The sequence below is a fragment of the Petromyzon marinus genome, chromosome 23 (genome assembly GCF_048934315.1).
Source record: "Petromyzon marinus isolate PM22_M1 ecotype Great Lakes invasive population chromosome 23, UKy_Petmar_22M1.pri1.0, whole genome shotgun sequence".
Taxonomy (NCBI): domain Eukaryota; kingdom Metazoa; phylum Chordata; class Hyperoartia; order Petromyzontiformes; family Petromyzontidae; genus Petromyzon; species Petromyzon marinus.
The window spans coordinates 31,935,402-32,007,490 of NC_133689.1; the positions used below are offsets into that span (position 1 = coordinate 31,935,402).

The window sequence follows — 72,089 nt, forward strand, 5'->3', positions numbered from 1 at the left end:
ACCCCTACAATAGCCACGCTCACCCTTACACCATCCACGCTCGCCTCTACAACATCCACGCTCACCCCTACACCATCCACGCTCACCACTACACCATCCACGCTTTCCCCTATACCATCCACACTCACATCTACACCATCCATGCTCACTCATACAACATCCACTCTCACCCCTACACCATCCACGCTCACCTTTACAACATCCACTCTCACCCGTACACCATCCACGCTCACCCCTACACTATCCACGCTCACCCCTACAATAGCCACGCTCACCCTTACACCATCCACGCTCGCCTCTACAACATCCACGCTCACCCCTACACCATCCACGCTCACCACTACACCATCCACGCTTTCCCCTATACCATCCACACTCACATCTACACCGTCCATGCTCACTCATACAACATCCACTCTCACCCCTACACCATCCACGCTCACCTTTACAACATCCACTCTCACCCCTACACCATCCACGCTCACCCCTACACCATCCACGCTCACCCCTACAATAGCCACGCTCACCCTTACACCATCCACGCTCGCCTCTACAACATCCACGCTCACCCCTACACCATCCACGCTCACCACTACACCATCCACGCTTTCCCCTATACCATCCACACTCACATCTACACCGTCCATGCTCACTCATACAACATCCACTCTCACCCCTACACCATCCACGCTCACCTTTACAACATCCACTCTCACCCCTACACCATCCACGCTCACCCCTACAACATCCACGCTCACTCCTGCAACATCCACGCTCACCCCTATACCATCCACGCTCACCCCTACACCATCCACGCTCACCTCTCCAACATCCATACTCACCCCGACACCATCCACTCTCACCCCGACACCATCCACTCTCACCCCCCACACCATCCACGCCCACCCCAACCCCATCCACTCTCACCCCTACAACATCCACGCTCACCTTTACAACCTCCACGCTCACCCCCTACACCATCTACGCTCACCCCTACACCATCCACGCTCACCCCTACACCATCCACGCTCACTCCTACACCATCCAAGCTCACCCCTACACCTTCCACGCTCACCCCTACAATAGCCACGCTCACCCCTACACCATCCACGCTCACGCCTACAACATTCACGCTCACTCCTGCAATTTCCACGCTCACCCCTGCAACATCCACGCTCACCCCCTACACCATCTACGCTCACTCCTACATCATCAATGCTCACCTTTACAACGTCCACACTCACCCCTACACCATCCACGCTCACCCCTACACCATCCACGTTTACTCCTACAACACCCACGTTCACTCCTGCAACATCCACGCTCACCCCTACACCATCCACGCTCACCCCTACACCATCCACACTCGCTCCTTAAACATCCACGCTCTCTCATACAAAATCCACGCTCACTCCTGCAACATCCACGCTCACACCTACGCCATCCACGCTCACCCCTACAATAGCCACGCTCACCCCTACACCATCCACGCTTTCCCCTATACCATCCACACTCACATCTACACCGTCCATGCTCACTCATACAACATCCACTCTCACCCCTACACCATCCACGCTCACCTCTCCAACATCCATACTCACCCCGACAACATCCACTCCCACTGCAACCCCATCCACTCTCACCCCTACAACATCCACGCTCACTCCTACACCATCCACGCTCACCTTTACAACCTCCACGCTCACATTTACAACCTCCACGCTCACCCCCTACACCATCTACGCTCACTCCTACATCATCCATGCTCACCTTTACAACTTCCACGCTCACCCCTACACCATCCACGTTTACGCCTACAACACCCACGCTCACTCCTGCAACATCCACGCTCACCCCTTCACCATCCACACTCACCCCTACAACATCCACGCTCTCTCATACAAAATCCATGCTCACTCCTGCAACATCCACGCTCACCCCTGCACCATCCACGCTCACCCCTACAACATCCACGCTCACCCCTACAACATCCACCCTCACCCCAACACCATCCACGCTCACCGCTACAACATCCACCCTCACCCCTACAACATCCCCGCTCACCCCTACAACATCTACGTTCACCCCTACAACGTCCACGCTCACTCCTGCAACACCCACCCTCACCCTTACAACATTCACGCTCACTCATACAACATCCACACTCACCCCTACACCATCCACGCTCACCTCTACAACATCCACGCTCACCCCTACACCATCCACTCTCACCACTAGCCCATCCACGCTCACCACTAGACCATCCACGCTTTCCCCTATACCATCCACACTCACATCTACACCGTCCATGCTCACTCATACAACATCCACTCTCACCCCTACACCATCCACGCTCACCTTTACAACATCCACTCTCACCCCTACACCATCCACGCTCACCCCTACACCATCCACGTTTACGCCTACAAACACCCACGCTCACTCCTGCAACACCCACCCTCACCCTTACAACATTCACGCTCACTCCTGCAACATCCACGCTCACCCCTGCAACATCCACGCTCACCTCGCCAACATCCACACTCACCCCAACACCATCCACGCTCACCCCAACCCCATTCACTCTCACCCCTACAACATCCACGCTCACTCCTACACCATCCATGCTCACCTATACAACATCCACGCTCACTCCTACACCATCCATGCTCACCTTTACAACCCCCACGCTCACCCCCTACACCATCTACGCTCACTCCTACATCATCCATGCTCACCTTTACAACATCCACGCTCACTCCTACACCATCCAAGCTCACCCCTACACCATCCACGCTCACCCCTACAATAGCCACGCTCACCCCTACACCATCCACGCTCACCCCTACAACATTCACGCTCACTCCTGCAATATCCACGCTCACCCCTGCAACATCCACGCTCACCCCCTAACCATCTACGCTCACTCCTACATCATCCATGCTCACCTTTACAACGTCCACGCTCACCCCTACACCATCCACACTCACCCCTACACCATCCACGTTTACTCCTACAACACCCACGCTCACTCCTGCAACATCCACGCTCTCTCATACAAAATCCACGCTCACTCCTGCAACATCCACGCTCACCCCTACACCATCCACGCTCACCCCTACAATAGCCACGCTCACCCTTACACCATCCACGCTCGCCTCTACAACATCCACGCTCACCCCTACACCATCCACGCTCACCACTACACCATCCACGCTTTCCCCTATACCATCCACACTCACATCTACACCGTCCATGCTCACTCATACAACATCCACTCTCACCCCTACACCATCCACGCTCACCTTTACAACATCCACTCTCACCCCTACACCATCCACGCTCACCCCTACACCATCCACGCTCACCCCTACAATAGCCACGCTCACCCTTACACCATCCACGCTCGCCTCTACAACATCCACGCTCACCCCTACACCATCCACGCTCACCACTACACCATCCACGCTTTCCCCTATACCATCCACACTCACATCTACACCGTCCATGCTCACTCATACAACATCCACTCTCACCCCTACACCATCCACGCTCACCTTTACAACATCCACTCTCACCCCTACACCATCCACGCTCACCCCTACACCATCCACGCTCACCCCTACAATAGCCACGCTCACCCTTACACCATCCACGCTCGCCTCTACAACATCCACGCTCACCCCTACACCATCCACGCTCACCACTACACCATCCACGCTTTCCCCTATACCATCCACACTCACATCTACACCGTCCATGCTCACTCATACAACATCCACTCTCACCCCTACACCATCCACGCTCACCTTTACAACATCCCCTCTCACCCCTACACCATCCACGCTCACCCCTACAACATCCACGCTCACTCCTGCAACATCCATGCTCACCCCTATACCATCCACGCTCACCCCTACACCATCCACGCTCACCTCTCCAACATCCATACTCACCCCGACACCATCCACTCTCACCCCGACACCATCCACTCTCACCCCCCACACCATCCACGCCCACCCCAACCCCATCCACTCTCACCCCTACAACATCCACGCTCACCTTTACAACCTCCATGCTCACCCCCTACACCATCTACGCTCACCCCTACACCATCCACGCTCACCCCTACACCATCCACGCTCACTCCTACACCATCCAAGCTCACCCCTACACCTTCCACGCTCACCCCTACAATAGCCACGCTCACCCCTACACCATCCACGCTCACGCCTACAACATTCACGCTCACTCCTGCAATATCCACGCTCACCCCTGCAACATCCACGCTCACCCCCTACACCATCTACGCTCACTCCTACATCATCAATGCTCACCTTTACAACGTCCACACTCACCCCTACACCATCCACGCTCACCCCTACACCATCCACGTTTACTCCTACAACACCCACGTTCACTCCTGCAACATCCACGCTCACCCCTACACCATCCACGCTCACCCCTACACCATCCACACTCGCTCCTTAAACATCCACGCTCTCTCATACAAAATCCACGCTCACTCCTGCAACATCCACGCTCACACCTACGCCATCCACGCTCACCCCTACAATAGCCACGCTCACCCCTACACCATCCACGCTCACCTTTACAACATCCACTTTCACCCCTACACCATCCACGCTCACCCCTACAACATCCACGCTCACTCCTGCAACATCCACGCTCACCCCTATACCATCCACGCTCACCCCTACACCATCCACGCTCACCTCTCTAACATCCATACTCTCCCCGACACCATCCACTCTCACCCCGACACCATCCACTCTCACCCCCCACACCATCCACGCCCACCCCAACCCCATCCACTCTCACCCCTACAACATCCACGATCACCTTTACAACCTCCACGCTCACCCCCTACACCATCTACGCTCACCCCTACACCATCCACGCTCACCCCTACACCATCCACGCTCACTCCTACACCATCCAAGCTCACCCCTACACCATCCACGCTCACCCCTACAATAGCCACGCTCACCCCTACACCATCCACGCTCACGCCTACAACATTCACGCTCACTCCTGCAATATCTACGCTCATCCCTGCAACATCCACGCTCACCCCCTACACCATCTACGCTCACTCCTACATCATCAATGCTCACCTTTACAACGTCCACACTCACCCCTACACCATCCACGCTCACCCCTACACCATCCACGTTTACTCCTACAACACCCACGTTCACTCCTGCAACATCCACGCTCACCCCTACACCATCCACGCTCACCCCTACACCATCCACGTTTTCTCCTACAACACCCACGCTCACTCCTGCAACATCCACGCTCACCCCTACACCATCCACACTCACCACTACACCATCCACGCTTTCCCCTATACCATCTACACTCACATCTACAACGTCCATGCTCACTCATACAACATCCACACTCACCCCTACACCATCCACGCTCACCTCTACAACATCCACGCTCACCCCTACACCATCCACTCTCACCACTAGACCATCCACGCTCACCACTAGACCATCCACGCTTTCCCCTATGCCATCCACACTCATATCTACACCGTCCATGCTCACTCATACAACATCCACTCTCACCCCTACACCATCCATGCTCACCTTTACAACATCCACTCTCACCCCTACACCATCCACGCTCACCCCTACACCATCCACGTTTACGCCTACAAACACCCACCCTCACCCTTACAACATTCACGCTCACTCCTGCAACATCCACGCTCACCCCTGCAACATCCACGTTCACCTCGCCAACATCCACACTCACCCCAACACCATCCAAGCTCACCCCAACCCCATTCACTCTCACCCCTACAACATCCACGCTCACTCCTACACCATCCATGCTCACCTATACAACATCCACGCTCACTCCTACACCATCCATGCTCACCTTTACAACCCCCACGCTCACCCCCTACACCATCTACGCTCACTCCTACATCATCCATGCTCACCTTTACAACATCCACGCTCACTCCTACACCATCCAAGCTCACCCCTACACCATCCACGCTCACCCCTACAATAGCCACGCTCACCCCTACACCATCCACGCTCACCCCTACAACATTCACGCTCACTCCTGCAATATCCACGCTCACCCCTGCAACATCCATGCTCACCCCCTAACCATCTACGCTCACTCCTACATCATCCATGCTCACCTTTACAACGTCCACGCTCACCCCTACACCATCCACACTCACCCCTACACCATCCACGTTTACTCCTACAACACCCACGCTCACTCCTGCAACATCCACGCTCTCTCATACAAAATCCACGCTCACTCCTGCAACATCCACGCTCACCCCTACACCATCCACGCTCACCCCTACAATAGCCACGCTCACCCTTACACCATCCACGCTCGCCTCTACAACATCCACGCTCACCCCTACACCATCCACGCTCACCACTACACCATCCACGCTTTCCCCTATACCATCCACACTCACATCTACACCATCCATGCTCACTCATACAACATCCACTCTCACCCCTACACCATCCACGCTCACCTTTACAACATCCACTCTCACCCCTACACCATCCACGCTCACCCCTACACTATCCACGCTCACCCCTACAATAGCCACGCTCACCCTTACACCATCCACGCTCGCCTCTACAACATCCACGCTCACCCCTACACCATCCACGCTCACCACTACACCATCCACGCTTTCCCCTATACCATCCACACTCACATCTACACCGTCCATGCTCACTCATACAACATCCACTCTCACCCCTACACCATCCACGCTCACCTTTACAACATCCACTCTCACCCCTACACCATCCACGCTCACCCCTACACCATCCACGCTCACCCCTACAATAGCCACGCTCACCCTTACACCATCCACGCTCGCCTCTACAACATCCACGCTCACCCCTACACCATCCACGCTCACCACTACACCATCCACGCTTTCCCCTATACCATCCACACTCACATCTACACCGTCCATGCTCACTCATACAACATCCACTCTCACCCCTACACCATCCACGCTCACCTTTACAACATCCACTCTCACCCCTACACCATCCACGCTCACCCCTACAACATCCACGCTCACTCCTGCAACATCCACGCTCACCCCTATACCATCCACGCTCACCCCTACACCATCCACGCTCACCTCTCCAACATCCATACTCACCCCGACACCATCCACTCTCACCCCGACACCATCCACTCTCACCCCCCACACCATCCACGCCCACCCCAACCCCATCCACTCTCACCCCTACAACATCCACGCTCACCTTTACAACCTCCACGCTCACCCCCTACACCATCTACGCTCACCCCTACACCATCCACGCTCACCCCTACACCATCCACGCTCACTCCTACACCATCCAAGCTCACCCCTACACCTTCCACGCTCACCCCTACAATAGCCACGCTCACCCCTACACCATCCACGCTCACGCCTACAACATTCACGCTCACTCCTGCAATTTCCACGCTCACCCCTGCAACATCCACGCTCACCCCCTACACCATCTACGCTCACTCCTACATCATCAATGCTCACCTTTACAACGTCCACACTCACCCCTACACCATCCACGCTCACCCCTACACCATCCACGTTTACTCCTACAACACCCACGTTCACTCCTGCAACATCCACGCTCACCCCTACACCATCCACGCTCACCCCTACACCATCCACACTCGCTCCTTAAACATCCACGCTCTCTCATACAAAATCCACGCTCACTCCTGCAACATCCACGCTCACACCTACGCCATCCACGCTCACCCCTACAATAGCCACGCTCACCCCTACACCATCCACGCTTTCCCCTATACCATCCACACTCACATCTACACCGTCCATGCTCACTCATACAACATCCACTCTCACCCCTACACCATCCACGCTCACCTCTCCAACATCCATACTCACCCCGACAACATCCACTCCCACTGCAACCCCATCCACTCTCACCCCTACAACATCCACGCTCACTCCTACACCATCCACGCTCACCTTTACAACCTCCACGCTCACATTTACAACCTCCACGCTCACCCCCTACACCATCTATGCTCACTCCTACATCATCCATGCTCACCTTTACAACTTCCACGCTCACCCCTACACCATCCACGTTTACGCCTACAACACCCACGCTCACTCCTGCAACATCCACGCTCACCCCTTCACCATCCACACTCACCCCTACAACATCCACGCTCTCTCATACAAAATCCATGCTCACTCCTGCAACATCCACGCTCACCCCTGCACCATCCACGCTCACCCCTACAACATCCACGCTCACCCCTACAACATCCACCCTCACCCCAACACCATCCACGCTCACCGCTACAACATCCACCCTCACCCCTACAACATCCCCGCTCACCCCTACAACATCTACGTTCACCCCTACAACGTCCACGCTCACCCCTACACCGTCCACGCTCACCTTTACAATGTCCACGCTCACTCCTACACCATCCACGCTCACCCCTACACCATCCACGCTCACCCCTACACCACCCACGCTCACCCCTACACCATCCACGCTCACTCCTACACCATCCACGCTCACCCCTACACCTTCAACGCTCACCCCTACCACATCCACGCTCACACCCACCAAATCCACTCTCACCCCTACACCATCCACGCTCACCACTACACCATCCATGCTTTCCCCTATACCATCCACACTCACCTCTACACCTTCCATGCTCACTCATACAACATCCACTCTCACCCCTACACCATCCACGCTCACCTTTACAACATCCACTCTCATCCCTACAACATTCACGATCACTCCTGCAACATCCACGCTCACCCCTGTAACATCAATGCTCACCTCGCCAACATCCATACTCACCCCAACACCATCCACGCCCACCCCAACCCCATTCACTCTCACCCCTACAACATCCACGCACACTCATACACCATCCATGCTCACCTTTACAACCTCCACGCTCACGCCCTACACCATCTACACTCACTCCTACATCATCCATGCTCACCTTTACAACGTCCACGCTCACTCCTACACCATCCACGCTCACCCCTACACCATCCACGTTTACTCCTACAACACCCACGCTCACTCCTGCAACATCCACGCTCACCCCTACACCATCCACGCTCACCCCTACAATAGCCACGCTCACCCCTACAACATCCACGCTCACCCCTACACCATCCACACTCACCACTACACCATCCACGCTTTCCCCTATACCATCTACACTCACATCTACAACGTCCATGCTCACTCATACAACATCCACACTCACCCCTACACCATCCACGCTCACCTCTACAACATCCACGCTCACCCCTACACCATCCACGCTCACCGCTAGACCATCTACGCTCACCACTAGACCATCCACGCTTTCCCCTATACCATCCACACTCACATCTACACCGTCCATGCTCACTCATACAACATCCACTCTCACCCCTACACCATCCACGCTCACCTTTACAACATCCACTCTCACCCCTACACCATCCACGCTCACCCCTACACCATCCACGTTTACGCCTACAAACACCCACGCTCACTCCTGCAACACCCACCCTCACCCTTAAAACATTCACGCTCACTCCTGCAACATCCACGCTCACCCCTGCAACATCCACGCTCACCTCGCCAACATCCACACTCACCCCAACACCATCCACGCCCACACCAACCCCATTCACTCTCACCCCTACAACATCCACGCTCACTCCTACACCATCCATGCTCACCTTCACAACCTCCACGATCACCCCCTACACCATCCACACTCACCCCTACACCATCCACGTTTACTCCTACAACACCCACGCTCACTCCTGCAACATCCACGCTCTCTCATACAAAATCCACGCTCACTCCTGCAACATCCACGCTCTCTCATACAAAATCCACGCTCACCCCTACACCATCCACTCTCACCCCCCACACCATCCACGCCCACCCCAACCCCATCCACTCTCACCCCTACAACATCCACGCTCACCCCCTACACCATCTACGCTCACTCCTACATCATCAATGCTCACCTTTACAACGTCCACGCTCACCCCTACACCATCCACGCTCACCCCTACACCATCCACGTTTACTCCTACAACACCCACGTTCACTCCTGCAACATCCACGCTCACCCCTACACCATCCACGCTCACCCCTACAATAGCCACGCTCACCCCTACACCATCCACGCTCACCTCTACAACATCCACACTCACCTCTACACCATCCACCCTCACCCCGACAACATCCACGCTCACCCCTACAACATCCACCCACACCCCAACACCATCCACGCTCACCGCTACAACATCCACCCTCACTCCTACACCATCTACGCTCACTTCTACAACATCCACGCTCACCCCTACACCATCCACCCTCACCTTTACAACATCCACTCTCACCCCTACACCATCCACGCCCACCCCTACAACATCCACGCTCACTCCTACAACATCCACGCTCACCCCTACACCATCCATGCTCACCTCTCCAACATCCATACTCACCCCGACACCATCCACTCTCACCCCAACACCATCCACGCCCACCCCAACCCCATCCACTCTCACCTCTACAACATCCACACTCACCCCTACCACATCCACCATCACCCCAACACCATCCACGCTCACCGCTACAACATCCAACCTCACTCCTACACCATCTACTCTCATTTCTACAACATCCACGCTCACCACTACACCATCCACGCTTTCCCGTATACCATCCACACTCACATCTACACCGTCCATGCTCACTCATACAACATCCACTCTCACCCCTACACCATCCACGCTCACCTTTACAACATCCACTCTCACCCCTACACCATCCACGCTCACCCCTACAACATCCACGCTCACTCCTGCAACATCCACGCTCACCCCTACACCATCCACGCTCACCCCTACACCATCCACGCTCACCTCTCCAACTTCCATACTCACCCCGACACCATCCACTCTCACCCCGACACCATCCACTCTCACCCACCACACCATCCACGCCCACCCCAACCCCATCCACTCTCACCCCTACAACATCCACGCTCACTCGTACACCATCCACGCTCACCTTTACAACCTCCACGCTCACCTTTACAACCTCCACGCTCACCCCCTACACCATCTACTCTCACCCCTACACCATCCATGCTCACACCTACACCATCCACGCTCAATCCTACACCATCCAAGCTCACCCCTACACCATCCACGCTCACCCCCTACAATAGCCACGCTCACCCCTACACCATCCACGCTCACGCCTACAACATTCACGCTCACTCCTGCAATATCCACACTCACCCCTGCAACATCCACGCTCACCCCCTACACCATCTACGCTCACTCCTACATCATCAATGCTCACCTTTACAACGTCCACGCTCACCCCTACACCATCCACGTTTACTCCTACAACACCCACGTTCACTCCTGCAACATCCACGCTCACCCCTACACCATCCACGCTCACCCCTACAATAGCCATGCTCACCCCTACACCATCCACGCTCACCTCTACAACATCCACACTCACCTCTACACCATCCACCCTCACCCCGACAACATCCACGCTCACCCCTACAACATCCACCCACACCCCAACACCATCCACGCTCACCGCTACAACATCCACCCTCACTCCTACACCATCTACGCTCACTTCTACAACATCCACGCTCACCCCTACACCATCCACCCTCACCTTTACAACATCCACTCTCACCCCTACACCATCCACGCCCACCCCTACAACATCCACGCTCACTCCTACAACATCCACGCTCACCCCTACACCATCCATGCTCACCTCTCCAACATCCATACTCACCCCGACACCATCCACTCTCACCCCAACACCATCCACGCCCACCCCAACCCCATCCACTCTAACCCCTACAACATCCACGCTCACTCCTACACCATCCATGCTCACCTTTACAAAGTCCATGCTCACCCCTACACCATCCACGCTCACCCCTACACCATCCACGTTTACTCCTACAACACCCACGCTCACTCCTGCAACATCCACGCTCACCTCGCCAACATCCACACTCACCCCAACACCATCCACGCTCACCCCAACCCCATTCACTCTCACCCCTACAACATCCACGCTCACTCCTACACCATCCATGCTCACTTTTACAACCCCCACGCTCACCCCCTACACCATCTACGCTCACTCCTACATCATTCATGCTCACCTTTACAACGTCCACGCTCACTCCTACACCATCCAAGCTCACCCCTACACCATCCACGCTCACCCCTACAATAGCCACGCTCACCCCTACACCATCCACGCTCACCCCTACAACATTCACGCTCACTCCTGCAATATCCACGCTCACCCCTGCAACATCCACGCTCACCCCCTAACCATCTACGCTCACTCCTACATCATCCATGCTCACCTTTACAACGTCCACGCTCACCCCTACACCATCCACACTCACCCCTACACCATCCACGTTTACTCCTACAACACCCACGCTCACTCCTGCAACGTCCACGCTCTCTCATACAAAATCCACGCTCACTCCTGCAACATCCACGCTCACCCCTACACCATCCACGCTCACCCCTACAATAGCCACGCTCACCCTTACACCATCCACGCTCGCCTCTACAACATCCACGCTCACCCCTACACCATCCACGCTCACCACTACACCATCCACGCTTTCCCCTATACCATCCACACTCACCTCTACACCGTGCATCCTCACTCATACAACATCCACTCTCACCGCTACACCATCCACGCTCACCTTTACAACATCCACTCTCACCCCTATACCATCCACGCTCACCCATACAACATTCACACTCACTCCTGCAACATCCACGCTCACCTCTCCAACATCCATTCTCACCCCGACACCATCCACTCTCACCCCAACACCATCCATGCCCACCCCAACCCCATCCACTCTCACCTCTACAACATCCACGCTCACCCCTACCACATCCACCATCACCCCAACACCATCCACGCTCACCGCTACAACATCCAACCTCACTCCTACACCATCTGCTCTCACTTCTACAACATCCACGCTCACCCCTACACCATCCACGCTTTCCCCTACACCGTCCACGCTTTCCCCTATACCATCCACACTCACATCTACACCGTCCATGCTCACTCATACAACATCCACTCTCACCCCTACACCATCCACGCTCACCTTTACAACATCCACTCTCACCCCTACACCATCCACGCTCACCCCTACAACATCCACGCTCACTCCTGCAACATCCACGCTCACCCCTACACCATCCACGCTCACCCCTACACCATCCACGCTCACCTCTCCAACATCCATACTCACCCCGACACCATCCACTCTCACCCCGACACCATCCACTCTCACCCCCCACACCATCCACGCCCACCCCAACCCCATCCACTCTCACCCCTACAACATCCACGCTCACTCGTACACCATCCACGCTCACCTTTACAACCTCCACGCTCACCTTTACAACCTCCACGCTCACCCCCTACACCATCTACGCTCACCCCTACACCATCCACGCTCACCCCTACACCATCCACGCTCAATCCTACACCATCCAAGCTCACCCCTACACCATCCACGCTCACCCCCTACAATAGCCACGCTCACCCCTACACCATCCACGCTCACGCCTACAACATTCACGCTCACTCCTGCAATATCCACACTCACCCCTGCAACATCCACGCTCACCCCCTACACCATCTACGCTCACTCCTACATCATCAATGCTCACCTTTACAACGTCCACGCTCACCCCTACACCATCCACGCTCACCCCTACACCATCCACGTTTACTCCTACAACACCCACGTTCACTCCTGCAACATCCACGCTCACCCCTACACCATCCACGCTCACCCCTACAATAGCCACGCTCACCCCTACACCATCCACGCTCACCTCTACAACATCCACACTCACCTCTACACCATCCACCCTCACCCCGACAACATCCACGCTCACCCCTACAACATCCACCCACACCCCAACACCATCCACGCTCACCGCTACAACATCCACCCTCACTCCTACACCATCTACGCTCACTTCTACAACATCCACGCTCACCCCTACACCATCCACCCTCACCTTTACAACATCCACTCTCACCCCTACACCATCCACGCCCACCCCTACAACATCCACGCTCACTCCTACAACATCCACGCTCACCCCTACACAATCCACGCTCACCTCTCCAACATCCATACTCACCCCGACACCATCCACTCTCACCCCAACACCATCCACGCCCACCCCAACCCCATCCACTCTAACCCCTACAACATCCACGCTCACTCCTACACCATCCATGCTCACCTTTACAAAGTCCATGCTCACCCCTACACCATCCACGCTCACCCCTACACCATCCACGTTTACTCCTACAACACCCACGCTCACTCCTGCAACATCCACGCTCACCTCGCCAACATCCACACTCACCCCAACACCATCCACGCTCACCCCAACCCCATTCACTCTCACCCCTACAACATCCACGCTCACTCCACCATCCATGCTCACCTTTACAACCCCCACTCTCACGCCCTACACCATCTATGCTCACTCCTACATCATCCATGCTCACCTTTACAACGTCCACGCTCACTCCTACACCATCCAAGCTCACCCCTACACCATCCACGCTCACCCCTACAATAGCCACGCTCACCCCTACACCATCCACACTCACCCCTACACCATCCACGTTTACTCCTACAACACCCACGCTCACTCCTGCAACGTCCACGCTCTCTCATACAAAATCCACGCTCACTCCTGCAACATCCACGCTCACCCCTACACCATCCACGCTCACCCCTACAATAGCCACGCTCACCCTTACACCATCCACGCTCGCCTCTACAACATCCACGCTCACCCCTACACCATCCACGCTCACCACTACACCATCCACGCTTTCCCCTATACCATCCACACTCACCTCTACACCGTGCATCCTCACTCATACAACATCCACTCTCACCGCTACACCATCCACGCTCACCTTTACAACATCCACTCTCACCCCTATACCATCCACGCTCACCCATACAACATTCACACTCACTCCTGCAACATCCACGCTCACCTCTCCAACATCCATTCTCACCCCGACACCATCCACTCTCACCCCAACACCATCCATGCCCACCCCAACCCCATCCACTCTCACCTCTACAACATCCACGCTCACCCCTACCACATCCACCATCACCCCAACACCATCCACGCTCACCGCTACAACATCCAACCTCACTCCTACACCATCTGCTCTCACTTCTACAACATCCACGCTCACCCCTACACCATCCACGCTTTCCCCTACACCGTCCACGCTTTCCCCTATACCATCCACACTCACATCTACACCGTCCATGCTCACTCATACAACATCCACTCTCACCCCTACACCATCCACGCTCACCTTTACAACATCCACTCTCACCCCTACACCATCCACGCTCACCCCTACAACATCCACGCTCACTCCTGCAACATCCACGCTCACCCCTACACCATCCACGCTCACCCCTACACCATCCACGCTCACCTCTCCAACATCCATACTCACCCCGACACCATCCACTCTCACCCCGACACCATCCACTCTCACCCCCCACACCATCCACGCCCACCCCAACCCCATCCACTCTCACCCCTACAACATCCACGCTCACTCGTACACCATCCACGCTCACCTTTACAACCTCCACGCTCACCTTTACAACCTCCACGCTCACCCCCTACACCATCTACGCTCACCCCTACACCATCCACGCTCACCCCTACACCATCCACGCTCAATCCTACACCATCCAAGCTCACCCCTACACCATCCACGCTCACCCCCTACAATAGCCACGCTCACCCCTACACCATCCACGCTCACGCCTACAACATTCACGCTCACTCCTGCAATATCCACACTCACCCCTGCAACATCCACGCTCACCCCCTACACCATCTACGCTCACTCCTACATCATCAATGCTCACCTTTACAACGTCCACGCTCACCCCTACACCATCCACGCTCACCCCTACACCATCCACGTTTACTCCTACAACACCCACGTTCACTCCTGCAACATCCACGCTCACCCCTACACCATCCACGCTCACCCCTACAATAGCCACGCTCACCCCTACACCATCCACGCTCACCTCTACAACATCCACACTCACCTCTACACCATCCACCCTCACCCCGACAACATCCACGCTCACCCCTACAACATCCACCCACACCCCAACACCATCCACGCTCACCGCTACAACATCCACCCTCACTCCTACACCATCTACGCTCACTTCTACAACATCCACGCTCACCCCTACACCATCCACCCTCACCTTTACAACATCCACTCTCACCCCTACACCATCCACGCCCACCCCTACAACATCCACGCTCACTCCTACAACATCCACGCTCACCCCTACACAATCCACGCTCACCTCTCCAACATCCATACTCACCCCGACACCATCCACTCTCACCCCAACACCATCCACGCCCACCCCAACCCCATCCACTCTAACCCCTACAACATCCACGCTCACTCCTACACCATCCATGCTCACCTTTACAAAGTCCATGCTCACCCCTACACCATCCACGCTCACCCCTACACCATCCACGTTTACTCCTACAACACCCACGCTCACTCCTGCAACATCCACGCTCACCTCGCCAACATCCACACTCACCCCAACACCATCCACGCTCACCCCAACCCCATTCACTCTCACCCCTACAACATCCACGCTCACCCCTGCAACATCCACGCTCACCCCCTAACCATCTACGCTCACTCCTACATCATCCATGCTCACCTTTACAATGTCCACGCTCACCCCTACACCATCCACACTCACCCCTACACCATCCACGTTTACTCCTACAACACCCACGCTCACTCCTGCAACATCCACGCTCTCTCATACAAAATACACGCTCACTCCTGCAACATCCACACTCACCCCTACACCATCCACGCTCACCCCTACAATAGCCACTCTCACCCCTACACCATCCACGCTCACCCCTACAACATCCACGCTCACTCCTGCAACATCCACGCTCACCCCTACACCATCCACGCTCACCCCTACACCATCCACGCTCACCTCTCCAACATCCATACTCACCCCGGCACGATCCACTCTCACCCCGACACCATCCACTCTCACCCCCCACACCATCCACGACCACCCCAACCCCATCCACTCTCACCCCTACAACATCCACGCTCACCTTTACAACCTCCACGCTCACCCCCTACACCATTTACGCTCACCCCTACACCATCCACGCTCACCCCTACACCATCCACGCTCACTCCTACACCATCCAAGCTCACCCCTACACCATCCACGCTCACCCCTACAATAGCCACGCTCACCCCTACACCATCCACGCTCACCCCTACAATAGCCACGCTCACCCCTACACCATTCACGCTCACCTCTACAACATCCACGCTCACCCCTACACAATCCACGCTCACCACTACACCATCCACGCTTTCCCCTATACCATCCACACATCTACACCGTCCATGCTCACTCATACAACATCCACTCTCACCCCTACACCATCCACGCTCACCTTTACAACATCCACTCTCACCCCTACACCATCCACTCTCACCCCTACAACATCCACGCTCACTCCTGCAACATCCACGCTCACCTCTCCAACATCCATTCTCACCCCGACACCATCCACTCTCAACCCAACACCATCCACGCCCACCCCAACCCCATCCACTCTCACCCCTACAACATCCACGCTCACCCCTACCACATCCACCATCACCCCAACACCATCCACGCTCACCGCTACAACATCCAACCTCACTCCTACACCATCTACTCTCACTTCTACAACATCCACGCTCACCCCTACACCATCCACCCTCACCCCACAACATCCACTCTCACCCCTACACCATCCACGCTCACCTTTATAACATCCACTCTCACCCCTACACCATCCACGCTCACCCCTACAACATCCACGCTCACTCCTGCAACATCCACGCTCACCCCAACACCATCCACGCTCACCTTTACAATGTCCACTCTCACTCCTATACCATCCAAGCTCACGCCTACACCATCCACGCTCACCCCTACACCATCCACGCTCACTCCTACACCATCCACGCTCACCCCTACACCATTCACGCTCACCCCTACCACATCCACGCTCACCCCCACCACATCCACTCTCACCCCTACACCATCCACGCTCACCACTACACCATCCATGCTTTCCCCTATACCATGCACACTCACCTCTACACCGTGCATGCTCACTCATACAACATCCACTCTCACCACTACACCATCCACGCTCACCCCTACAATAGCCACTTTCACCCCTACACCATCCACGCTCACCCCTACAACATCCACGCTCACTCCTGCAACATCCACGCTCACCCCTACACCATCCACGCTCACCCATACACCATCCACGCTCACCTCTCCAACATCCATACTCACCCCGGCACCATCCACTCTCACCCCGACACCATCCACTCTCACCCCCCACACCATCCACGACCACCCCAACCCCATCCACTCTCACCCCTACAACATCCACGCTCACCTTTACAACCTCCACGCTCACCCCCTACACCATTTACGCTCACCCCTACACCATCCACGCTCACCCCTACACCATCCACGCTCACTCCTACACCATCCAAGCTCACCCCTACACCATCCACGCTCACCCCTACAATAGCCACGCTCACCCCTACACCATCCACGCTCACCCCTACAATAGCCACGCTCACCCCTACACCATTCACGCTCACCTCTACAACATCCACGCTCACCCCTACACAATCCACGCTCACCACTACACCATCCACGCTTTCCCCTATACCATCCACACATCTACACCGTCCATGCTCACTCATACCACATCCACTCTCACCCCTACACCATCCACGCTCACCTTTACAACATCCACTCTCACCCCTACACCATCCACTCTCACCCCTACAACATCCACGCTCACTCCTGCAACATCCACGCTCACCTCTCCAACATCCATTCTCACCCCGACACCATCCACTCTCAACCCAACACCATCCACGCCCACCCCAACCCCATCCACTCTCACCCCTACAACATCCACGCTCACCCCTACCACATCCACCATCACCCCAACACCATCCACGCTCACCGCTACAACATCCAACCTCACTCCTACACCATCTACTCTCACTTCTACAACATCCACGCTCACCCCTACACCATCCACCCTCACCCCACAACATCCACTCTCACCCCTACACCATCCACGCTCACCTTTATAACATCCACTCTCACCCCTACACCATCCACGCTCACCCCTACAACATCCACGCTCACTCCTGCAACATCCACGCTCACCCCAACACCATCCACGCTCACCTTTACAATGTCCACTCTCACTCCTATACCATCCAAGCTCACGCCTACACCATCCACGCTCACCCCTACACCATCCACGCTCACTCCTACACCATCCACGCTCACCCCTACCACATCCACGCTCACCCCCACCACATCCACTCTCACCCCTACACCATCCACGCTCACCACTACACCATCCATGCTTTCCCCTATACCATGCACACTCACCCCTACAACATCCACGCTCACTCCTGCAACATCCACGCTCACCCCAACACCATCCACGCTCACCTTTACAATGTCCACTCTCACTCCTATACCATCCAAGCTCACGCCTACACCATCCACGCTCACCCCTACACCATCCACGCTCACTCCTACACCATCCACGCTCACCCCTACACCATTCACGCTCACCCCTACCACATCCACGCTCACCCCCACCACATCCACTCTCACCACTACACCATCCACGCTCACCTTTACAACATCCACTCTCACCCCTACACCATCCACGCTCACCCCTACAACATTCACGCTCACTCCTGCAACATTCACGCTCACCCCTGCAACATCAACGCTCACCTCGCCAACATCCACACTCACCCTAACACCATCCACGCCCACCCCAACCCCATTCACTCTCACCCCTACAACATCCACGCTCACTCCTACACCATCCATGCTCACCTTTACAACCTCCACGCTCACCCCCTACACCATCTACACTCACTCCTACATCATCCATGCTCACTTTTACAACGTCCATGCTCACCCCTACACCATCCACGCTCACCCCTACACCATCCACGTTTTCTCCTACAACACCCACGCTCACTCCTGCAACATCCACGCTCACCCCTACACCATCCACCCTCACCCCTTCAACATCCACGCTCTCTCATACAAAATCCACGCTCACTCCTGCAACTTCCACGCTCACCCCAACACCATCCACGCTCACCCCTACAATAGCCACGCTCACCCCTACACCATTCACGCTCACCTCTACACCATCCACGCTCACCCCTACACCATCCACGTTTACTCCTACAACACCCACGTTCACTCCTGCAACATCCACGCTCACCCCTACACCATCCACGCTCACCCCTACAATAGCCACGCTCACCCCTACACCATCCACGCTCACCTCTACAACATCCACACTCACCTCTACACCATCCACCCTCACCCCGACAACATCAACGCTCACCCCTACAACATCCACCCACACCCCAACACCATCCACGCTCACCGCTACAACATCCACCCTCACTCCTACACCATCTACGCTCACTTCTACAACATCCACGCTCACCCCTACACCATCCACCCTCACCTTTACAACATCCACTCTCACCCCTACACCATCCACGCCCACCCCTACAACATCCACGCTCACTCCTACAACATCCACGCTCACCCCTACACAATCCACGCTCACCTCTCCAACATCCATACTCACCCCGACACCATCCACTCTCACCCCAACACCATCCACGCCCACCCCAACCCCATCCACTCTAACCCCTACAACATCCACGCTCACTCCTACACCATCCATGCTCACCTTTACAAAGTCCATGCTCACCCCTACACCATCCACGCTCACCCCTACACCATCCACGTTTACTCCTACAACACCCACGCTCACTCCTGCAACATCCACGCTCACCTCGCCAACATCCACACTCACCCCAACACCATCCACGCTCACCCCAACCCCATTCACTCTCACCCCTACAACATCCACGCTCACCCCTGCAACATCCACGCTCACCCCCTAACCATCTACGCTCACTCCTACATCATCCATGCTCACCTTTACAATGTCCACGCTCACCCCTACACCATCCACACTCACCCCTACACCATCCACGTTTACTCCTACAACACCCACGCTCACTCCTGCAACATCCACGCTCTCTCATACAAAATACACGCTCGCTCCTGCAACATCCACACTCACCCCTACACCATCCACGCTCACCCCTACAATAGCCACTCTCACCCCTACACCATCCACGCTCACCCCTACAACATCCACGCTCACTCCTGCAACATCCACGCTCACCCCTACACCATCCACGCTCACCCCTACACCATCCACGCTCACCTCTCCAACATCCATACTCACCCCGGCACGATCCACTCTCACCCCGACACCATCCACTCTCACCCCCCACACCATCCACGACCACCCCAACCCCATCCACTCTCACCCCTACAACATCCACGCTCACCTTTACAACCTCCACGCTCACCCCCTACACCATTTACGCTCACCCCTACACCATCCACGCTCACCCCTACACCATCCACGCTCACTCCTACACCATCCAAGCTCACCCCTACACCATCCACGCTCACCCCTACAATAGCCACGCTCACCCCTACACCATCCACGCTCACCCCTACAATAGCCACGCTCACCCCTACACCATTCACGCTCACCTCTACAACATCCACGCTCACCCCTACACAATCCACGCTCACCACTACACCATCCACGCTTTCCCCTATACCATCCACACATCTACACCGTCCATGCTCACTCATACAACATCCACTCTCACCCCTACACCATCCACGCTCACCTTTACAACATCCACTCTCACCCCTACACCATCCACTCTCACCCCTACAACATCCACGCTCACTCCTGCAACATCCACGCTCACCTCTCCAACATCCATTCTCACCCGGACACCATCCACTCTCAACCCAACACCATCCACGCCCACCCCAACCCCATCCACTCTCACCCCTACAACATCCACGCTCACCCCTACCACATCCACCATCACCCCAACACCATCCACGCTCACCGCTACAACATCCAACCTCACTCCTACACCATCTACTCTCACTTCTACAACATCCACGCTCACCCCTACACCATCCACCCTCACCCCACAACATCCACTCTCACCCCTACACCATCCACGCTCACCTTTATAACATCCACTCTCACCCCTACACCATCCACGCTCACCCCTACAACATCCACGCTCACTCCTGCAACATCCACGCTCACCCCAACACCATCCACGCTCACCTTTACAATGTCCACTCTCACTCCTATACCATCCAAGCTCACGCCTACACCATCCACGCTCACCCCTACACCATCCACGCTCACTCCTACACCATCCACGCTCACCCCTACACCATTCACGCTCACCCCTACCACATCCACGCTCACCCCCACCACATCCACTCTCACCCCTACACCATCCACGCTCACCACTACACCATCCATGCTTTCCCCTATACCATGCACACTCACCTCTACACCGTGCATGCTCACTCATACAACATCCACTCTCACCACTACACCATCCACGCTCACCCCTACAATAGCCACTTTCACCCCTACACCATCCACGCTCACCCCTACAACATCCACGCTCACTCCTGCAACATCCACGCTCACCCCTACACCATCCACGCTCACCCATACACCATCCACGCTCACCTCTCCAACATCCATACTCACCCCGGCACCATCCACTCTCACCCCGACACCATCCACTCTCACCCCCCACACCATCCACGACCACCCCAACCCCATCCACTCTCACCCCTACAACATCCACGCTCACCTTTACAACCTCCACGCTCACCCCCTACACCATTTACGCTCACCCCTACACCATCCACGCTCACCCCTACACCATCCACGCTCACTCCTACACCATCCAAGCTCACCCCTACACCATCCACGCTCACCCCTACAATAGCCACGCTCACCCCTACACCATCCACGCTCACCCCTACAATAGCCACGCTCACCCCTACACCATTCACGCTCACCTCTACAACATCCACGCTCACCCCTACACAATCCACGCTCACCACTACACCATCCACGCTTTCCCCTATACCATCCACACATCTACACCGTCCATGCTCACTCATACCACATCCACTCTCACCCCTACACCATCCACGCTCACCTTTACAACATCCACTCTCACCCCTACACCATCCACTCTCACCCCTACAACATCCACGCTCACTCCTGCAACATCCACGCTCACCTCTCCAACATCCATTCTCACCCCGACACCATCCACTCTCAACCCAACACCATCCACGCCCACCCCAACCCCATCCACTCTCACCCCTACAACATCCACGCTCACCCCTACCACATCCACCATCACCCCAACACCATCCACGCTCACCGCTACAACATCCAACCTCACTCCTACACCATCTACTCTCACTTCTACAACATCCACGCTCACCCCTACACCATCCACCCTCACCCCACAACATCCACTCTCACCCCTACACCATCCACGCTCACCTTTATAACATCCACTCTCACCCCTACACCATCCACGCTCACCCCTACAACATCCACGCTCACTCCTGCAACATCCACGCTCACCCCAACACCATCCACGCTCACCTTTACAATGTCCACTCTCACTCCTATACCATCCAAGCTCACGCCTACACCATCCACGCTCACCCCTACACCATCCACGCTCACTCCTACACCATCCACGCTCACCCCTACCACATCCACGCTCACCCCCACCACATCCACTCTCACCCCTACACCATCCACGCTCACCACTACACCATCCATGCTTTCCCCTATACCATGCACACTCACCCCTACAACATCCACGCTCACTCCTGCAACATCCACGCTCACCCCAACACCATCCACGCTCACCTTTACAATGTCCACTCTCACTCCTATACCATCCAAGCTCACGCCTACACCATCCACGCTCACCCCTACACCATCCACGCTCACTCCTACACCATCCACGCTCACCCCTACACCATTCACGCTCACCCCTACCACATCCACGCTCACCCCCACCACATCCACTCTCACCACTACACCATCCACGCTCACCTTTACAACATCCACTCTCACCCCTACACCATCCACGCTCACCCCTACAACATTCACGCTCACCCCTACACCATTCACGCTCACCTCTACAACATCCACGCTCACCCCTACACAATCCACGCTCACCACTACACCATCCACGCTTTCCCCTATACCATCCACACATCTACACCGTCCATGCTCACTCATACCACATCCACTCTCACCCCTACACCATCCACGCTCACCTTTACAACATCCACTCTCACCCCTACACCATCCACTCTCACCCCTACAACATCCACGCTCACTCCTGCAACATCCACGCTCACCTCTCCAACATCCATTCTCACCCCGACACCATCCACTCTCAACCCAACACCATCCACGCCCACCCCAACCCCATCCACTCTCACCCCTACAACATCCACGCTCACCCCTACCACATCCACCATCACCCCAACACCATCCACGCTCACCGCTACAACATCCAACCTCACTCCTACACCATCTACTCTCACTTCTACAACATCCACGCTCACCCCTACACCATCCACCCTCACCCCACAACATCCACTCTCACCCCTACACCATCCACGCTCACCTTTATAACATCCACTCTCACCCCTACACCATCCACGCTCACCCCTACAACATCCACGCTCACTCCTGCAACATCCACGCTCACCCCAACACCATCCACGCTCACCTTTACAATGTCCACTCTCACTCCTATACCATCCAAGCTCACGCCTACACCATCCACGCTCACCCCTACACCATCCACGCTCACTCCTACACCATCCACGCTCACCCCTACCACATCCACGCTCACCCCCACCACATCCACTCTCACCCCTACACCATCCACGCTCACCACTACACCATCCATGCTTTCCCCTATACCATGCACACTCACCCCTACAACATCCACGCTCACTCCTGCAACATCCACGCTCACCCCAACACCATCCACGCTCACCTTTACAATGTCCACTCTCACTCCTATACCATCCAAGCTCACGCCTACACCATCCACGCTCACCCCTACACCATCCACGCTCACTCCTACACCATCCACGCTCACCCCTACACCATTCACGCTCACCCCTACCACATCCACGCTCACCCCCACCACATCCACTCTCACCACTACACCATCCACGCTCACCTTTACAACATCCACTCTCACCCCTACACCATCCACGCTCACCCCTACAACATTCACGCTCACTCCTGCAACATTCACGCTCACCCCTGCAACATCAACGCTCACCTCGCCAACATCCACACTCACCCTAACACCATCCACGCCCACCCCAACCCCATTCACTCTCACCCCTACAACATCCACGCTCACTCCTACACCATCCATGCTCACCTTTACAACCTCCACGCTCACCCCCTACACCATCTACACTCACTCCTACATCATCCATGCTCACTTTTACAACGTCCATGCTCACCCCTACACCATCCACGCTCACCCCTACACCATCCACGTTTTCTCCTACAACACCCACGCTCACTCCTGCAACATCCACGCTCACCCCTACACCATCCACCCTCACCCCTTCAACATCCACGCTCTCTCATACAAAATCCACGCTCACTCCTGCAACTTCCACGCTCACCCCAACACCATCCACGCTCACCCCTACAATAGCCACGCTCACCCCTACACCATTCACGCTCACCTCTACACCATCCACGCTTTCCCCTATACCATCCACACATCTACACCGTCCATGCTCACTCATACAACATCCACTCTCACCCCTACACCATCCACGCTCACCTTTACAACATCCACTCTCACCCCTACACCATCCACTCTCACCCCTACAACATCCACGCTCACTCCTGCAACATCCACGCTCACCTCTCCAACATCCATTCTCACCCCGACACCATCCATTCTCACCCCAACACCATCCACGCCCACCCCAACCCCATCAACTCTCACCCCTACAACATCCACGCTCACCCCTACCACATCCACCATCACCCCAACACCATCCACGCTCACCGCTACAACATCCAACCTCACTCCTACACCATCTACTCTCACTTCTACAACATCCACGCTCACTCCTACACCATCCACCCTCACCCCACAACATCCACTCTCACCCCTACACCATCCACGCTCACCTTTATAACATCCACTCTCACCCCTACACCATCCACGCTCACCCCTACAACATCCACGCTCACTCCTGCAACATCCACGCTCACCCCAACACCATCCACGCTCACCTTTACAATGTCCACGCTCACTCCTATACCATCCACGCTCACGCCTACACCATCCACGCTCACCCCTACACCATCCACGCTCACTCCTACACCATCCACGCTCACCCCTACACCATCCACGCTCACCCCTACCACATCCACGCTCACCCCCACCACATCCACTCTCACCCCTACACCATCCACGCTCACCACTACACCATCCATGCTTTCCCCTATACCATGCACACTCACCTCTACACCGTGCATGCTCACTCATACAACATCCACTCTCACCACTACACCATCCACGCTCACCTTTACAACATCCACTCTCACCCCTACACCATCCACGCTCACCCCTACAACATTCACGCTCACTCCTGCAACATTCACGCTCACCCCTGCAACATCAACGCTCACCTCGCCAACATCCACACTCACCCTAACACCATCCACGCCCACCCCAACCCCATTCACTCTCACCCCTACAACATCCACGCTCACTCCTACACCATCCATGCTCACCTTTACAACCTCCACGCTCACCCCCTACACCATCTACACTCACTCCTACATCATCCATGCTCACTTTTACAACGTCCATGCTCACCCCTACACCATCCACGCTCACCCCTACGCCATCCACGTTTTCTCCTACAACACCCACGCTCACTCCTGCAACATCCACGCTCACCCCTACACCATCCTACCTCACCCCTTCAACATCCACGCTCTCTCATACAAAATCCACGCTCACTCCTGCAACTTCCACGCTCACCCCAACACCATCCACGCTCACCCCTACAATAGCCACGCTCACCCCTACACCATTCACGCTCACCTCTACACCATCCACGCTTTCCTCTATACCATCCACACATCTACACCGTCCATGCTCACTCATACAACATCCACTCTCACCCCTACACCATCCACGCTCACCTTTACAACATCCACTCTCACCCCTACACCATCCACTCTCACCCCTACAACATCCACGCTCACTCCTGCAACATCCACGCTCACCTCTCCAACATCCATTCTCACCCCGACACCATCCATTCTCACCCCAACACCATCCACGCCCACCCCAACCCCATCAACTCTCACCCCTACAACATCCACGCTCACCCCTACCACATCCACCATCACCCCAACACCATCCACGCTCACCGCTACAACATCCAACCTCACTCCTACACCATCTACTCTCACTTCTACAACATCCACACTCACCCCTACACCATCCACCCTCACCCCACAACTTCCACTCTCACCCCTACACCATCCATGCTCACCCCTACAACATCCAAGCTCACTCCTGCAACATCCACGCTCACCCCTACACCATCCACGATCACTTCTCCAACATCCATACTCACCCCGACACCATCCACTCTCACCCCGACATCATCCACTCTCACCCCGACACCATCCACTCTCACCCCAACACCATCCACGCCACACCCAACCCCATCCATTCTCATCCCTACAACATCCACGCTCACCCCTACACCATCCACGCTCATCCCTACACCATCCACGCTCATCCCTACACCATCCACGCTCACCCCTACACCATCCACTCTCACTCCTACACCATCCACGCTCACCCCTACACCATCCACGCTCACCCCTACCACATCCACGCTCACCCCCACCACATCCACTCTCACCCCTACACCATCCATGCTCACCACTACACCATCCATGCTTTCCCCTATACCATGCACACTCACCTCTACACCGTGCATGCTCACTCATACAACATCCACCCTCACCTCTACACCATCCACGCTCACCTTTACAACATCCACTCTCACCCCTACACCATCCACGCTCACCCCTACAACATTCACGCTCACTCCTGCAACATTCACGCTCACCCCTGCAACATCAACGCTCACCTCGCCAACATCCACACTCACCCTAACACCATCCACGCCCACCCCAACCCCATTCACTCTCACCCCTACAACATCCACGCTCACTCCTACACCATCCATGCTCACCTTTACAACCTCCACGCTCACCCCCTACACCATCTACACTCACTCCTACATCATCCATGCTCACTTTTACAACGTCCATGCTCACCCCTACACCATCCACGCTCACCCCTACACCATCCACGTTTTCTCCTACAACACCCACGCTCACTCCTGCAACATCCACGCTCACCCCTACACCATCCTACCTCACCCCTTCAACATCCACGCTCTCTCATACAAAATCCACGCTCACTCCTGCAACTTCCACGCTCACCCCAACACCATCCACGCTCACCCCTACAATAGCCACGCTCACCCCTACACCATTCACGCTCACCTCTACACCATCCACGCTTTCCTCTATACCATCCACACATCTACACCGTCCATGCTCACTCATACAACATCCACTCTCACCCCTACACCATCCACGCTCACCTTTACAACATCCACTCTCACCCCTACACCATCCACTCTCACCCCTACAACATCCACGCTCACTCCTGCAACATCCACGCTCACCTCTCCAACATCCATTCTCACCCCGACACCATCCATTCTCACCCCAACACCATCCACGCCCACCCCAACCCCATCAACTCTCACCCCTACAACATCCACGCTCACCCCTACCACATCCACCATCACCCCAACACCATCCACGCTCACCGCTACAACATCCAACCTCACTCCTACACCATCTACTCTCACTTCTACAACATCCACGCTCACCCCTACACCATCCACCCTCACCCCACAACATCCACTCTCACCCCTACACCATCCACGCTCACCTTGACAACTTCCACTCTCACCCCTACACCATCCACGCTCACCCCTACAACATCCAAGCTCACTCCTGCAACATCCACGCTCACCCCTACACCATCCACGATCACTTCTCCAACATCCATACTCACCCCGACACCATCCACTCTCACCCCGACATCATCCACTCTCACCCCGACACCATCCACTCTCACCCCAACACCATCCACGCCACACCCAACCCCATCCATTCTCATCCCTACAACATCCACGCTCACCCCTACACCATCCACGCTCATCCCTACACCATCCACGCTCATCCCTACACCATCCACGCTCACTCCTACACCATCCACGTTTACTCCTACAACACCCACGCTCACTCCGGCAACATCCACGCTCACCCCTACACCATCCACACTCACCCCTACAACATCCACGCTCACCCCTACAATAGCCACGCTCACCCTTACACCATCCACGCTCACCTCTACAACATCCACGCTCACCCCTACACCATCCACGCTCACCACTACGCCATCCACGCTTTCCCCTATACCATCCACACTCACATCTACACTGTCCATGCTCACTCATACAACATCCACTCTCACCCCTACACCATCCACGCTCACCTTTACAACATCCACTCTCAACCCTACACCATCCACGCTCACCCCTACAACATCCACGCTCACTCCTGCAACATCCACGCTCACTCCTACACCATCCATGCTCACCTCTCCAACATCCATACTCACCCCGACACCATCCACTCTCACCGCGACACCATCCACGCTCACTCCTACACCATCCACGCTCACCTTTACAACCTCCACGCTCGCCTTTACAACCTCCACGCTCACCCCCTACACCATCTTCGCTCACTCCTGCAACATCCACTCTCGCCCCTACAATATCCACGCTCACCCCTACACCAGCCACGCTCACCCCTACACCATCCACGCTCACTCCTACACCAGCCACTCTCACCTCTCCAACATCCATACTCACCCCGACACCATCCACTCTCACCGCGACACCATCCACTCTCACACCCCACTCCATCCACGCCCCCGTCTTGGGTGTCTGTATATACATCTGGGGTTATGTGTTTCCTCTCTCTCGTAAATTTAGCTCTTCTGTACCTGATGATGACTGCTTGTGTTGCAACCGAAACGTCGTACGCTATTGTTATTTTATTATTTTTTATTTATACGTGACTTTACCGAAAAAAACAAAGAGTAATTCTTGCAGTCACGAAAGCTTCGAATCAAGTCATCCAGACTGTTTGATGCCACTCTTTTGGGGATCAACCAGGAGCACAGAATAAAGGTTTTATGAGCGATGACCTCCAAAAGTATAGTTGAATGTTGATTGTTTTATACATCTGAATGTGCGACAGGTCTTTCCAAGCATGGCCTACGACCATATCACCCTGAATGCGCCCGATCTCGTCTGATCTCGGAAACTAAGCAGGGTCGAGTCTGGTTAGTACTTGGATGGGAGACTGCCTGGGAATAGCAGGTGTTGTATGCTTTTGTTTACTTGGATCTGGATGGCTCGCTTTTTACACTTCGACTCATCCAGTGAGTGCACCTGCCAATTTCACGTCGATATGGTGTACTGCATTGGGATCAATATTTTCTTGTAAAATAATGTTTGATGCCACTCTTTTGGGGCTCAACCAGGAGCTCAGAAACAGGTCCCTGCAGGGTGGGCTGGTAGGACAAGTCTCTGCGCTGTCTATTACTGATTTTATACACCCAACAGCACGAGATTTCACTTCGTTAAAGTATTGAAAGGGGACGGACGGACGTACGGACACATTAATCTATTGCAGGCTGGTACACTCAGTTTACAACTTCGTTCCTACCAGTATAAAGGTTTTTTGAGCGATGACCTCCAGAAGTAAAGTTGAATGTTGATTGTTTTATACATCTGAATGTGCGACAGGTCTTTCCAAGCATGGCCTACGACCATATCACCCTGAATGCGCCCGATCTCGTCTGATCTCGGAAGCTAAGCACGGTCGAGTCTGGTTAGTACTTGGATGGGAGACTGCCTGGGAATACCAGGTGTTGTAGGCTTTTGTATATTTGGATCTGGATGGGTCGCTTTTTACACTTCCACTCATCCAGTGAGTGCACCTGCCAATTTCACATCGATATGGTGTACTGCATTGGGATCAATATTTTCTCGTAAAATACTGTTTGATACCACTCTTTCGAGGCTAAACCAGGAGCTCAGAATAAACGTTTTCATGAGCGATAACCTCCAGTAGTATAGTTGAATGTTGATTGTTTTATACATATGAGTGTTCGACAGGTCTCTGCAAGCACGGCCTACGTCCATATCACCCTGAATGCGCCCGAACTCGTCTGATCTCGGAAGCTAAGCAGGGTCGAGCCTGGTTAGTACTTGGATGCGAGACTGCCTGGGAATACCTGGTGTTGTAGGCTTTTGCATTGTTATATCTGGATGGGTCGCTTTTTACACTTCGACTCATCCAGACTGTTTGATGCCACTCTTTCGGGGCTCAACCAGGAGCTCAGAATATAAGTATTCATGAACGATGATTTCCAGAAATATAGTTGAACTTTAATTGTTTCATACATCTGAATGTGCGACAGGTGTGTGCAAGCATGGCCTACGACCGTATCACCCTGAATGCGCCCAATCTTGTCTGATCTCGGAAGCTAAGCAGGGTCGAGCATGGTGAGTACTTGGATGGCAGACTGCCTAGGAACACCAGGTGTTGTAGGATTTTGTATTTTTGGATCTGGATGGGTCGCTTTTTACACTTCGACTCATCCAGTGAGTGCACGTGCCAATTTCACGTCGATATGGTGTACTGCATTGGGATCAATATTTTATCGTAAAATAATGTTTGATGCCACTCTTTCGGGGCTCAACCAGGAGCTCAGAATAAAGGTTTTATGAGCGATGACCTCCAGAAGTATAGTTGAATGTTGATTGTTTTATACATCTGAATGTGCGACAGGTCTTTCCAAGCATGGCCTACGACCATATCACCCTGAATGCGCCCGATCTCGTCTAATCTCGGAAGCTAAGCAGAGTCGAGCCTGGTTAGTACTTGGATGGGAGACTGCCTGGGAATACCAGGTGTTGTAGGCTTTTGCATTGTTGTATCTGGATGGGTCGCTTTTTACACTTCGACTCATCCAGTGAGTGCACCTGCCAATTTCACGTCGATATGGTGTACTGCATTGGGATCAATATTTTATTGTAAAATACTGTTTGATGCTACTCATTCGGGGCTAAACCAGGAGCTCAGAATAAACGTTTTCATGAGCGATGACGCCGACGTGTTCAGTGAGCACGATTCGGATGTGGGCCGGACTGACCTTGTTAAGCACCAAATTGGCACCGGTGCCGCCCAACCAATTAAACTCCCCACATACCGAGTGGGCGCGCCTGAACGGGCCCAGATTAAAGATGCCATCGTGGAAATGCTCCGAGATAACATAATCCAGCCCTCAGCTAGCCCCTGGTCTGCCCCGGTGGTACTGGTGATGAAAAAGGATGGGTCGACCCGGTTTTGTGTTGATTACCGAAAGTTGAACGCAGTCACCCTCGGCGATGCCTTCCCCATCCCCCGCATCGATGACACCTTTGACAGCCTCGCGGTGGCGCGGTATTTTTCCACCCTCGATCTAGCATCCGGGTACTGGCAGGTGGATATGGCGGAGGAGGATCGGCCAATGACTGCATTTACCAAACCGATGGGACTGTTTGAGTTTCGGATACTCCCGTTCGGACTCACTAATGTGCCTGCGACGTTCCAGTGGTTGATGGAGCTGGTGATGCGGGGCTTGCAGTGGGAACAGTGCCTAATTTACCTGGATGACGTGATAGTGTTCAGTATATCTCTGTCTGAGGACTGGTCCAGGTTATGAGAGGTGTTCCAGCGACTGCGAGCCGCCCATCTCAAACTCAAGCCACGTAAGTGTTATGTTGCGCAGCACAAGGTGGGGTACCTTGGACACCGAATCAGCGAGGCAGGGTTGCGCACCGATCCGGAGAAGGTACGCGCCATAGTGGAATGGCCATGGCCAAGGAACCTGACGGAGATCAGGTCATTCTTGGGGCTCGCCACCTATTATCATCGATTTGTAAAGGGATTCAGCGAGATTGCACGCCCCCTCACCCAACTCACTTCCCCTAAGAACCCTTATCAGTGGACGGAGGCCGCCTGACGGCCTTCACCACCCTCAAAGACCACCTCACCCATACCCCCACCCTGGCTTTCCCGGATTTTTCCACCGATTTGATTTTGGACACCGACGCCTGCAGCTATGAGCTGGGCGCGGTGTTGTCACAGGTGCAGGATGGGATGGAGCGGGCCATCGCATACGCCAGCTGGACCCTGAGCAGGGCCGAGCTGAACTATTGCGTGACCCGTCAGGAACTGTATGCCGTGATCTTCACATGTAAACAGTTCTGGCCGTATTTGTATGGCAGAAAATGTCGGGTGCGGAGTGACCATTATGCTCTGCAGCTCCATCTCACATTCAAGAAACCGCGGGGGCAGATGACCCGATGGCTGGCGCAGCTGCAGGAATACAACCTGCAGATCGAGTACCGGGCTGGGCGGATGCACGAAAATGTGGACACCTTGTCGAGGCAGCCCATGGTGTGCGCCGAGACGAGGGCGGAGGAGGCCTGCCCATGCTTCATGGGGGACGCTGCCAACAGGCAACGCCCCCCCGGGAGCGCACTGAGACCCCCCTCTCACGAGAGAGAGTGCAGTATGCGCCGCGGAGACCCCTACAGAAGGAGCCGACGGACTGCCCCACCCTGACCGGGCGGATCCAAGAGGACGTCAGCTGCGCCTTCCCGGGCCTGGACGACGAGCAGTTGAGACAGACCCAGCAACGGGACCCGGATCTGGCGGCAGTGGAAGCGGCCCTGCGGGAAAAGAAGAGCACCCTACCAGGACCCTGGAGTGGTTTGTATGCCCGGTTGTGTGTGCAGAACGGGGTGGTAAGAGGGTGCATCTGTGTTCCCGCCCAGGTGCGACCCCAGCTGCTATGGCTGGTGCACGACCACCTGCTCGGGGGCCATGATGGGGAACGGCGCACTAGGGAGACCCTGCGTCGCCAATATCTCTGGCCCAAATTGGCGCAAGACGTGGCCGCCTGGGTACAGGGCTGCCGCGCGTGTCAGCAATGTGGTCCGAAAGCGGCGCAATATCAGGTACCCCTGAGGCCGTTCCGCGTCAGTCGGACAAACCAGCTGGTTGGGATCGACCTACAGGGGCCATTTCCGCGATCCCACCGGTGGAGTATTTCGCACGCTATCCCGTGGCGGTGGCCATCCCCGATAATACGGCCCTTGTGGTGGCCTGGGCATTCGTGGAGCACTACGTACTTAAGCACGGGATCTCCGAATGGGTCATTACCGAGCAAGGTAGTGAGTTCGAGGCAGAGCTGTTTCAGGTGCTGTGCCGCGAGTTCGGAATCCAGAAGGACCGAACCACGGCGTACCACCCCCAGGTGAACGGTATGGTGGAGCGTATGAACCAGACCTTAGCTGGGAAGCTCAAATGCATGGTGGCCGCAACTCAGCAGGACTGGGACGAACACCTCCCCTATGCCCTGTTCTCCTACGCCACCACAGTACACACGTCTACGGGACAGACCCTGTTCCTAATGATGTGTGGCCGTGAGTCTCGTCTACCTGCAGATCTGCTGTTCGGCGTTCCCCCACTGCAACGGGATGAGGGGAGCCGCCCCGTGGAGCACCTGATGGAGACTCTGCGAGGGGCCCGGGGCCGGGCCTACCCACAAGGAGAGGCCGCGCATCGGCACCAAGAGCAGGGCGCCCGGCCCCTTATGGAGCCCCCCTTCTACTCGGCGGGCTCTAACGTGTGGCTATACACCCCTCGTGTCGGGGCTGGACAGCTGGGGAAACTGACCACCTACTGGCGCGGACCCTGGACCGTGGGGCGGCAGATCTCCCCCTGGACGGTGCTGATTCAGGGCGGAGACAGGGGCCGAGAGATGGTGGTCAACGTCCGCCAATTAAAACCATGGAAGGCAGCCCCAGCAAGGGAGAACCCCGCAGTTTGGGTACCCCGAAATCCCGGGGTCCCAACACCCTCCATGCTCGGCCCCGAGGGGTCACGGCCCAGGCCGGGGGGGGCGGGGACGATGGCACCTAAACCCTGCTGCCTCTGAGTTTGTTCCCCAGCCCACAGGTGCCGAGGGACGAGAGGAGCCATTGGAATGGAGGAAGAGACCGCCGCTAAAAGCCCAAAAGACGGAGCCACCACCCCCGAGGCTAGCCACGAGGGCCGGGCGAGTCCCGCGGACCCCGCGGCGCTACCTCGTGGGGGCAACCCAGGCGAGATGCTCCAGTCAACCCGGGACGGAGACTGGCACCTCGGCGGGCTATGTGGTGCCATAGCAGCGAAGCCACTCCGTCGGAGCCATGCCTGCAACGCCACCACGGGAGAGCGTGCAGGCCGAAGCTGCTTCTCCCTCACCATCCCCAAAATGAGCACACACAACACACACACCCCCCACGTAGGACCTCGTGGGGAAGTCACCTGGCCTCCAGGTTTTCACCCAGGGGCCTTCTTCGTAGGGACATCCCTCACGGTTTCCTGGGGCCAGGGAATTGTCCGACTTCCCCCAGGTTGAATTACACCACAGAGCCGTGAATTGACGTGCAATTGCATGCTCACGACAAGGCTACTCAGTCACCGCGGTTAGGTCCACACGAGCACCAGGGGAAGCATCCGATTGGCCGGCAAAGTACGCTTGCACGCCGTGGCCAATGGCAACGGCCCAACGGTGGCCCCTGTTGATGGGTAGAGAGGGAAGCGGACGTCTGTGAAGGCACCGAGGTGGGCGCACCAATGGCGGTGGGGTATCGCGGGTTAGCCGGGCAGACCTTTGATGTAGAGAGGGATAAAATGGGAGAGGAGAGCGACGATGGGGGTTCGCGTTCTCCTCAAATGAGCGATCGGAGCAGTCAGCTTGCCGGCCACTGGGTCGTCCGTGGGACGAGTATCAGCGAAGCCAGGCCCCGCTCCCCGCAAGAACCTCGTGCAGCCTCGTCTCTCCGCGACGGCCCACGCATCGGAGGCGAAATGTGAGTACGAAAGCGAGAGTGGGGAGTTTCACTCCAAGGGGACGAGGTAGATCAGGTTTAGACCATCGAGAGATAGGTTAAACCTGCCCTGCTGACCCGGACTGACTTGGGTAATAGTAGCCCACAGACACGCCAGGAATAAATCGTCAGTGATCAACAAACCTTGTGTGGTTTCTGCGAGTGTGGAACGGGCACATGGTGGTGTGAGTCCGCTCGTCGTGGTACGGTGATTTGCACGTGGGTAACTCTGTTGAGGCGGCCATTGTGTGCGGGCCCGACCGGGGTTCCTGCGTCGTACCCTGTGTTTGTGCGCGAGTGTGTATTTACCCACGTGTTTGCGCTCGCCCCTGCGCGTAGCTCGTGATTAGCGTGTGTGTGTGGCGAGCGGCGGCGGACTCGTACAGGGGCACGTGAGGTTACTCATCCGCCCTTGTGTTTAACGTGTGCGTCAGGTAGACAGGCGGCGTACACGCAAAATTATCCATACTGCCTTTGTTTAGCCTGTGCCCGCGGTGAGCGACGGTGGACTCGCCTGGGTACACGTGGGATTATCCCTACAGCCCTTTAAACAATCTCCATTGCCCGCCCTCGGTGGCAACGCGTGTGCGAAGGACGTCATTGCCCTCTGACCCCCGGTTCAGCGCGTGAGAGTGGTGCGTGGGGTTGTGTGAACGGATACGTCGCGTTTGAGTGGCTGAGAAGCGACAGATTGATTCCAGGCAGCCATGCGCCAGCCCCGAGCTATGCCCCCCAAACAGAACCTGCGGACCCGAGGGGCTCCGGCGCGAGGAGAGGAGCTGGGGAGCAGTAGCCCTCTCCCCACGAGTGAGCAGTTGGATAGCGGTGGCTCTCACATGAGCGAGGAGTCCGGAACCTGCAGCTCTCCCGAGATCAACCCTCCCCCGGAGGGGGAGCCAGGGGCCCACGTCCCTCACAATATCGCGGCCCTCCTGCGTTCTCTGCGGCTGTGCCGATCTGATTATAGAGTGCTTTGGGAAGGGTAATTGCCCGAAACGTGTTTTGATGTTGCGCGCCAGTTCCTCGTGAGAGTGGACCGGGCTCTTATTCTCGTAGAATCGCAGCCACGCGCTCTGCTCGGGAGTCGCGAGCGACGCGCGGTTGCGTGAGGCGCTGTCTGCTGCTACTGCAGCAGCTGCAGTAGCCGAGGAGGGCTCTGTCTCAACCGAGAAAGCGGTGATATAGAGGATGTGTCACCCATCCTCACACACTCGCACAACACAAACAGCACGCATACCTTCCGCACTCGACATCACGCATGCCTAACGCATCAAGGGTCGGAGGTCAGGGATCACCACGTCACGCACGCGGCACGCTCGGGCGGGGAAGAGAGATCGGGGTGTGAGCACGACGTGCACGAAACGCAATCCGATGAGTGAGTGGTTGACACTCGGATCGGATTGGTGCGGAGAGCGGATCGGGAAAGAGCGAGAAGTGGGAGAAAGGTAATTGGTGGAGAAGAGGTTTAAAAGTGACTGAAAAACGTGGAACTGGGTTGGTTTGATGATGAGTGTTGCTGTAATGTACGAGCGGTGACAACGAAATAAATAAGTTGAAGTACACCAGCCCGAGTCTCCTTTTCAATGTGTCCTCGTCGTCCTCACCATGTCTGGACGTGGCAAGACCGGTGGTTAATCTCGAGCCAAGGCAAAGTCCCGTGCAGCACACTCGCACGAATATTTTCATAACCAAACGCTCTCAGCATTGAGCGTTTGGTTACAAAAACATGTTTTCTGTCGGTAGGTTTTCGCAGTGCATAGTTGTGTACCAAAACGATTTCAGAGTCATGGTTTTGAACAACCATGCAGTAAAATCTATTTCATTCGTGGTGGTCTCAACAAAGAGCATATTCTATACACGATATTTGAATGTTGCGATAATTTTCACCCGAATTATGGGGAAGTGAAATCCAAACAATGGAAAGAGGTTTTACATCTGACACTTGTTATGACCTCGTTATTACATCTTAAAAAATGTGCAGTTTCAAAGATTAACATCTTATTTAGATGATGTATACTGAATGGTGCCAAAACAACCACTGCACGGTCTCTCGTGGTTTTAATCGAGTATCTTTTTTTGGAAGGGTATTTTCTTGAGAAAGCAGCGCTTAAGGACACCAAAGCAGCTCATAGCCACTTGACTTTGATGCGGCATTCTGCAATGATACAAACCACGAGCGTCGAGTTTGTTATGAAAACGGCTTCCCCATCGAGTCCTTTGCAAGCTGACGACCCCAATCAACACGCTCCCTTAGCATCACGTCACGACTCCACGGACCAATGAGAGCGCGCTCTGCGCCAGAGATCTCTGATCTCCAGGTTCGCAGCGCGCTAACCGTTGCACCACCGCTCCCCACACTTTCACAAACAAAGACAAAGATCCCCCGTGTAGCCTTAACAGAATGTTGGGGCAGGTACTGTTAGCGACTACCTATGAAGAACGGCACGGTACACGAGGGCATAAGTGACCAACACCATCCCCGGCCGCATTTGTCTCCCTAGTCGTGATGTTTACACAACGTGTTGATTTCAGGCTGAATTAGCGAGGCCAATAACCGATTCAGACAATCGTCACTTGTCTTTGCCGTGAGCGGGAATCGAACTGATTGGCCGGCTTCGTGGCGAAGTGCGTTAATCACAACACTACCGCTCCCCACATTCACCAGCTCACACAAAGACACAGATCCCGCAGCACCTACCCCCCAACAGCCCTAACAGATTATTAGGGCAGGTGCTGTGAGCAAGCACCTGTGAAGGCCAGCACGGCTTGGCGAATGGGTTATTGTATGCTTGAGAACTTGAGAGGGTGGGTGGGTGGTTTGTGAGTTATTGATTGGATTTCTCCAGTATAAATACATATTCTAATTAATTTGTACGTAGGTATCTTAAATAAATATTCGGACAATGGAACATCTATTTACATTCGTATTCACGCGTTGTTATACGAAGTGTATTTGTTGGGGTGTGTGTGTGCACCTTCTACCAACAGTCTGTTCAGAAGGGTGCGCGAGGCGCGTGTGAGTGGTTAGTGTGCTGGGTTCCTCTCTGATTCGTGTACCAAGGAGCACGTGACTCGCCGTGGCGTCACCCAAATCGCCAGTTGCCTCGCAACGAGTTGTCCGACGCGCCGTCACGAGGCCCTAACCGATGTCACGTGGTCCTAACTGCCATATTGAGCAGAGGCGTTGAGCAGAGAGCTGCGTTCTTGCGTTGCTCAAGATTTCCAAATGATGACCTCATACGAGAATATTGCACGAAAAGATATTGACATGGTGAGTGGAGCGAGTGTTGCTGTGTGTGTGTGTAGATTCCTGTGTGGGGAGTAGGCAGGGCTGTTGTGTCGCTAGAGGAGTAGCGCGAATTTATATTCCACGGTGGTTGGTATTTAGTGAAAAAGTCATGGGCCTCCTCTTTGTCTACTCAGACTCAAAACGATTACAGTATCTGATTCAACGTGTTAAAACATCACCTATGTAAAGAGCCCCCGTTGAAAACATCAGCATAGGGGAGACAAAGGTGGCCAGGCGTGGTGTGCCGTGCTGCTCTTCAGCACAGCACTGGTCCAAGGCTGCCAGGGGGATCTTCGTCTCTGTAGCTGTATATGAGGAGCATGCTTAGCGGCACGCTTCACGATTTTCTTCCTCCGCCTCCCCCCCGTTCCCTCCCTTTCGACTCCGGATTCTGAGAAGCCTGCGAAGTCCCCCTCCACAGCCGCTTGGGCCGAAGTGGTCGCAGACTACGAGGCGAACCAAGGTACTGAACATCTTTGAAAACGAGCTGTATAGTTCATCGTATTCCTCCAGTATGAATATAGATTGAGATTCTGATTCTGACTAGGGGCAGGTGCTCATAGCAAGTACCAATCAGCACCACCACTCACTTTCCTCAAATAGCTTTAACGTGCCCGTCCTTGATCGATAGTAAACAATAATTTAATACCGACGATGAGTACATCAATGTGCGTGTCTCTTTGGCCTGTGGCCACATCTGCCAGAAGCACTTATGTGTAAATTTGCCTCTTTGGTTTTCCTTCTAAAGAACGTGACGAGTTGCTATCTATTTAACAAGTAATTAAGTCATAAGGATAGTCTCGGTAACGATAAATAAGTAAATCAATGATAAACGAGCGCTAAGTAAACAAGTAAAGTCTTTATTATAGCGATGTCGGTAGGCAACAACAAACCCGGGTAGCCATGGCAACGGCCTCCCTGCTCCAACTGTCGCCAACGGTCCAGGCCTCGAGCCCCGCCCTCTGGTGACGTCACTGCCACGGCCTATGTGGCCCCGCCCCCGTCTTCTGCAGGCTCCGCCCCCATCGTAGAACACTACAATTATAATCTTAGCTCTTTCGGTAAAGTCACTTTGAAGGGAAACAATAAAATAATAAAATATATATAAAACAATAAAAATTCTCACGACGTTTCGACCGTTTGTGTTATGTTCCCTTCAATGTGACTTTACCGAAAGTGCTAAGAATATGAATTACTGCAGTCACGAAAGCTTTAAATCAAAATTTACACTACAATTACTTTGATATAAAATATAATTAGTATATAATTACAATAAAAACATTGATGACATGGCCGTCTAGATGCGTTGCCTAGCCAAGGTCACCCTCGCAATGATGTATTTGGGACGTACATATTCCAAGGTCCGTGTGCTCCTCCCACAAGCTTTCCATGCAATTCTAAGGGTGCAGCCGACGTTTAAGTACAATGATCATAGAATGTTGACGTGGATGACTGAATGACGAATGTGAGTACTTGCATGATGATAATTAAGGGTACGGTCCAGGTACTGCCCAGTGCTGATGACATCCCCCTACTGTGCCCTAGGTCTCACTCATCCCCCAGAATCCTGTGAAGGAGCGGAGTCAACAGAGTACCACCACCTCCTCCACGACGCCTGCCTCCTGACAGCCGAGAATCCCCTGCTGGGATATGAACAGCTGTGCAGCTGCTGTTGCTGCCTGGGCCTGTGCGGGCCTCAGTTATCTCAGGTCGACCCTGCGCCAGTTCCTACAGTCGGGTTCTGGGAGGCGGCGGCTGTTAAGGACATCTGGCTCGAGATGGAAGCAGCCAAGAAGTCACCTCAACGACGCCGGCAGAAAAAAGCAGCTGGACCCAACAGCAGCAGCTGCTTGGCTCGTCCCACAAAGCGTCCCCGAGCTCCGGTGGGGGTGATGACGCGGGCCCAGAGGACTTGCCCCTCCTTCGTGGCCGAGGAGCAGGGCTACGAAGTGGGAGGCCACCTGAGAGTCAACCTCTCATATTATAATGACTTTTGCGGGAGGCCTTCACTCAGCAAGAAGAGGCGCTGCCACGGGGAGAAGATTTTCGTCTGAAAATCTTCTCCCCGCCTCCCCTCCATCCTGCCCGACCATCTCACCCCCCACCATCACTCTCCAAACCACCCTCCACCATCACCATCCACTCACCCCCCACCTTCACAGTAAGCCCCAACCCCCATCATCACTATTCGGTGTGCCCTCCACCATCACTATCCGCCCCAAACCCCACAATCACCATCCAACCAGCCCCGCAACATCACTATCCACCCATCCCCCACCATCACAATCTGCCCCATCCACCACCATCAACGAACGCCTCATCCCCACTATCCCCCCCCACCACCATTACTATACACCCATCCCCCCACCATCACGATCTGCCCGACCAACTACAATCACTATTAGCCCCACCCCTTACCAATACAATCCGCCTCACCCTTCCCCATCACGATCCGCCTCACTCCTCACCATCACTATCCGCCCCCCCCCCCCCCCCTAACATCACTATTCACCACCCCTCACCATCACTATCCAACCCAGCCACTACCATCACAATCCGCCCGACCCCCTACCATCACTATCCGCCCCAAACCCCACAATCACTATCCAACAAACGCCGCAACATCACGATCCACCCAACCCCCCAACATCACAATCTGCCCCACCCACCGTCATTACTATACGCCCATCCCACCGCCATCACGATCTGCCCCACCCACCACAATCACTATTAACCCCACCCCTTACCATTCCTATCCGCCTCACCCTTCACCATCACTACCCTCCTCAATCTCCCCCATCACAATCCACCCACCCCTCACCATCACTATCCACCTGAACCTGCACCATCACGATCCGCCACACGCCCAAATATTACTATATGCCCATCCCCCCCACCATCACTATCTTCCCCACCCACAACAATCGCTTTTCGCCCCACCCCTTACCATCACTATCCAACCCATCCTCGACAAAGACCAAGAAGACGAATCCAAGATGGCCGCCTGAGGCGCGCGTGCGCTCCCGGGGCGTTCCCGGGCCGCACTCCGAGCAGGGGCTGGTGGGGCCGTTTGTGAGGGGCCGAGGGAGCCGACAGAAGGATCCGATGGAGCCGAGGGGGCCGGGGGGGGGGCGACGGGGGCGGGGGGGGGCGACGGAGCCGGGGGGGGGCGACGGAGCCGGGGGGGGGGGCGACGGAGCCGGGGGGGGGGCGACGGAGCCGGGGGGGGCGACGGAGCCGGGGGGGGGCGACGGAGCCGGGGGGGGGGGCGAAGGAGCCGGGGGGGGGGGGCGACGGAGCCGGGGGGGGCGACGGAGCCGGGGGGGGGGCGACGGAGCCAGGGGGGGGCGACGGAGCCAAGGGAGGGCCGATGGAGCTGGGGGAGGGGGGCGACGGAGCCGGAGGGGGGGGGCAACGCGCGAGCAGAGGGAGCCGACACTGACTTTCTCATACATCATACACTGACTCCCTCACACATCATGCACTGACTCGCTCATCATGCGCTTACTCACTCACACATCATACACTCGCACAACCACTGACCCATTCACTCATCATACACAGGTTCACTCATCGTGTGCTGGCTCACTAGCACATTATTCACTCACTCACACTGCCACTGACTCACTCACACATCATACACTGACTCACTCATCATGCGCTGACTAACACATTGTGCGCTGACTCACACATCATACACTCACGCTGCTGCTGACTCACTCACACATCATACACTGACTCGCACATCATACACTGACTCACTCATCATGTGCTGACTAACACATCGTACGCTGACTCACACATCATACACTCACTCAACCTAATACGGACTCAACCATCATACAGTGACTCGCACATCATACACTCACTCACGCTGCTGCTGACTCACTCACACATCATACACTGGGAGTGTCGTGCTGCCAGTTATGGCTGCAGGTTTTTGTCGTCAGTGTTATGTATATCGTTTATTGTTAAATTTAAAATTACAGTTCCTAAGATTACTGTTGTTACATTGTTTTTTATAGCTTTTTTTGGTGATTTAAAAACATATGGTTAATCTAAATTGTCTTATAGTTCATATTCTTAGCTCTTTCGGTAAAGTCACGTTGAAGGGAAACAACAAATTAATAAAATATATATAAACAATCAAAATCAAAATTTGTCTTATAGTTGTTGTTGTTGGCTTGCACCACATTGTGATTTTTGCACACAGCGTTTTAATACGTTTTTTGTGTGTGTGGAATATGTCCTGGTTTATTCCAGGATGTTTCTGTTGCGCGTCGTCGCTTTGGGATGTTCTGTATTCATATTTTGTTGGTTGCGGTTGCACCCGACTTAAGAGCCGCATGGCTCACAGGGCTATACCTAAATAAATGAAACTTGAAACTTGAAACACCATCACTATCCGCATAACTCTCCACCATCACTATACTCCTCATCCTCAACCAACACGATCCTCCTCACCCCACACCATTACGATGTGCCCCACTCCCCACCACCCTCCACCCCACCACCCCACCACCCCACCACCCTCCACCCCACCACCCTCCACCCCACCACCCACCACCCCACCACCCACCACCACACCACCCTCCACCCCACCACCCTCCACCCCTCCACCCCACCACCCTCCACCCCTCCACCCTCCACCCCACCACCCTCCACCACACCACCCTCCACCCCGCCACACCACCCTCCACCCCACCCCGCCTCACCACCCTCCACCCCACCACACCACCCTCCACCCCCCGCCACACCTGTTGTATATGCCCCCCTTTCCATCTTAATATTAACAAGTAATTTTTCAATACATATAGATACATATTTCTATTGTTTCTTTTAATTTTAATAATGAATAAAAACACCAAACCAGGCCTCAGCATGGCATGTGGGGGTCATATTTACCTTGACCCACTAACACGATTTTGACGTTCAGAGCCCTCCCAGGGTCAGAGGGAGCAGATAGAGAGCAGAGCGCAGTGGATTGCAAAGGGCTGACGTAAACACAAAGCCAGGGTCACTGGGAGGTTGCGTTAGCCTAGATCTAGTTAAGTCAAAAAAGCTAATTGGTGCTGCATTACTATTAAAGCAACTTAAAGTCGGAATTTAACGACAGGGTAGGCTAAAGTTATTGATCTTCACACCCACTTCAATTGAACCCTGCCACAAGCTACGTCAATGTAACCATCACCCGTCTATTAATTTAATATGAAATGTATTTCCATATTTTAATAATGTCTATACGACTTGACCCGAAGCCTATAACAATCAGGTTTTCCTAAGTCAACATAAATGCTCTAGCCTCCACCCATACGCAAATAATAAGCAGGGTTAAAGTAAGAGTAGAGAGGAAAAGAAATGCAAGCGCACAGCAAAACTGCAACGTAAGCAAAGGGCGATGTTAAACCCAGGGTCGGAGAGAAAGGGAAATCCCGGCCGTCTTTGTATCCCTGCAGCGCGGGGTAGGAGTTTGTATACGCTTGGGGAAACACGAGTCAAACACCACAACGAGAAGCTGACTCAGACCTTGGATTAATACAGAATCATAACTATGGAACTCTGATGAAATGAAATGTTAACTTAAAACTTTTTAACCATTTCTTTGTGCGTCGGTGAAAGTCGGAGGGAATATCACCCCTCCCTCCAGGTTGTGCACCCAGACAGAGAGGCGCCTTCGAGACAATTTATAACATTTGATTGTTTTACTTGTGGGTTTTATGGTAGGAGTATGACAACGGAATATACCGTGGGTGATCTACACAAGGACACACACTGACACATGTACGGACACACACACACGGACGCAGATACATACGGACAAATCCTTACACAGCAAAAATCGAAAGAAACCTCGCCTTGTGGGCAGGATCCGAGTGAAGGGATTTTTGGGCATAAAAAGAGGATCCTGAGCATTGAAACCTCAGTTCGACTTGGGGGGGGGGGTCGGCTCACCAGAGTTCGACCGGGGGGTCGACTCTCGGGAGACAGTTCGACTCGGAGGAGCAACTCGGAAGAGTTCGACCCGGGGGGGGTCGGCTCACCAGAGTTCGACCGGGGGGGGTCGACTCTCGGGAGACAGTTCGACTCGGAGGGGTCGGAACTCGGGGAGTTCTACCAGGGGGGTCGAAACTCGGGGAGTTCGAATCGGAGGAGGTCGGAACGCGGGGAGTTCGACCAGTGGGCCGGCTCAGGAGCAGTTCCAATCGGGAACGAGAGCAACAGGTCGCCAGCCGGCGAGCTGCAGAGCAGGGGGCGGCGAGCAGAAGCCAAAGTGGCCCCGTCGCTACCCACTGACGTTGGCAAGACTCGCAAGGTAGTGAGGCGTCACCTAGTGTGATTTCCAAGAGCTGAAAGACAGAGTATTGCTGAAAGATTATTCTACATTGAGTCCAGCTGCAGAGCGACCGACGCACCAAGCAAGAGCTTCTGCAAACCAGAGCAAGAGCACGTGCGACTTGAGTCATCCAGCAGTGGAGAAAAACCTGCTTTCAGCAAACCAGCAACGAGCACGTTCGAGTTCTCCACCCAGAGAGAGGGAGCGTGCCGATGCAGCTCATCCAACAGCGGAGAGAACCTGCTGTCAGCGAACCAGCACGAGCGTGATCGCGCAGCTCATCCAGCAGTGGAGAGAGGTGTCCACTGAGCAGAACTGAGAGCGATCAAGCAACTCTCCCCCGTGGACAGAGGCTGGCTGCTGCGTGGAGGAGGGCGGCGATTCGTATGATGCACTCCCACACACCTCACCGCTCTAAAGGGAGCGAGGCTACTTCTCCTACAAGCGATGCCAACTTCAGCATATGGCAACGCAAATAATTAATTCCAAACACTGACTATTCAAAACAATTCATATCACTCAAACATACACAGGTCCTTAACCAGAAGCGAACACTCAAGTCCGTGAACCATCTGGCTGTGGAAGCATCGATCGTGTGATAACAGTCCGTCATTTATAAGTATATTCATAATTTCCCTCTTTAATATTTTGTTTTGGACTGTACTTCTAATCGCATAAGTTACCAACCGATCTATCAATACGAATTAACCCTTGGCACCTTCGCCACGGAGCTACGGTCCCGGGGAGGAATCGTGCTAAACCGATTTTCTGATCATACATTCTTATTCACGAATTAATTAATTAATTAATCTCCCGTGAGATAACACGTTCCGCCGCATACCCTCACACTAAGCCATTTCTGTAATCTTATAGTCTGTCCGGTGGATCTGTTGTTACATTTATGCCTTTGGAAATAATAACTGTTTGATTGTCTTTTTATATGAATACCGTTGCATGTTAATCAGTCGCCTGTGATAATGTGCTGACCATTTCAAGCATAATGATCGTTCATATTATAATGTATAAGCTTTTGTGTAACATAGCATTTGCATGTTCTGACTCTCTCTCTCACTAACAGCAATCGCTTTATGCGGGGTCCATGTGTTATCAAAGTGAAATCGTACAGTCGTTGATGATACTGTCTTGATACCGTGTGGATACCGTGTTGAAGTTCCGAGATTGAGAGTCACATACATATTATAGTTAAGGTTTAATTAGAAAATAAATTGATTAATACAGAAGTGGTCGTGTGATTCTTTCCTGAAGTTTTTGCATAAGATCTGTATCCTGCGACGAGATATGAACTCGGGAACCTAAACTATAAACACACCAATCCACACTCATTAAACTAATGCGAACGATGTGAACATGGGACCTAAAATATGAACACTCGGGGAGTGTTAAAGCGAGAATCATTGTATTATGCTGATCAATAATACGAAGTTAGACAACGAGGCCGAATTGACACTAGCGTAACGGCACACGATTGATTGCGTTATCCTGATTGATAACCCCACCTCGTCAACGAGACGGTGCCTGATTATCATAAAGGCTATCATTAACACAACCACACCCACTCGTATAAATTAATACGATTACCTCTCTAATTAGCATAGTTACACGCATAAGTACACAAATTAGCATAATTTCGGATTAATTATGCAAATTTCGAATTTCATTTAATTTTAATTATTTTTCATCAATTTTCACACACCCACATATACAACAAATTGGGGGCTCGTATCCGGGATCTCTCGCAGACAGTTTATGCTTAAATTAAGGAACGAATCACTGTTGTATTAATCAAGGTATTGTGAACTAACATTGCCCTGTGACTGTAAACGGTGTAAACAAACAAAAAAACGCACTCTGAAGGAAAATACCAGAGTAGCAGTGGATAACAAAGACAGTGGGGGTAAGATTATTTGCTCGAGTTGAACCAACACATCCTGTGATACGAATGTTTTTATATGTACTCTGAAGTGGAATTCCAGAGTAACTCACGCCACACATAAGAGACTAGAGTTAAGATACACTCTTAGGTCTATTAACTACACTACGTAATAGAGATGGCACATGACCCGCAACGTTCTGAGGGTGACATCCCAACGCATAACACTGATACAGAATGGACCTCCGAAGAGGAGATAGAATCTATGGAAAAACAATATCGTGAATTTGTGTTAAAACGTACTGGACGGACTGCTAGACAGCAGACAGAGCAGAGAGACGTATGGGAGGGGAGACATATAGAAGATGTTAAGGCACATAGGAGGAAACTACTTAAGGATGTGATGAAATGTAGCAAAGCCAAACGTGACGTAAAAATTGCAGAAATAGCAAGGTTAGACTCGTATCTCCTCACACAGACATACAGAGAAAGATTATGGACTGGGGAAAAATTTGACAGGGAAAGGAAGGAGAAACTGTCCCTAATAGAGGAGGTTGAGCGTCTGCACGCCCTCGTGAGAGAAAAAGAGTCGGCGCTGAATGCACCAGCGAAACCCCCAGATGTTGATACACATAACACATACGGGAGTAACAGTTTACCACACTCCGAGCCACGCGGACGTAAACCAGAGACAGGTCACACAGGAGGTGTGGCTACCAATCAAAGTGGTTTTGACAGAGATTCCCCCTCGCGACTCGAGAGAGGGGAGGGAGAGATACGGATGAAAATAGGAAAACATAGGACTGACAACTTCGAGGGTAGAGAGGAAAAAAATATTAACACTAAGTCAGCAGGATATTCTGTACTGATCGAGCAAAAAAGGGCGGAGCTGGGGCAAGACGAGCGACATGACAGAGACAGCTCATTTGGTAGACACATTCCACGCAAGCACGACCGACGTGGAACCTATGGCAGAGATTACTTTCCAGAAAGACGCACATCACACAAGCATGAGCCATGGGATAAGCAGGAGTCACCGAGCAAAGTTGACTCACGTTACAGGTGCAAAAGGCACTACAAAAGTTATGTTAAGCAGCGCCACCGTGATGGTGACAGCTCGAGTGAGCACTCCTCAGGAACAGACGCCTCTGACGATGATCAACTGTCCGAATACTCATTCAGTAGTAAAACTCTGAAATTGATGGACAAGGCTCTCGTCAGAATTCCCTACTTTGATCCACACGATAGGAACAGAGACATACACGCTCACATCGCAACGGTAGAAGCAGAAGCAGTGATCAGGGGTTTGAGGAAAACGAATGAGAAAGCCAGTTTACTGAGACGAAGCTTGCACGAGCAGTCTATACCATGGGTAAAGTCGCTTTCATACAAGGTTCGGAACGATTTCAAAAAGCTGAGCCTGGCAGTGAGCCGGAAGTTTGGAGAATATTTAACATGGTCTGAGGGATTTAATGCTGCAAAATCTATGACCCAGTGCGCAGACGAGGATCCGCGAGATTACCTCCTACGGTTTAAAAGAGCGTACTACGCGGGTGATGTGGATCAGTATCACGAAGGTGACAAAAGGTTCAAAGTTATGTTTTTCGGGTCTTTGAGTCCAGAGATTACAGAAATTGTGGGAATGGTATTGAATCCAGAAACAGCCTCCTTACACCATATAGAGGATAAGGCGCACAGAGCTTGGCTGTACAGAGCTAAAGACAATAGTTCTACGACACCCAGAGAGAGGGATGATGTAACCAGCGTTTCAGAGGGAAATAAAAATCACGTGAGCAGAAACACAGCACCACCAGCGAGGCAATGGCCCGCAGGCTGGGAGCGATCGCAGTGTGCAGGGACGCATATTTGCGAGAATCGCGGTGTGTGTAGACCAAGAGCAGAATCATGCCGGGTCCCAATGCCACGACACACGAGGGATCAAACACAATCGGCCCACTTCCGATCGATTCCCCCACCAGTTTTACCAGGAGAGAGCAGAGGCATGAGGAATAGGGAGACAGGCGTGAGCTTGGCTGAGACACAAAAAATGACACGGGCACGTGATGAATCAATCACATTGGTTGAGAGGGAGCTTTCAGTGAGAGTGGTGTCCGTGGAGCTGCAGGGAAATTATGGACTCGTTAAAAAAATTAAGCAGGCTGCGGTTGACAAGGTAAACCAGGAGGGTCCCAATGATTGGGAAACAATAAATGCGTCGGGCACCAGTTCTGATAATGTGGTGGAGAGCGCAAGTGTTGCTCCCGTAATTGACACACCTATCGAGCAGGGAAACATAACTGCATTAAAGTGTGATCCTACAGGAGATGATAACCAACCGCAGGGAGGGGAAGGAAAACCTGATTGTCTGGTAAATATAAATGCCATCCCTTGTGTCGCGGAAGTGCGTGAGTGTACTGTGGAAGAGGCAGATGAATGCAGACATCAGCCTTTGGATGTTAAATTGTGCTCGGGCACACTAAGGAGGGATGGAGATCAGAGTGTTGAAGTGGAGGAGAAGAATATCCGTGACGGATCGGGAATTGTGTTGAAACACAGCATACTCAAAAGCACGGAATCGAATCGTGACCCAGAATCGAATCGTGGCACGGAATCGAATCGTAGCGCAGAAGGGAATCGTGGCCCAGAGTCAAATCGACTCCCAGAGGCAGCAGATGTGCACAGGGCTGCGGAGAATACAAATGACCCCAACAGTCGAGTACGGAAACTCGTGGTGTATGTTGATCCTGGTTACGCACAGCATAACTTCACGCCACACAATCTCACATGGAAAGGGAGTGATAAAATAAATTACCGATACGAACCAGTGAGCCATGTTCATTAGGCCAAAGCCATCACGACGATGAGCCGGGACGATGATGTGATGATGTTGCATGGAAGGGTCATCGGTAACTCTAAGATACCTGGCCATGAGAGATATGATACACTCGTGACTAAAAGAGTCAGTCAGGTTATCAATGACTTGGTACAAGGTGGCAGAGAGGTAACATGAGAAAGTCAGAGAGACACCGTGGTTCTCGTTAACCTGCACTCCGCCATGGTTAACTTAACAATCCAAGAATTGGGTTTCGCAATCCGAGATCTGTACGAAGAAGAGAATACTCGACAGCAAATTCAATAGTTGATCCAAAGACTTGTTGCATTGCACCAGCGGCAGCATCAGTGATCTTCTCCAAGGACAATTTCCTTCATATCTGGTAACTCCAACACTAAAAAAAAATGTGATACCATTAGCATCCCTGGAAACAATCAGTACAACACAGGTACAAATTGACTTTAAAATGGGTACAGCCACACCCATACATGGGGACTCCCAGACCGGACAGGTGGGATTTTTGTTAAATTTCCCACTGGTCAAACCCGAAAATGTATTTCGATTGCGGACAGTATTGAACGTGGGTACATGGAATAACGACATCTCCTATAACATGTAGCCAGTTAAACAATTTCCCCTTGTTTTACCTTCCTTTTAGTATTTCTTTTCTTATTTCAAATGTAATCATAAGTTGTGACGTGCGCGCGTTGTAAGGAAAAAATACTTGAGTAATATTGATGATTCATGATGGAAAAGTACATAGATTCTTTGTTTTAAAAATGACCCGTGGCCAATTGACCACCGATCATTTTTAAAAGGGCGGAATGTTGTATCTAGGCACCTTTTCCATCTTAATATTAACAAGTAATTTTTCAATACATATAGATACATATTTCTATTGTTTCTTTTAATTTTAATAATGAATAAAAACACCAAACCAGGCCTCAGCATGGCATGTGGGGGTCATATTTACCTTGACCCACTAACACGATTTTGACGTTCAGAGCCCTCCCAGGGTCAGAGGGAGCAGATAGAGAGCAGAGCGCAGTGGATTGCAAAGGGCTGACGTAAACACAAAGCCAGGGTCACTGGGAGGTTGCGTTAGCCTAGATCTAGTTAAGTCAAAAAAAGCTAATTGGTTCTGCATTACTATTAAAGTAACTTAAAGTCGGAATTTAACGACAGGGTAGGCTAAAGTTATTGATCTTCACACCCACTTCAATTGAACCCTGCCACAAGCTACGTCAATGTAACCATCACCCGTCTATTAATTTAATATGAAATGTATTTCCATATTTTAATAATGTCTATACGACTTGACCCGAAGCCTATAACAATCAGGTTTTCCTAAGTCAACATAAATGCTCTAGCCTCCACCCATACGCAAATAATATGCAGGGTTAAAGTAAGAGTAGAGAGGAAAAGAAATGCAAGCGCACAGCAAAACTGCAACGTAAGCAAAGGGTGATGTTAAACCCAGGGTCGGAGAGAAAGACAAATCCCGACCGTCTTTGTATCCCTGCAGCGCGGGGTAGGAGTGTGTATACGCTTGGGGAAACACGAGTCAAACACCACAACGAGAAGCTGACTCAGACCTTGGATTAATACAGAATCATAACTATGGAACTCTGATGAAATGAAATGTTAACTTAAAACTTTTTAACCATTTCTTTGTGCGTCGGTGAAAGTCGGAGGGAATATCGCCCCTCCCTCAGGTTGTGCACCCAGACAGAGAGGCGCCTTCGAGACAATTTATAACATTTGATTGTTTTAATTGTGGGTTTTATGGTAGGAGTATGACAACGGAATATACCGTGGGTGATCCACACAAGGACACACACTGACACATGTACGGACACACACACGGACGCAGATACATACGGACAAACCCTGACACAGCAAAAATCGAAAGAAACCTCGCCTTGTGGGCAGGATTTTTGGGCATAAAAAGAGGATCCTGAGCATTGAAACCTCAGTTCGACTGGGGGGGGGGGGGTGGTCGGCTCACCAGAGTTCGACCGGGGGGTCGACTCTCGGGAGACAGTTTGCCTCGGAGGAGCAACTCGGAAGAGTTCGACCCGGGGGGGGTCGGCTCACCAGAGTTCGACCGGGGGGGGTCGACTCTCGGGAGACAGTTCGACTCGGAGGGGTCGGAACTCGGGGAGTTCTACCAGGGGGATCGGAACTCGGGGAGTTCGAATCGGAGGAGGTCGGAACGCGGGGAGTTCGACCAGTGGGCCGGCTCAGGAGCAGTTCCAATCGGGAACGAGAGCAACAGGTCGCCAGCCGGCGAGCTGCAGAGCAGGAGGCGGCGAGCAGAAGCCAAAGTGGCCCCGTCGCTACCCACTGACGTTGGTAAGACTCGCAAGGTAGTGAGGCGTCACCTAGTGTGATTTCCAAGAGCTGAAAGACAGAGTATTGCTGAAAGATTATTCTACATTGAGTCCAGCTGCAGAGCGACCGACGCACCAAGCAAGAGCTTCTGCAAACCAGAGCAAGAGCACGTGCGACTTGAGTCATCCAGCAGTGGAGAAAAACCTGCTTTCAGCAAACCAGCAACGAGCACGTTCGAGTTCTCCACCCAGAGAGAGGGAGCGTGCCGATGCAGCTCATCCAACAGCGGAGAGAAACTGCTGTCAGCGAACCAGCACGAGCGTGATCGCGCAGCTCATCCAGCAGTGGAGAGAGGTGTCCACTGAGCAGAACTGAGAGCGATCAAGCAACTCTCCCCCGTGGACAGAGGCTGGCTGCTGCGTGGAGGAGGGCGGCGATTCGTATGATGCACTCCCACACACCTCACCGCTCTAAAGGGAGCGAGGCTACTTCTCCTACAAGCGATGCCAACTTCAGCATATGGCAACGCAAATAATTAATTCCAAACACTGACTATTCAAAACAATTCATATCACTCAAACATACACAGGTCCTTAACCAGAAGCGAACACTCAAGTCCGTGAACCATCTGGCTGTGGAAGCATCGATCGTGTGATAACAGTCCGTCATTTATAAGTATATTCATAATTTCCCTCTTTAATATTTTGTTTTGGACTGTACTTCTAATCGCATAAGTTACCAACCGATCCATCAATACGAATTAACCCTTGGCACCTTCGCCACGGAGCTACGCTCCCGGGGAGGAATCGTGCTAAACCGATTTTCTGATCATACATTCTTATTCACGAATTAATTAATTAATCTCCCGTGAGATAACACATTCCGCCGCATACCCTCACACTAAGCCATTTCGATAATCTTATAGTCTGTCCGGTGGATCTGTTGTTACATTCATGCCTTTGGAAATAATAACTGTTTGATTGTCTTTTTTATATGAATACCCTTGCATGTTAATCAGTCGCCTGTGATAATGTGCTGACTATTTCAAGCATAATGATCGTTCATATTATAATGTATAAGCTTTTGTGTAACATAGCATTTGCATATTCTGACTCTCTCTCTCACTAACAGCAATCGCTTTATGCGGGGTCCATGTGTTATCAAAGTGAAATCGTACAGTCGTTGATGATACTGTCTTGATACCTTGTGGATACCGTTTTGAAGTTCCGAGATTGAGAGTCACATACATATTATAGTTAAGGTTTAATTAGAAAATAAATTGATTAATACAGAAGTGGTCGTGTGATTCTTTCCTGAAGTTTTTGCATAAGATCTGTATCCTGCGACGAGATATGAACTCGGGAACCTAAACTATAAACACACCAATCCACACTCATTAAACTAAAACGAACGATGTGAACATGGGACCTAAAATATGAACACTCGGGGAGTGTTAAAGCGAGAATCATTGTATTATGCTGATCAATAATACGAAGTTAGACAACGAGGCCGAATTGACACTAGCGTAACGGCACACGATTGATTGCGTTATCCTGATTGATAACCCAACCTCGTCAACGAGGCGGGGCCTGATTATCATAAAGCTATCATTAACACAGCCACACCCACTCGTATAAATTAATACGATTACCTCTCTAATTAGCATAGTTACACGCATAAGTACACAAATTAGCATAATTTCGGATTAATTATGCAAATTTCGAATTTCATTTAATTTTAATTATTTTTAATCAATTTTCACACACCCACATATACAACAGAGGCCACATGGAGCCAACCATGGGCACCCGACTCTTGGCCCCCACATGCAGGGCATGGAAGCAAGAAGGGGGACTCGGATTATGACCTCCGTGTGGGTAGCGAAACCAGCCAGGTCTCAAAGAGGTCATCTTCGCGGGCACCATCTTCTGCCAGGAAGACCTGTGGAGATTCTTCGAAGAGACCTACAGGAAACCAAACAAAGTGATGGAGGCCTTGTCAGGATGGCGAGCCAGACGCCATAGAAGTCTCCCTCAGACGCATCCTAGGGGAGCTCCCGCAGGAAGGACAACAATCGAGAGACCTGGAGAGGTCCAGGGTAAGGAGCCGTCTCAGCAAGGTGACTGATTGGAACAGGCGGGCCACTCGCTCACAATGACACTGCGCATCGCCTCCCTGAACATGAATGGGTGCCGAGAGGCGCTGAGAAGATACTACGCAGCGTCCCTTGCAAAGCAGCATAATGTCTCTGTGCTGTTCGTGCAGGAGACCCATCTCGACATGGACGATGAGGTTGCCTGGAGGACGGAGTGGAAAATGGGAGCCTTTTTTCAGCCACTTCAGCAACACCTCCTCAGGAGTAGCAACCGTGCTGTCACCAAACTTCACTCCTGACACCGTCAGCCAGGTGGAGGTGATCAAGGGGAGGGTCCTGGACGTCCGGGCGCAGGTCGGCAACACCGCCATCCACCTCGTCAACGTGTACGCTCCCACCACTGACAGTGAGAGACCCGGGTTCCTGCAACTTCTGCGGAACCACCTCGGTGGCATTCCAGAGGACGAGTTTGTGGTCATGGGAGGTGACTACAACTGCACGCTGGATGCTCTCGACCGTACAGGGAAGGGTCACTGCAACGCCAAGCTCTGGGGAGAGCTCCAAGCCCTTCTGGACCCCTCCGATCTGGTGGACGTGTGGCAGCTTCACCACCCGAGGCGGCGAAGCTTCACCTACACGAGGACAAGGGGCAATGAACCAGCTACCCAGTCCAGGATCGACCGCTTCTATATCTCCAGAAGTCTTGTCTCGAGCATTCTGCCTGCTGACATCAGGGCTGCACCACTAACAGACCACAGCCTGATCCTGCTGGACCTTAGGCTGCGTGGAACACCAAGTGCTGCGGCCTACTGGCACTTCAACAACGCCCTGCTGGAGGACAGTACGTTCACCGACCTCTTTAGGAAATTCTGGGCAGGCATAGACGTTTTATCAGGAGAGAAGAGGTCACTATAAAATTCCCAGGTTATTGATATTATGTCCTCACTCTTTGTTTTATGAGTGGAGGAGGAGGAAGAAGAAGGTGAGGGGGAGGAAGAAAAAGGAGGCGCTGCAGCTGTTGACTGTCTTGACAGCGAATCTGATCGCGGGCTTCATGGCTCACCTAGCGAAACAGACAGAGTAGCTGCAGGTGCAGGAGCAGCTGCAGGTCCAGCAGCTGCAGAAGGTTCAGCCAGCACAGCTGGTGCAGGAGGTGGTCAACTGCCTGGGGACCTGTTCCTCGCGCGGTTCAGAGACTCTGTTCTGGTGAGCCACGCGGAGGAGCGCGTGGAGCACCGAGGGCCCCGCCGGCTGCTCGTGGACGTGGCCTGGGAGGTCCTCCGTGACGTCTTCGCGAGCTGGGGCCGCGTGGTGGTCCTGGTGGTGCTCTGCTCGCTCCTCCCTCGCGAAGAGGCTGGTGGACTGCGTACGTCTGAGTGACGCGGAGAAGACGGCGGCAGTGACGGACGTGGTGGCCGCCCTGCTGGTGAACGCGTGCTGGGCCTGGTTCGTCGAGCAGGGAGGCTGGGAGGGCTTCCTGCGAGAATTCGGGCTGGGGACGCCCACCTAGGAGAGGGGCCGCGGATGCCGAGCTCCGACGGTTGGCGACGGTGGAGACAAAAAGAGAGGAGAGAGCGAGAACATCGCAGTTGGGAAAGGAAGAAACAATCCGTACGGAGGAGACGGCGCGACCGCACCCTCACCCCAACCGAGACGCGCGTCGGAGAACCCTCATGTCATTGTTGTTGAATCCGTAGTACAGGCTTTGTTTGGGTTAGATCGCGTGAATATATTAATTTTGTGTCGTTAAACCCGCCACCACCCGACATGGCCATCACCACACAGAGACCCACAGACTCACCACACAGAGACCCACAGACTCACCACACTGACACCCACAGACTCAGCCCCTTTACCGTATTCACCTGATTAAGAGACTCAGTTTTTTCTATGTTCTTGTTACAACAAAGTTTGGTTTGCGTCCTATAATCCGGTAATAGGAAAGATCAGATTTATTTAACTCACCGGTTTTGGGGTGCGTCTTACTTTACCCACTAAGCCATTCATTGCTGTTGTTTGTGTTATATTTTAAATACAACACGTTTACGTTTATGGGACCTCTTTGGCCCAGAATTAAAAAGACAGAATAAGGACACCCTGCAAGCCTCGCAGAGTGCCCTGCTAATGTGGAAGAGGCGTGCGGTAGCATTCCACCTGCCACGGCCCCTGGGGGAGGCCACATGGAGCCAACCATGGGCCCCCGACTCTTGGCCCCCACATGCAGGGCATGGAAGCAAGAAGGGGGACTCGGATGATGACCTCCGTGTGGGTAGCGAAACCAACCAGGTCTCAAAGAGGGCATCTTCGCGGGCACCCATCTTCTGCCAGGAAGACCTGTGGAGATTCTTCAAAGAGACCCCCAGGAAACCAAACAAGGTGATGGAGGCCTTGACAAGATGGCGAGCCAGACGCCATAGAGGTCTCCCTCTGACGCATCCTCACAGAGCTCCAGCAGGAAGGAAAACAATCGAGAGACCTGGAGACGTCCAGGGTAAGGAGCCTCCTCAGCAAGGTGACTCATTGGAACAGGCGGGCGACTCACTCACAATGACGTTGCGCAACGCCTCCCTGAACATGAATGGGTGCAGAGGGGCGCTGAGAATATACTACGTAGGATACCTTGCAAAGCAGCATAACGTCTCCGTGCTGTTCGTGCAGGAGACCCATCTCGCCATGGACAATGACGTTGCCTGGAGGACGGAGTGGAGAGCGAAGCCCTTCATCAGCCACTTCAGCAACACCTCCTCAGGAGTAGCAACCGTGCTGTCACCAAACTTTTCCCCCGACACCGTCAGCCAGGTGGAGGTGATCAAGGGGAGGATCCTGGACCTCACGGTGCAGGTCGGCGTCACCGCCATCCACCTCGTCAACGTGTACGCTCCCACCACTGACAGTGAGAGACCCGGGTTCCTGCAACTTCTGCGGAACCACCTCGGTGGCATTCCAGGGGACGAGTTTGTGGTCACGGGAGGTGACTACAACTGCACGCTGGATGCTCTCGACCACACAGGGAAGGGGCACTGCAACGCCAATCTCCGGGGAGAGCTCCAAGCCCTTCTGGACGCCTCCGATCTGGTGGACGTGTGGCGGCTGCACCACCCTAGGCGGCGAAGCTTCACCTTCACGCGGACACGGGGCAATGAACCAGCTACACAGTCCAGGATCGACCGTTTCTACATCTCCAGAAGTCTTGTCTCGAGCATTCTGACTGCTGACATCAGGGGCTGCATCACTAACAGACCACAGCCTGATCCTGCTGGACCTCAGGCTGCGTGGAACACCAAGTGGTGAGGCCTACTGGCACTTCAACAACGCCCTGCTGGAGGACAGTACTTTCACCGAGCTCTTTAGGAAATTCTGGGCAGGCATAGACGTTTTATCAGGAAAGAAGAGGTCACTATAAAATTCCCGGGTTATTGATATTATGTCCTCACTCTTTGTTTTGAAAGTGGAGGAGGAGGGGGAGGATGAGGAGGAGGGGGAGGAGGAAGGTGAGGAAAAGAAGGAGGCGCTGCAGCTGTTGAGCGTCTTGATAGCGAATCTGATCGCCGGCTACATGGCTCACATGGCGACACAGACGGAGTAGATGTAGGTGCAGGAGTAGCTGCAGGTGCAGGAGCAGCTGCAGCTCCAGCAGCTGCAGAAGGTTCAGCCAGCACAGCTGGCGCAGGAGGTGGTCAACTGCCTGGGAGACCTGTTCCTCGCGCGGTTCAGAAACTCCGTTCTGGTGAGCCACGCGGAGGAGCGGGTGGAGCACCGAGGGCCCCGCCGGCTGCTCGTGGACGTGGCCTGGGAAGTCCTCCACGACGGCTCTGCGAGCCGGAGCCGCGTGGTGGTCCTGGTGGTGCTCTGCTCGCTCCTCCCTCGCAAAGAGGCTGGTCGACTGCATACGTCTGCGCGACGTGGAGAAGACGGCGGCCGTGATGGACGCGGTGGACGCCCTGCTGGTGAACGCGTGCGGGGCCTGGCTCGTCGAGCAGGGAGGCTAGGAGGGCTTCCTGCGAGCATTCGGGCTGGGGACGCCCACTTAGGAGAGGGGCTGCGGATGCGGTGTGTTAAAGTGTAGGTACTACTTCCTCTTCATCTGCCCAGTGTGGAAGAGTAGACCAAAACATCGAGTAAAGGGGTTCTCTAGAACTCCGTCTTGTAGAAATTCTTCCTGTCACCAGAGGTATGAGAAAGCAATTGCGGAATTGTGCCACTACTCCACAATAAACATTTTTTGACAGAGTATTCAAAGAATGCTGCTGCCCACGATACAGGTTGCTGCTTATGTATTTGACATGGGGGGTGTTTGGAGGCGGCTAAGTGACCCAGAGGTCATAGCACTGACCAGGCACCACGGAGTACTTGGGTTTGAATCCACACCGCCTGTGATCAAAGCAGGTTCTCAATTCTAGCGAGCTAATGATCTCAGCCCAGTCGTCATTGACAGCACAAAATAAACCATTACATGGCTGCAATGTGGTTCTGCACTTAATTTGGATAAATTTCATCGAAAAGAACGTTGTTATGACCAACGTTACTCCTACTTAAAGGACAGGTGGGAGGGTGCTGCTCTTTACTGTGGACCAGAGGGCGTTTGAAGGGTAATTAGAAGTAGCTCTGTGATATCAGCTTCAGTGAGCCATTCTCTAACACAAGGCCTGCAATGGTCTGCTAGAGACACGAATTAATAATTGGTTCCAGGGCAGGATGGCGACAGCCCAACCCAGGTTAAAATTTGGGAAAAATAAGAAAATGCAGGTTGATGAATAAAATGCGTTGCAGTTTTATTACCACAGCAGTGGCTTTTCGGCATGGAGCACAGAGGTAGGGTAGATGTAAAGTTTCACGTCATTGTGTAACCCATGCTGTTTAACGACACAGTAAAGACTCGGAGTGAATGCACATCCACTCTCGTTACTATCCACGTACAAATACAGAACACATACAGTGCATGGAATTGTCCATGTCTCTGACAAGCTCGCAGGAACATTCTCCTGAAGCCGGTGCCTCGGATGATTCCTCTGCTGCATTCGGTCGGTGCCTAGGGCGACACATTCACGGTGGTACAGGTGTTCCACTACGTGGAACAGTACATCAAGCGGAGGCGACTTTACGATGAAGAGAGGCAGTACCTGGTGAGGTGTGGCAGGGACCCCCTGGAGGAGGTGTTTTGTCTGGAGGGATTCTCACTCAGAGATCTCAGACACTCGGTGGCAGCGCTGCTCATTAAGTTATTCTCCGTAGTGACGGCCGACAACAGGCGAGCCGGTGCCAGCGTCAACACCACCTCCACCACTGCCTCTCCTTCTTACACTCCAGCCGGTAGCGGTGGTGGATGGTGATGGTGTGGGTGGTGTGGTTGGTGGTGGTGTAGGTAGTGGTGGCATGGGTGGTGGTGCTGGTGGTGTTGTGGGTGGTGTTGTGGGTGGTGGTGGTGTTGTGGGTGGGTGCGTGGTGTGCCGGTGTGAGCCACGTAGCTGCACGTTGGTTCACGGCGACAGCGAAAACCTTGCCACATGCCGCCACTGCGTCTTCGAGTTGCAGCGGCGCGGCATGGCCTGTCCCCTGTGCCGCAGGGAGATTCACTCTGTGGTGCACACATTCCTGGTCTGACAGAACACAAAGATAAAGATCCCCCATATAGCCTTAACAGACTGTAGGGGCAAGTGCTGTTAGCGAGCACCTATGAAGGCCGGAACGGTACACGAGGGGGTGGGTGGCCAGCACCACGCCCGACCGCCTTTGTCTCCCCAGTGGCAATGTTTACACACCGCACCAGGTACTCATTTGAGGCTGAGTCGACCTAGGGGAAGCCCGGGACCGGTTCAGAAAATCGTCACTGGTGTTGGCCGTGAGCGGGAATCAAACCCGGGTCGCCAGGTTCATAGCGCAGCGCGCTAACCGCTACAGAACACACACACAGACACACACACAGACACACAACAACCGCCAACTTGCTGGGCTTTTTGGTGTGTGTAAAAACACTCTTTGGTTGTTTCGGTAAAGAAAAAAAACATAGTTAATGATTTAAGTTGTTGTTGTCACGTCTGCAGCGATCCTGGCTCTCTTCGAGCCTCGCCTGACCGAGCGCCAGGAGGAGGAGCTGGCCGACGTCTGTCAAGTTTGGTTTTTCTCTATGGACGAGGGCAAATCCCGCGGTGGCATCTACAACGATGGCTACGACGACCAAGAAAACAAATACATCCCTGTGAGGCTCACAGAGACCCAGACATCCATAGATACACCCATTGAGACACCTATAGAGACCCATAGATAACACCCATAACGACCCACAACTACATCCCTGTGAGGCTCACAGAGACACCCACAGAGCCCATTCAGACACCCATAGAGATCCACAGAGACACTCATAGAGACTCACAGAGGCACCAATCGAGACCCACAGCTATATATCAGTGAGATGCACAGACACAGAGATACCCACAGAGACCCACAACTATATCCCTGTGAGACTCGCACAGACAGACACACAAACACAGGCACACACACAAAGGCACACAGACACACAGGCACTACTGCTACTACTAACTACTAACCACTACGACCACTGCTGCTCCTACCACTAAGCGTTAAATATTCCCATCGTGATTGTGACTCTGACTGGCTGTGGCGGCGCTGCTGCTGCTTCGGCTGCTTTTTAGATACCCCAGGATCAGCACCAATAGGGCTTCGAGGTGCAAGAGAAGATTGGCTAGAGAGGGCAGGGTGTGGTGCTGCAGTGCGTGGACCACAAGATGGGATTCCTGGTGGCTGTCAAGATGCTGGTACTGCACGGAAAGTGGGTTGGGGCAGGGGTGATGGGGTTGGTGGGGGGGTGGGTGGGTAGTGGTGATGTGGCGTGGTTGGAAATGGTGTGGGTGGTGGTGGTCTTAACACAGTGGGAGCAGTCGTAATAATTATACATGAATAAAATAATAATAGATCATAAATGGTAGTAAATACAACATGGTTACAAAATAATGAGTATAATAGTAAACAGCAATGATAATAACCTCCGTAAAACTCTCTAAATATAAACTGAAACTATCTCACTAAAATAATAACCCTCTTAAGACTACTATAAACTAGAGACAACCATAGAGATCCATAGACACCCTTAGACACTCATAGAGACCCACAGAGACCCAAATAATTCATAATAAAGGTGTTTGGGTTAGATCGCGTTTATTTATAAATGTGTCGCAACCCTCCACCACCCGACACGGCCAATCAGCAAAAAAGTGTCACGTTGACAAAAGACAAACAATTCACTACTTCAGCCCACCGGTGTGTTGAAGAGTCAATCCACATTTACAGTTTGAGTACGACGTTTCGCTGGTAAATACATCCAGCATCATCAAGCAATTGATGATGCTGGATGTATTTACCATCATCAAGCAATTGATGATGCTGGATGTATTTACCAGCGAAACGTCGTACTCAAACTGTAAATGTGGATTGACTCTTCAACACACCGGTGGGCTGAAGTAGTGAATTGTTTGTCTTTTGTCAACGTGACACTTTTTTGCTGATTGGCCGTGTCGGGTGGTGGAGGGTTGCGACACATTTATAAATAAACGCGATCTAACCCAAAAACCTTTATTATGAATGATATTGGTCGCGAAAGCCTACGTGTTAAACTGACCCAAAGAATTGCTGTGTGCACGCAGCCCTACCAAGATGGAGATGCAGAGGATGGAGCTGAAGGTGATCACGGAGCTGCAGGGGGAGGGCAGTGCTGAGCTGCACGGCGTCATCCGCGTCCTGCACTCGTTCCACTTCCGCGGACACAACTGTCTCGTGCTGGAGCTGTTGAAGTACGCATCATCACCATTGTTATTATCGTCATCATTATCACCATCGTCATCATTATCACCATCGTCATCATTATCGTCATTATCACTATCGTCATTAAAATTGATTAACACGGAAGTGTTGTGTGTTCTTTCCTGAAATTTATGCATAAGAACTGTATTCTGTGCTGAGATCTGAACTTGGAGACCTGGCTGAACACACTAACACATACTCAGTAAATGTTAAAGCGAGAATAATTGTATTATACCCATCGATAATACGAAGTTAAACAACACAGCCGAGTTTAATGTGACATGCTCACAGTACCTGCATAACTGCATACGATTAATTGCATTATCCAGATTGATAAACGACCCTCGTCAACGAGGCGGGGCCTAATTATCATAACGGCTCGCAGTAGCATAATCACACATACACTAGCATAAATTAATACGATTATCTCTCGAATTAGCATAGTCTATGCACTTACATCAATTAGCATAATGTCGGATTATTATGCAAATTTCATTTAATTTTTATTATTTACATCAAATTTTCATAACCTACATATACAACAGAAAGCACCCTCACCCCAACCGAGACGCGCGTCGGAGAGCCCTCACGTCGTTGTTGTTGACTCCGTAGTACAGGTTTTGTTTGGGTTAGATCGCGTGAATATATAAATGTTGTGTGGTTAAACCCGCCACCACCCGACATTGCCATCACCACAGAGACCCATAGACATCGTCACCACACAGAGACCCACAGACTCACCACACCGGCAACCACAGACTCAGCCCCTTTACCGTATTCACCTGATTAAGAGAATCAGTTTTTTTTATGTTCTTGTTACAACAAAGTTTGGTTTGCGTCCTATAATCCGGTAGGAGAGATTGGATTTATTTAACTCACCCGTTTTGGCGTGCGTCTTACTTTACCCACTAAGCCATTCATTGTTGTTGTGTTATATTTTAAATACAAAACGTTTACGTTTGTGGGACCTCTTTGGCCCAGAATTACAATTACAAAATAAGGGATACGGCGTTTACACCTTGTGGAAATAAAAAAAAAACTTCATCAGCAAAAAGAAAAAAGAGGGAGACACAGGGAAGAGGGAGACGGGGGAAGGAGGAGGGACGCACGGGGACGAGGAAGGAGACCGGGGGAGGAGGGTCACACAGGGAGTTAGAGGGAGACAGAGGAGAAGGAGTCTAAGGAGGGGGAGGAGGAAGATGATGAGGTGGAGGAGGAAGACGAGGGGGAGGAAGAGAAGGAGGCGCTGCAGCTGCTGACCGTCTTGCCAGCGAATCTGGTCGCCGGCTTCATGGCTCACCTAGCGACACAGACGGAGTGGCTGCAGGTGCAGGAGCAGCTGCAGAAGGTGCAGAAGGTTCAGCAGCTGCAGGAGGTTCAGCCAACGCAGCTGGTGCAGGAGGTGGTCAACTGCCTGGGAGACCTGTCCCTCGCGCGGTTCAGAGACTCCGTTCTGGACTTGGTGAGCTACACGGAGGAGCGGGTGGAGCACCGAGGGCCCCGCCGGCTGCTCGTGGACGTGGCCTGGGAGGTCCTCCGCGATGGCTCCGCGAGCTGGGGCCGCGTGGTGGTCCTGGTGGTGGTCTGCTCGCTCCTCCCTCGCGAAGAGGCTGGTGGAATGCGTACGTCTGAGCAACGCGGAGGAGACGTCGGCCGTGACGGACGCGGTGGCCGCCCTGCTGGTGAACGCGTGCGGGAACTGGCTCGTCGAGCAGGGAGGCTGGGGGCGCTTCCTGCGAGCATTTGGGCTGGGGACGCCCACTGAGGAGAGGAATTGTGTCAGCACTCCACGATAAAAATTATTTTGGCAGAGTATTCAAAGAATGCTGCTGCTCACGGTACAGGTTGCTGCTTATGTATTTGACATGGGGGGTGTTTAGAGGCGGCCCAGTGGCCAAGAGGTCATAGCACGGAACTGGCACCACGGAGTACTTGGGTTTGAATACAGGCACCCGCAAGTGATTAAAACGGGTTCTCAAGTCTAGCGAGTAAATGATCTCAGCCTTGTCGTCATTGACAGCACAAAATAAACCATCACATTGCTGCAATGTGGTTCTGCACTTAATTTGGATAAATTTCAACGAAAAGAACATTGTTATGACCAACGTTACTCCGACTTAAAGGACAGGTGGGAGGGTGCTGCTCTTTACTGTGGACCAGAGGGCACTTGAAGGGTACTCAGAAGTAGCTCTGTGATATCAGCTTCAGTGAGCCATTCTCTAACACAAGGCTTGCAATGGTCTGCTAGAGACACGAATGAATAATTGGTTCCAGGGCAGGATGGCGACAGCCCAACCCGGGTTAAAATTTGGGAAAAATAAGAAAATGCAGGTTGATGAATAAAATACGTTGCAGTTTTATTACCACTGCAGTGGCTTTTCGGCATGGAGCACGGAGGTAGGGTAGATGTGAAGTTTCACGTCATTGTGTACCCCATGCTGTTTAACGACCCAGTAAAGACTCGGAGTGAATGTACATCCACTGTCGTTACTATCCACGTACAAATACAGAACACATACAGTGCATGGAATTGTCCATGTCTCTGACAAGCTCGGAGGAACACTCCTGAAGCCGGTGCCTCGGATGCTTCCACTGCTGCAGTCGGTCGGTGCCGAGGGCGACACATTCACTGTGGAGCAGGTGTTCCACTACGTGGAACAGTACATCAAGCGGAGGCGACTTTACGATGAAGAGAGGCAGTACCTGGTGAGGTGTGGCGGGGGACCTCCTGGGGGAGGTGTTTGGTGTGGAGGGATTCTCACTCAGAGATCTCAGACACTCAGTATTAGCGCTGCTCATGAAGATATTCTCCGTAGTGACAGCCGACAACAGGCGAGCAGGTGCCAGCGTCAACACCACCTCCACCACTGCCTCTCCTTCTTACACTCCAGCCGGTAGCGGTGGTGGTGTGGGTGGTGGTGATGGTGTGGGTGGTGGTGTTGTGGGTGGGTGCGTGGTGTGGGTGGTGGTGGTGGTGTGGTTGGTGGTGGTGGTGTGGGTGGTGGTGATGTAGGTAGTGGTGGCATGGGTGGTTGTGGCCTGGGTAGTGCTGCTGGTAGTGTGGTTGGTGGTGTTGGTGGTGCGGGTGGCGTTGGTGTGGGTGGTGGTGTGGGTGGTGGTGGTGTTGTGGGTGGTGGTGTTGTTGTGGGTGGTGCTGGTGGTGTGGGTGGTTTTGGTGCGGGTGTTGGTATAGGTGGTGGTGGCATGGGTGGTGGTGCTGGAAGTGTGGTTGGTGGTGTTGGTGGTGTGGGTGGTGTTGGTGTGGCTGATGGTGGTGGTCTTGTGGGTGGGTGCGTGGTGTTGTGGGTGGTGGTGGTGTTGTGGGTGGTGGTTGTGGTGTGGGTAGTGGTGGTGTTGTGGGTGGGTGCGTGGTGTGCCAGTGTGAGCCGCGTAGCTGCACGTTGGTTCACGGCGACGGCGGCCACCTTGCCACGTGCCGCCGCTGCATCTTCGAGTTGCAGCGGCGCGGCATGGCCTGTCCACTGTACCGCAGTGAGATTCACTCTGTGGTGCACACATTCTTGGCCTGATTGAATATACACACACACACAACAACCGCCATTCGCCACTAAGTGGCGGTGACATCATAACGACGCTTGTGCCAGGCTATGTGCACTTTTAAGCCAAGTGAAGTGTCGAACTCCCGCTGGCAGGAGGTCACGGGGCAGACCCAACAGGTGCCACGGGTCGACCGACTGAGACGAGTGGCTGATGCACCACCTGTGCCCCCTACTGTGCCAATTTACTGGGCTTATTGGTGTGTAAGAAACACTCTGGTTCTGTCGGTAAAGAAAAAAAACCCATAGTTGTTGTCAGGTGTGCAGTGATCCTGGCACTCTTCCTGCCTCGCCTGACCGAGCGACAGGAGGAGCTGGCCGACGTCTGTCAAGTTTGTTTTGTCTCTATGGACGAGGGCAAATCCCGCGGTTGCATCAACAACGATGGCTACGACAACCAAGAACACAAATATATCCCTGTGAGGCTCACAAAGACAGACACTCATAGACACACTCATTGAGACACCCATTGAGACACCCATAGATACACCCATAACGACCCACAACTACATCCCTGTGAGACTCACAGACACCCATAGAGATCTACAGATACCCATTGAGACTCAAAGAGGCACCAATAGAGACCCACAGCTACATCCCAGTGAGACGCACAGACACAGAGACACCCACAGAGACCCACAACTATATCCCTGTGAGACTCGCACATACAGACACACACACACTACTGCTACTACTAACCACTACTACCACTGCTGCTCCTACCACTAAGCGTTAAACATTCACATCGTGATTGTGACTGACTGGCTTGTGGCGGCGCTGCTGCCTCATCTGCTCCATTTTATATTCCCCAGGAGCAGCTCCAATACCACTTCGAGGTGCGAGAGAATAATTTGGCGAGGAAGGGCAGGGAGTAGTGCTGCGGTGTGTGGACCACAAGATGGGATTCCTGGTGGCTGTGAAGATGCTGGCACTGCCCATCAAGTGGGTTGTTGCGGGGGTGATGGGGATGGTGGTGTGGGTGGGTGGTGGTGTTTTGGTGTGGTTGGAAATGGTGTGGGTGGTGGTGGTCTTAACAAAGCGGCCGCAGTCGTAATAATTATAAATGAAGAAAATAATAGATAATGGAAGTAAATACATGGTTACAAAATAATGAGTAAAATAGTAAAAAATAATAATAATAACCTCCGTAAAACTACTATGACCCCCAAACACCCATAGAGATCCATAGACACACGTAGAAACCCACAGAGACCCACAGAGACCCAGAGACCCACAGACTTGCTGTGTGCACGCAGCCCTACCAAGATGGAGATGCAGAGGATGGAGCTGAAGGTGATCACGGAGCTGCAGGGGAGGGCAGTGCTGAGCTGCACGGCGTCATCCGCGTCCTGCACTCGTTCCACTTCCGCGGACACAACTGCCTCGTGCTGCAGCTGTTGAAGTACGCATCATCACCATTGTTATTATCGTCATCATTATCGTCATTATCACTATCATCATCATCACCATCGTCATCGTGATTATCACCATCGTCATTGTCATCATTATCGTCATTATCATCATCGTCATCATCATCTTCATTACCGTCATCATCGCTATCGTCGTCGTTGCTGCTGCTGCCGCCGCCGGGATTGCCTCTACGACTTGAGCAAGCGAGCGGTGATCTGGCGCATCAACGACGCCGCGTTGAGGTCATACACCAGTGGAATCGTCCGCTTCCTGGCCCAGACCAAGTCCCGCGGCATCGTCCACGCGGTCATCAAAGCCGGTGATAGCGGAGGGCACTCTGGGGGCGCGCACGCTCCCCACGACGCACTCGCGCTCGCTCCTGTTGTAGCGGTGGTGTGTAGTAAACATCGCCCAATGGGGGAGACAAAGGCGGCCGGCCGTGGTACTGGCCACCCACTCCCTCTGTGTGTGCCACATTGTCAGCTTGCATAGGCAGTGCTGCTACTAGCTACTTCTAACAGCACTTGGCCCTACAGCCTGCTAGCGGCTACACGAGGGGACCTTTGTAATTGTCGTTGTTCGTGGGTCGATCCACTGCTGGCTGACCGCTCACAGGGCAGCCTCTGAGCGTGACCTCCCCTTGCCTCCCCGTGTGCGTCCAGGACAACGTGATGCTCTCTCAGGCCGGCCACATGAGAGTCACCGATATTGGTTGCAGCTTCTATGTTTGTCAATCAATGTGAGTGGCCACCCACCCATCGACCGACCCACCCACCCACCGACCCACACACCGACCGACCAACCCACCCACCGACCCAAACCAACCCACCCACCCACACCGACCCACCCATCCACCCACTGACCCAAACCGACCCACCCACCCAAACCGACCCACCCACCCAAACCGACCCACACACCCACCCACCGACCCATGCCGCCCTGACTGCACGACACGTGATGCTGCTTGCGCGCAATGCCCGGCGACGGCACCACGGGCACGCGCTGCGCCACTCCGCCCGACACAGCGCCCGCGGCGCTCCGAACGGCGCCGGTGACGCGGTCCGGCAACCCGCACCGGCTCCCGGGACGCAGGGAGCTGCTGTCGCGACTGCGGCCCTGACTGCGCGGTAGGTCTCTCCAGATTTCATCTTGGGCAGGCATAGACGTTTATAAGGAGAGAAGAATTCTGGCCAAAGCGCTATTCTCCAAGATGAAGACTGTATTGGCTCAGGTGGTGGGCAGTGACCAGGCCCACACGGTCCCAGTGAGAACAATTCATGATGGCGTCTTCCTTGTCAGAGACCTCAGCACCCTCTTCGAGAGAAAGGGGGCTCCCACTCGCGCTTCTCTCCCTCGACCAAGAGAAGGCGTTTGACCACGGGTACCTAATGGGACCACCGAGGGCGTTTGGTTTTGGGACCAGCTTCCTGGGACTGAACCGCCTGCTCTACACTGAAGTCCAGTGTCTAATCAAAGTCAACGGTACGCTCACTGCCCCTGTCAGCTTCAGAAGAGGTGTACGACAGGGTCGTCCCATGTCAGAGCAGCTGTATACCCTCGTTGTGGGGAAACATACTAATTAACTGATTACTAACGTAGTATATAATTACAATAATACACATTACACCTAATTACTAATCTACAACTTATTACTGATCATAACATTTGACTGATTACTAATCTATTATATAATTAAAATACCCCCCACTCCGCCTCAAATCACTGCACCTGAATGAGTTAAATGATGTCACCCTGCTGCTCTATTTAAGACCGCGAGTGAGTGAGGGCTTCACCATTCTGGCGAATTGCCCGATGATGCTGGATGTAATTACCAGCGAAACGTCATACTAAAAAATTGTAAATGTTGTGGATTCACTCTTCAACACACCAGTGGGCTAAAGTAGTGAACTATTTTGTCTTTTGTCAACATGACACTTTTTTACTGATTGGCCGTGTCGGGTGGTGGAGGGTTACGACACATTTATTAATAACGCGATCTAACCCAAACACGTTTATTATGAATAATATTGGTCGCGAAAGCCTACGTGTTAAACTGACTAACCTCTATGGGGAGGATACTTTTCTTAAAACCAGAAAGTTGGAGAAGCTCCGCATCAAGCGGATGGAATTGATATCTTCACTGACGTTCCTCAAAAGGTGCAGAGATTCGAAGTTAATACCAAACGCAGTTAAAATAACACATCACAAAGTCTGCTAAAGCTAACCAAATACTACACAAAGCTAGCAAATGATTATTAATAGAGAGAATACAGCACAACAGGAGTGAATTATCTTACATTTCAGAATCTCTAAGGCAGTTGCACTTAGATATAAGCAAGTAGATCAATGCATTATTGGAATATAATCGAGACCATAACACAACAATCGGCTGATAATGTGTTTAATCTAACCAAAACTAGCCAAATGAATAAATTATCTAGACTTCATAATAAACAAATACCCACTAAAAACGAACAATTTAAAAACAAACCCGTAATGAACTTGACTAACACTGTTTTAACCAGTGACATGATCTCTGTCCTTTCTAAAGGCCTTAACTTTGCCGTTACCCCACGCACAATTCCAGTGGATGAGATAATTGCTGAGGTAGAATCAGCAGTTAGACTCCTTCCACATAATGAGGCAGAGATGACTAGACACGAGGTTGAAAAAATAATTGAAAATAGCAAAGTACCAAAAATAAATATTAGCTCGAACGAAGCAAAAGCCTTAAGAGAGATTCATTTAAATAAAGATTTTAAAATCCTGGCAGCTGATGAAGGCCGCACTACTGTGGTGATGCCACGAGCCAATTATGATAATAAAATTAAAGATTTACTAGAGAAAAGTACCCACATTAAAGTTAAACGAGATCCTATTAATACTTTAGAACGTCAGACTACTGCAATAATTGCAAATTCATTAATCCCTAAGAATGAGCAATACCGAATAATTCCAAGGGCCTCAAAACCATCTAGACTGTATGGGCTACCAAAGATTCATGAAATCGGCATCCCATTACGACCCATAATCAGTACAATTCGCTCTGCCACATATAAATTAGCAAAACATATAACTAAACAATTACATCCCTACATCGGGAGGACATCTTCATACATAAGAAATTCAGAACATCTTGTGAATGTGAATAAAGATATTAAACTTTACCATAATGATATTCTGGTGAGTTTTGATGTGATTTCTCTATTCACTAAGGTTCCAGGGAACGAGTCACTTAAATTACTTGATACACTAGTAAAGAATACAGGTTTACCAAAATATATTCTGAAACTGGCTCATCATTGTTTAAATAACACTTACTTCTTTTGGAGGTGATTTATTTAAACAAAAGGAAGGAGCAGCAATGGGCTCTCCTTTATCTCCGGCTATAGCAAATATGCACATGGAAAACTCTGAAACAAGAGCACTTGTCTCGAGCACATTGAAACCATGTTTTTGGTTTAGATATGTGGATGACACTTTGGTTGCCTGGCCACATGGTAAAGATACACTTAATGATTTTCTAAATCATCTCAATGCACAAAACCCGGCCATCCAGTTCACCATGGAAATGGAGGTGAATAACACATTCCCGTTCCTAGATATTTTGCTTGGACATGGCCTAAATGGTAAAATAGCACACAGCGTTTACAGAAAGCGAACGCACACACTGATGCTATTTGAATGCAGAATCACATCATCACCCAGCTCAGACATCCTCTCTTATCAAGACGCTGATATATCAGGCTAAAGCAGTGTCAGATGGTGAAAGTCTCGTGAGAGAGATTAAACACGTTAAAGAAGCACTACGACAGAATGGCTACAATAATGCTCAAATTAACAGAGCATTGAATGCCAAATCACGATGGCAAAGCAACAATGCTGAAATCGATAAGATTGTTAAAACAATTAAAATACCATATATCTCGGGAGTAACTGACAAATTAGTACGTGTTTTGCAAAAGCAAAACATTACAGTAGGAGGGAGACACAGGGAGGTGGAGGGAGA

At 52.8% G+C, this 72,089-nt stretch overlaps 4 non-coding genes and 1 pseudogene across 4 annotated transcripts; all 5 read left to right on the forward strand.

The window, feature by feature from the left end:
- Window positions 1-30,802: 30,802 nt before the first annotated feature.
- On the forward strand, window positions 30,803-30,921 carry LOC142927786 (5S ribosomal RNA). Its single transcript, XR_012944710.1, has one exon. It is a non-coding gene; the product is annotated as a 5S ribosomal RNA (ribosomal RNA).
- Window positions 30,922-31,353: 432 nt separating this feature from the next.
- Window positions 31,354-31,472, forward strand: LOC142926086 (5S ribosomal RNA). Its single transcript, XR_012943011.1, has one exon. It is a non-coding gene; the product is annotated as a 5S ribosomal RNA (ribosomal RNA).
- A 253-nt stretch (window positions 31,473-31,725) lies between these two features.
- On the forward strand, window positions 31,726-31,844 carry LOC142927400 (5S ribosomal RNA). The gene has a single exon (XR_012944325.1). It is a non-coding gene; the product is annotated as a 5S ribosomal RNA (ribosomal RNA).
- A 186-nt stretch (window positions 31,845-32,030) lies between these two features.
- On the forward strand, window positions 32,031-32,149 carry LOC142928612 (5S ribosomal RNA; annotated as a pseudogene).
- Window positions 32,150-32,401: 252 nt separating this feature from the next.
- LOC142926721 (5S ribosomal RNA) lies at window positions 32,402-32,520 on the forward strand. The gene has a single exon (XR_012943645.1). It is a non-coding gene; the product is annotated as a 5S ribosomal RNA (ribosomal RNA).
- The last annotated feature ends 39,569 nt before the right edge of the window (window positions 32,521-72,089 follow it).